We start from the raw sequence: 71,514 nt of genomic DNA on the forward strand, positions 1-71,514 counted from the left end.
ATCGGCATCGGGCTCGGGTGGCTCGGGCTAGGGCGACCCTCACTTGATGTTGGTGAGGGTAGCGCTCGCTGGACTCCGACTTCCCTCCGCTTGCTCCAACATGACCGACGTAAGGAAGAGAGGAGAAAAAGTTAAAAAGAAGAGGAAAAATAGAAAAAAATAAGATAAAAATGCCTTTAATGGGGTAAATGTGTCACAATTTGCTAAGTTTCGAGTTTTTCATGTCATAAAAAAAGTTTAAGGTAAATTTATCATTTGGGTAAAGTTTGGGATTTTTGGTGGTATTTTTCTTTTTTTTTTAATTATAAAAAGGGTGGGTCCCGTCCCGATGCCAAGTAGACTCGATGTGGCCAATCAGAAGCAGCGGAACACGTCAACCCCAATTTCTCCGAACCTACGGTTGGTCGCGCGTTCTCATTTCCGGTCACTTCCACGCTCACACTCGGAAACACCATCAAGCTCTCCCCTTTCTCTCGACCCGAGCTTCTTCGTCGAATCGGGAGAATCTCAGGGCCGCAGCTGCCGCCTTCCGTAGTTCCTCGGGAGAGCGACATGGCGAGGATCCACGCCGCACCTGCGGCGGTGCTGTGCCTGGTGGTCCTCGCGTGGACGTGGTTGCCCGCCGCGGAGGGCGTCAAGAAACCGGCTTCGGCCGCCCGGAAGGAGGACGTGCCGTTCATAAGGTGCCAGGTCTGCGAGAAGGTCGCGACCCAGCTGTACCGCCAGGTGCAGAAGAAGCAAGCCCAGATCGCTCCCAAGAAGGTACGGACTCTGTTCGTTCTGGTTGCTCGTGTTTGCTGCCGCTTCGCGGGAATCCGGAGGCGGGTCTTCTTTTGTTTTTTTGTTCGGATTGGCATTCGATTGATATTTTTTTGGTGGTTGGTGATTGGTAGATCTCGGAATATGAAGTGATTGAGATCGCCGAGAACATCTGTAATTTGAAGAAGGAGGAAGCTGATTGGATGCTCAAGATTGATATCGTCGAGCAAGGGGATAAATTGGAGGTATGGTCCGTTAATGCGGATACTTGGTGTCCCTCATTCTGCTATTTATGCGCGTTTCAGCATAAGTTATGAGGCATATGCATGTGGACACTGGAATAGCTCAAGGACTAACCTAAGGAGATTGACAGGATCATTTGTTGTCATTCCTGAGATGTTTTCTTGAAGTGATTGTTGGCACCTTGAGGAAAAAATGCGTGCACAAATGGCCGAATGGCCGAGTTCTTTGGTTGTCGGTGGTACACGTATAGGTGCGAAGCGGGATTGACTGTAATTTGAACAATTTATAAGGTGGTGGATGTTGCATGTTAGAGCTAGAAGTCATCCTGTCATTGGCATAGAGAATAAGTGACATGACAATCGGCGCAATTTATTACCTCAATGCTTTTCTATGTTCTTTCGAGTTTGTTTTAGTCGCAAGCTTATACATATATGTGGGTAGTTCGATGAACGAATATAGTGCAAACAATGTTGATGTGCTTCTTTCTTTGCATGCCAATATGTCGATGGAGAGAGTGTTGTGCGTAAGGACATTTTCATCTCTGTTTCTTCTATTTCAGCTTGTAGACCAAGATACTGAAGGAATATGCAATTCCGAGTGCAAGACTATCGAAAGAGCTTGTCAAGAGGTTAGACTTTCGTGCTCTACCTACTCATTACTCAAGTCGTTTTTTCATAAGGATTCTCGCTTTGGTGGCACCTTGTCAATCAAACTCGATCGACCTGTCTGGCTAATGTGATCTTGCAGAAAAATTGTTTCCCTGTCCCTTGCCTTTCATATTGACGGAAGATAGCTGGACGAACTTCCTTTGTGCTTTTCAGTAATGGGATTACCCTGAGTGGAAATTCATGCTATTGAAGCATATTTGGTGCTTTTACTTCTGAATTGCACTAGATGCTAGACCAACATTAAAATTGTTCCCTCAACTGGAAAATGCAGGTCATGGGTTACTCTGATACTGATGTTGCTGAGTATTTATATAACTCCAAGCCCCAATTAGATTCACTGGTTGATTTTCTCTGTAAAGACCTTAGTAGAGCATGCAATTCCAAGCCACCTCCACTTCCTAAGGTACTTTTTTATCTTGCTTTTAGGACTCAATTTCATGGATTTAGCTATTTGAACAAACGCATGCTCAATGTTTTACTCTATTGTCTCTGTATGTCTCTTGCTTTCTGTGTTAATCTTCTGGCTTAGCAAATGAAACAATATCATGGTGACATCATGTTCTACCTCTGTTTGATAAATCACATAGATAATTCAGACCTTTCAATATGAATGTCACTGAAGTTTCAGAGAGTCCAGTCTCACATATGTTAGTTTAGTGCAGAGAAGCACTGGAGCTACATCTATGGTACATAACTGAAAAACCACATTCTCATATATTCGATATATATTCGTAAAAAATGGCATGGTGATTTTAATGAAGTGAATGATCATCATTCTTGTGCAATTTTTCTGCTCCCCAAGGACGATGCGGCATGAGATCGTTCTTAAGTTATAGCCCGTCATATGGAGACTAAGAAGTTTAGGAATAGGTGGGATGGGAATCTATGTCCATATATGGTTGAGATTGACAACATTTAAGTAGTGAGAAAGCAATGGAGTTGGCAATATTTGAATAATCTCGTGTGTACTTCTAGAGTGCACATTTACTCGATTCTCCTCTCAAACAGTCATCATTAATCAGTATTACTCTCTTGGAGTCCCAAAACATAGGACGTCTGGTTTGGTTTGCAAATTGATCCTTGAATAGGATTTAACACATTCATCCCCAATATTGTGCAATAGGATAGGACTCCTGGAGAAGCTTTTATGCCCAAACCAGCTAAGGATGCTGAAATGGAGAAGATCTTGAGATCGATGGAGGTAATTATTTTCCACAATCCTGAAGTCATAGGCAATGTTACTCTTTTACTATAGTCAGACTTTATACCGGTTATGTTCTTTACAGGGTATGCCGGGAGCACCCAGCATGAAGATGTACTCAAAAGACGAATTGATGAACATGAAAAACTTAGGTGAGGAAGACGATGATGAAGAAGATGAAGATGAGGATCCACACTTCCCTTCAAAATTGGTATGCAGATCTTTGAACGAGTCCTCTTCGTTTTGCATCACATGAAAGACAGATATTTATGCTTATTATCTTGAACCATCTCTTTTCCAGGGAAAAGTTTTGAGAGACAAGGAAAGCAGAAAGGGTGATTGGAAGCAGACACTAACAGAAGGCATCAAAACTACTGGGGAAGTAATAAAGAGACATGCAGACAAAGTCTCCTTCCGATTACAAAAATGGTGGAAAGGAATTAGAAAACCAGACTCGAAGAAAAATTCAAAGACCGGCAAGTCAGAACTTTAATGCACCCAAATGTCAGACATTTGAAGAAAGCAATACTTTGAGCCTTGAGGGTATAATCTTCATCTCCGGTCGCTGTATCAGTATATGATGTACAAGGCCCTTCAGAGCTGAAGATTTGAGTTTGTTCCAAGTGGTTGAGAGCGCGGCAGGAGTTTCTTTTTTTCTCCCGGTAAATTGCTTCGGTTTCCTGCAGTACTAACATGGAACAAAATGCGGGATTTTGATCTTGTTTCGACAGCCTCTTTAATCTTGAACATCTTTATGCTTTTAGAGCTCCTCAATAGATTACAGAAGAATTTCTCTGAAATGTTAGCAAACGTCTCATGTAATTGCTCTAGGAAGGGAATTACACAAATCTCCCTTAAATCTTTCGGAGTGGTGCATGCTTCCTCTCAGAATTACAATTGATATATAATCCCCTAAATTTTCATTTTGTGATTTTTCTAGGGTAAAATGAAAAAAATGTAATTAAAAAAAAACCTGATACAAAAATTAATAAAAATAAAAAAGATAATAATGATTGAAGATTATAATAACATCTTTTATTTATTTTTTATTTTTTGGTAAAAAGTAAGAAGATATAGACTTTTAACCTGAAAGCTATAAATAGCTATATAGCAAGAGTTCGGTCCCAAAAACATCTTTTATTTGTTTATAACTAAAGTCAAAATATTTTTTAATTCTTAGATTTCATCTGTTTTACAAAAACAACTTTCAAGATTTTTTTTTTGAAATTTTTGGCATTTCGTTCACAAAAATAAACTAGTAAAAAGAAATATGTTTCGTCAAAAACACTTTCAAAAGTGAGAAGAATGGTTCTCTTTTTGAAAAGGGAAGCTATGTTGAGCATGGCATCTGGAGATTGTATATTAACAAAGTGGCTTGTAGCATATTAGTAGAGCGACCCGTCTAGATATGAATTAAGCGGCAGAATACAATTAAAAAGTGAACTAGTTCTCACTTCCGAAAATGTATGCTACAGCCTAATACAGCACAAGTAAAATTGCTTCTTAACAATTCAAGCACAAATACCATTTTTCTTGATGCATAGTGATTGTGGTCTCTCTCTCTCTTTTCATCCATCAACAAACTAGCCCAAAATAATCAGTAATTTGTGTTGCCCCAATCAAGAATCAAATATCTTCAGGTAAAACGTATATCAGAAAAGAGATGGATATTGCCATACCGTGAAGACGAAACTGTACCCCCTCTCAAAAATTCTCTCAAGAATAGAACGCAAGAAATCAATCCTTCTCCACGTCATCTTCAAATAATCAAGGGTCATGAAGTATGCTTCTGCCGAAAAATCAACTCCCTTAGTTGTTAGAGCAACACATTAAGGGCTTATTTGTTTTTACTCCAAATAGTGTTTGATTCTGTTCTTTTGTTCCCCGGAACAAAAAAAGAATAGAATTCGTTTGGTAAAATTTTTGTTCTCCAAAATAGATTTGGAATAAAATCAAGAAGTATAAAAAGTAGCTTCTTATTTCGAGAACAATTCATAGAATCAATTCCTATTTCTTTATTTTATTTTATTTTTCTCTCATTCTTTTTCCCTTTCTTCTTCTTCTTCTTCTTCTTCCTTTGGCCAGTCGCCGGCCTCGGCTATGGCCAACGACTGGCCAGATGAGGGCCGGCAACCTTACTGGAGCGTCGCTGGCCTCCGGCGACACTGAGCCACGGCAAGGCTTGTCAACAAAAGTGTATTGGTTCGTGGTTTTCCCCAAAAGAAAACAAGAGAGAGATTCAATGAAGCAAATTCGTTTAGTGGGCTTCTATGCAACATCGCAAAAGAGGTAGCCCGGAGTGGAACAAAGTAGCCCCAATTCCTGTTTCTCTCTGGTAGTGTGATCCTCCTGGACAGCTTAAAAATCTATTGAGAGGAGCAAAGTACGCCTCGGATGTAACTAAAGGCATTTTCCCTAGCGACACATTCGGATGTATATAGCTTATGAGTATGGTTAAAAGACGATAGGAACATAACAAGAACTTTATTAGGCTCCGTCCCTGTAACAGGGGTCTGCTGCGAGAGTTGCTGGACTGTTGTTCAGAACTTCAGATGTGCAGAAGAGAAGTAAGCCCTGTGGTTTGAATAATGGAAATGCAACACGATTTGTTTCTCTCGTGAAACTTCGTTTCAAGAAGTATCATGACCCGACATCTTGAGGTTGGATTAGGAGGGAGTAACTCCTCCAGAATTTTTCTAATCTCGACGTTGATGCCTGGTCTATATTGATCGGGAGACTTCAGACATAAATTTGGTTTCATCCCATTGAAACCAATCATCTTAACTTTTTAACGAACAGTATGCAAGGGGATCGGTCAGGTCACACCGTTTTCTTTTTGGGAAGCAAATTCGAGTTGAAGAGAACTGTCGAACGTGGATGACGAAACGCTTGTTCGGTGGTAAAACCCAGAAGAACTGTAACAAGCAGTTGTGAAAGGGTCAGGAGTCAATAGGGTCGGTGAAGAACCTGGAGAGCTACGTTTAGCTCTGAGATAAGATTCTTCCCTTTCTCTTTTGATTATTTCTGCTACGAAAATTCAAGAATGTACTGGCAGGCACTAGGCAGGCAGCCAGTTACAAGTCATTATCTACTGGAGGAGCGGCAATGAAGGCAATCATAGATGAAGTAAGTCCTAGGTCAATAGCGTCGTGAAACACACGCAATGGGGTCAAGATAAAATGGCGGGACTTTTGGAGCAATCGCGTTGGATTACCTGAGAGATATCCGTATGAAAGCAGCACCATCATGAAGCTATTCTCATGTTCTCCACTGGAGCTTCATTGAATCAGGAAAGTCTCGCAGCTACTGCTTCTTAGCTCTTCTGAGACATGGCAAAGAACAACGCTGCATCTGCCGTGGTGCTATGCTTGATCCTTGTATCAACTTTGATGCTCACCTCGGAGTGCTCCAGCCCAGCTCCAGTCGCCCAGGAGGAAGACGTTGAGCTCATAAAGTGCCAAGTCTGTGAGAAGCTCGCGTCCCAGCTGTATTGCCACATGGAGAACAAGCGAGCTCAGATCTCTCCCGAAAAGGGGCAGACTTTGTTTCTTCTGGTGCTTGGACGCTGCTTCACGGAATGTGGAGGTGGGTTTGATTTTTGTTCAGATTGGCTTTTGATTGATTTTTTGGGTTTTTTTTTTTGGTTGGTGATTGGTAGATCACGGATGAGCAGATAATTAAGATCACCCGGAACCTTTGAAATTTGGAGAAGAAGGAAGCTGTCTGGATTAGCAAGATTGATATCGTTCAGCAAGGGGATAAGTTAAAGGTATAGACGTTAATGCAGATACTTGGTGTTCTTCACTTTGCTATACCTGCACGTTTCAGTCTTCAGATAGCAGCATATACATGTGGACACTGGACTAGCACTAGGACTAACCTAAGGAGATCGAAGAGATTATTCGTTGTCATTGCTGAGAAATTTCCTAGAAGTGAGAACTAAGGCTGCTGCGAAATAGACTCGACTGTTTTGTGGGGCTTGTTAACACCTTGAACGAAAAAGCACGTGCACAATTACCCGAGCTATGAGCTGGTCGTGAGCACATGCGTATGAGCAAAGCGGGATTAACTGTAACCCGAACATGGTATTAGGTGGTGGATGTTGCTTGTCAGAACTTGAAGTCATTCCCTCATTTGCATAGGGAGAAAGTAATATACCAGCCCATGCATTTCATTTTCTTTATGTTTTTACATGTTCTTGTCGGTTTGTTTTAGTCATGAGCTTCATCACAAGCGTTTGACAAACAAATATAGTGCAAACAATGTCGATGGGCTACTCGTTTTGCATGCCAATACATATAGATGGAGAGTTTTGTATATAGCCACAGTATTTTCAACTCCTTTACTTCTATTTCAGCTTGAAGAACAAGATGCTGAAGGGATCTGCAATTCCAATTGCAAGACTCTGCAAAGAGCTTGTGAAAAGGTGATACTTTGGTGCTCTTACCTACTCATTACTCAAGTCATTGTTTTATGTGGATTCTAAGCTTCTGTGGCATCTTGTTAATCGAACTCGACCAACCTATTGGCCTATGCAATCTTTGAACATAAATTGTTTCTCTGCCCTGCGCCTTATATCGATGGAAGAATGGCTGGATGAACTTTCTTTGTTCTTTTCAGTAAGTGGATTACTCTCAGTGGAAATTCATGCCATTGCAGCATTCTTCATGCCTTTCACTTTGATTTGCAGTAGACTCTAGATCAACATCAGAACTGTTCCTTCAACTGTGTTGGATTTTTGCGGAAGCATGTGTGTGCGCAAGTGTGTCTGTGTGAAATATGGGTGGATATAAGTGGACTACAACAGCGAGGGAGTATGGGTAAAAAACAGGACTTTTATTATGATAGTTGGTATTACAAAGGAATGAGTATTTCTAGTTTTTCTGCTACATAGAACAAACATCCACAGCTCCTATTTATAGGCCTGAGTCACCGCCTTCCTCTACCAACTTTGAGTACAAAATTAATATAAAATTACAAGCTTGCTTCTTTGTCTCCTGCTTGTTGCGGCTTCTTCCGGATCTTCTGGTTGCTTCTCAATTATTCTTCATTTTTCTATTCTCTATAGCTCCCTCCCACTTTTGTTGACTTTATTCAGCCAACTTCCAGTTGGCTTTTCTTCCTTCACACGTGCACTTGCTGCTCACATAGTACTAGAAATTTCTCCAACATATGAGAATCTTAAGCATGTGTAGTCTGGTGTAGTCTAAAGCTTTCCAAAAATGGATCACTTTTTAACACTCCTTCTTGATCCATTTTTGTGATGCTCCGAGCATGCTTCTCAATGTCTCGAATTTTGCTGTCGGTAGTGCTTTAGTGAATATGTCCGCAATTTGTTCTTCAGTCTTACAATACTTTAGCTCGATTTCTCATTTGTTTTGCACTTCACAAATGAAGTAATATTTTGTGTCAATATGTTTGGTTCTTCCATGGAATACTAGATTCTTTGATATAGCAATCGCCGACTTATTGTTGCAAAGTAATGGAGTTAATTCCATCTGTGCTTCTCCAATGTCTTCTAGAATTCTTCGAAGCACAAATAGAATCAACTCCCTTACTTTGCGATAATAAGTCGGTGATTGCTATATCAAAAAATCCAATATTCCATGGAAGAACAAAACATATTGACATAAAATATCACTTCATTTATGGAGTGCAAAACAAATGAGAAATCGAGCTGAAGTATTGTAAGACTGAAGAACAAATTGCGGACATATTCACTAAAGCACTACCGACAGCAAAATTTGAGACATTGAGAAGCATGCTCGAGCATCACAAAAATGGATCAAGAAGGAGTGTTAAAAAGTGATCCATTTTTGGAAAGCTTTAGACTACACCAGACTACACATGCTTAAGATTCTCATATGTTGGAGAAATTTCTAATACTATGTGGGCAGCAAGTGTACGTGTGAAGGAAGAAAAGCTAGCTAGAAGTTGGCTGAATAAAGTCAACAAAAGTGGCAGGGAGCTGCAGAGAATATAAAAATGAAGAATAATGGAGAAGCAACCAGAAGATCCGGAAGAAGCTGCAACAAGCAGGAGACAAAGAAGCAAGCTTGTAGTTTGGTGTAGTCTAGAGCTTTCCAAAAATGGATCACTTTTTAACACTTCTCCTTGATCCATTTTTGTGATAGTCCGAGCTTGCTTCCCAATGTCATAGTTGTTCCCATAAAAAATGAGGATGAGAAATGAGGACGAGATAGAGTTGGTCATGGTTTAATTATTGGGTATTTGGAAATGATAGTTTTAGGAATAGGTAGGTAGGACAAATGCCCAATACCAACCAAAGACATGGCTCTGATACCACTGTTGGATTTTTGCGGAAGCATGTGTGTGTGCAAGTGTGTATGTGTGAAATATGGGTGGATATAAATGGACTACAACGGCTAGGGAGTGTGGGTAAAAATAGGACTTTTATTATGATAGTTGGTATTACAAAGGAATGAGTATTTCTAGTTTTTTTGCTACATAGAATGGACATCCACAAATCCTATTTATAGGCATGACTCACTGCCTTCCTCTACTGATTTTGAGTACAAAATTAATATAAAATTACAAGCTTGCTTCTTTGTCTCCTGCTTGTTGCAGCTTCTTTTGGATCTTCTAGTTGCTTCTTCGTTATTCTTCATTTTTCTATTCTCTGCAGCTCCCTGCCACTTTTGTTGACTTTATTCAGCCAACTTCCAGCTAGCTTTTCTTCCTTCACATGTACACTTGCTGTCCACATAGTACTAGAAATTTCTCCAATATATGAGAATCTTAAGCATGTGTGGTCTGGTGCAGTCTAGAGCTTTCCAAAAATGGATCACTTTTTAACAAATTGGAAAGTGCTGGTCATGGAAGATTCTGGTCATATTTATCTTGAGTATCTAAATGAAACCAACCCCCGAGGGATGGAATGGTTGATTTTCTCTGCACCGTCCTTTCACCTGAAAAAGCAACCTTCAATCACTCAAAACTCTAGCTTCCAAAATTTTTCACGATGATACTCTCGCTCTATTGGCCACTAACCAAGCATCCTGAAAAGATTTGGAAAGAAAGGGGTGAGCAACCATAGTTTAGTGTGTAATGCATATCTTGTAAGCGGATCGAATAGTCACCATGCATTTATATATATAGCACAACCAAAAACTCATAATTCAACTCTTCAATATACAATCACTGAGGTTTGCTCCAGTGGCCACCTTCCAACATGGAAATAGAAGGTGGGGGGCTCGAATTCTCACCTTCTCAGGAGAGGTTAGGGTGGGGACGATTTCATTTCAGGAGTGAGTTTCGACTCCCACGTCAGAGCAAAAGTCTGAGAGTGAGTGTTAAAGTAGGAATAGAGTAGAACTGACAAAAAAAAAAAAACTCTTCAATATACATATCAAATTATACATGAATTATTTCTTCTTAAGAAATTTGTATACTAATTAAAAAAAAATCATTTAAACCATCCTCACAATTCAAACGTTAATAGTCAAGTCCATTTAATTTCATTCATAACGACATCTGTTCTAAATATTATACGGAAATGACATGGTCTTACAAATAAATCAATGCGAAAAATAAGATAGAAATATACGAGGAATAATAAGGGTATCAGAGATTTATGTGGTTTGATCTGAATATCGGTATTTACATTTACAGGGAGAGTCGGTAGTAAATAATTTACTATAATCAGAGAATCACACACTTGAGTATTTCCTGCCCTTAGTCTTAAGTCCAAATCCAAAATATTTACAACTAAAGATATAAACTTATAGCACAAAATCACCGGTTCAAGCTCTCTATGTATGCTGAAAATAGAACTTAGTGTGTTGGTCATTTCTTGTGTACGGCAGCTTCCTCTTCATGCGGCTCTTCTTGCGTTCACTAGGTTTTCAAGATGACCCACGTTTGGCTTTATTATGTGCACCGAGAGTCAACAACTTTGTCCTTGGGCCCACTACTTTAATAAATCCAACCCCTATGTCCTAGACTCGTTAAACGGGTGGGTCAGGTCGGGTTTGGGTTGGGTTATAAATGGTTCGTTCCAAATCGACCCATTTAACTTATATCCGACTCGACCCATATTCGACCAATTTAACTAAACTTAAGAAAGCTTATTTCTTTTATATTTATAAAATAGTGTTGCTAAAATAGTTTTATACAACATAAATTTAATGGACAATTTTTATAAATTTTAAAATAATTTATTTAAAAAAATCGAATTTTACTTATTTTTTATTATATTTTTTTAAAATTAAAATTTTAATTATTTTTTGTTTTTTAAATATAATTTTTAATTTTATTTTTGTTCTTCTTCTTTGGCTGGCTGCCAGCCACAATGACGGTTGGCGGTCGACCACGGTGAGCCTCAAGCTCGCTCGACTTGCCGACGTTGATGAGCTCGAGCCTCGCCGATCCGACGAGCTCGAGGCTTGCCGGCGTCGGACGCCGGCGAGCTCGAGCTCGCCCTCGTCCGGATCTAGCGAGGCTCGAGCCTCGCCCGATGATGGTGAGTTTGAGTCTCCCAGTTGGCGAGGCTCGAGCTCGCTGAAGAAAGGAAAAAAAAAAAAGAAAAAAAAAGAAGAAAATAAAAGAAAATAAAAAATAATTATAATTTCGATTTTTATAAAACAATATATATATATATATATATATATATATATTTTTTTTTTTTTTGATACCCATGGAATATAAAATAATATTTTTGTAAAGTTAAAGAGAGAAGAGAGAGATTGTGAGGTTTTGGGTGAAAATATGTTTTAAATCTAACTCATTTAAGACCCACTTAAGACTCACCTATCTTAAGTTTTTAATTGTTAAACTTATTTAACTAATTTATTCAAAAAATAAGTGATCCATTTTGCCAACTCTACTATGTACCCAAAAAAGAAACATTTTCTCCTTTTCTTGTACGAAGTGGCATTTACGCCCAAAAGATAAATAATAAAATAAAGGGTGCCTAACTGCCCATCATTTGTTCTTTAGTGCCAAACTTTTGCCGGTCAATCTTGGGGTCCTCTACTTCAATGCACTCTTGGACTATTTCGAAGAGCTAACGCCCAAGAATAACAAATCTGAACAAATCTTATTCAGCTGAGAATAATAGATTTTGAACAAATCAAAATCTTCTAATGAATCTAATCCATAAGGGCTCAAACTCGAGACATTAATTTAATAGAGCGGATACAGATGTGAAGGATGCAGCGACGGCATGATTGGACGGCGGGCTCCATCGTATGTCGGAGAAAGAGGAGTGTGAAGTTTTGAAGGGGAGAGCGAACGGGAGAGAATCGGAGGGGAGAGAGTATTATCACTCATTTGACATCATACTTTTATCTAATATTTTTTCCATAGTGTAAGAGGTAGTCTGGATAGGAACAAAGTAGCCCCAATTTCTATTGATAGAAAGTGTGATCCTCCTGGACCGCCTCGAAATCTTTTGAGAGGAACGAAGTACACCTCGGATGTAACTTTCTCATAGGGACATTCAGATGCATATAGCTAATGGACTGTTGTTCCGAACTTCAGGTGTGTAGAACAGAAGGAAGCCCAGCGGTTTTGAATTGGTAATGCAACATGACTTTTTTTCTCCCGCGAAACTTCGTTTCGAGAAGTACCATGACCCGACATCTCGAGGTTAGATTAGGGGAGAGCAACTCCTCCCGAGGCTTTCTAATCTTGACTTCGGTGGCTGGTCTACTGATGGAAGACTTCAGCTACGTTTCCCTCGTACGTAAATTTAGCATCGCCCATGAAATAATTCGTTTTCATCCCACTGAAACCATCCGTGTAATCTTTATGAACAATATGAAAAGGGATCAGCAAGTCGCTGTTTTCCAGAGAACTGTCGAACGTGGACGACGAAACGCTTGTTCGATGGTAAAACCCGGGAGAACTGTAGCATGCAGATGTGAAAGGGTCAGGAGTCAATGGAGTCGGTGAAGAAACTGTAGAGTTGGGTATCGCTGAGATAAGATTTTTCCCATTCTCTTTTGATTATTTCTGCGACGCAGATTCAATAGTGGTCCGGCAGGTAGCTAATTACAAGTCTTTATCAAGTGTAGGAGCGGCGAAGGCAGGAGTCCCAGGTCAATAGCGTCGTGAAACACATGCAATGGGGTCAATATAAAATGGCGGGATATTTGAGCAATCGTATTGGATTACCTGAGAAATAAACACGTGAAAGCACCGTCCAGCATTTTTTTTTAATTCTCTACTGGAGCTTCATTCAATCGGGAAAGTTTCACAGCTGCTGCTTCTTAGTTCTTCACAGAGAGAGAGAGAGAGAGAGAGATGGCGAAGAACAACGCTGCATCTCCCTTGGTACTATGCCTGATCCTTGTGTCGACTTCGATGCCCGCCTCGGTATGCTCCAGCATACCGGCTCCGGTCGCCCGGGAGGAAGACGTCCAGTACATAAAGTGTCAAGTCTGCGAGAAGCTTGCGTCTCAGCTGTATTGCCAGGTGCAGAGCAAGCGAGCTGAGATCTCTCCCGAAGAGGTACGGACTTTGTTTCTTCTGGTGCTGGGGTCGCTGCTTCGCAGAATGCGGAGGCGGGTTTGATTTTTGTTCGGATTGGCTTTAGATTGATTTTTTGGGTTTTCTTTTTCTTTTTGGTTGGTGATTGGTAGATCACGGAGCAGCAGATAACTGAGATCGCCAAGAACCTTTGTAATTCGGAAAAGAAGGAAGCTGTCTGGATTCGCAAGATTGATATTGTTGAGCAAGGGAATAAGTTAAAGGTAGAGCCGTTAGTGCAGATGCTTGGTGTTCTTCACTCTGCTTTATATGCACGATTCAGTTTCCAGATATCAGCATATGCACGAGGACACTGGACTACCACTAGGACTAACCTTAGGAGATTAACAAGATTATTCATCGTCATTGGGAGAGATATACCAGCCCACACATTTCATTTTCTTTATGCTTTTACATGTTCTTGTCGGTTCGTTTTAGTCGTGAGCTTCATCACAAGCGTTCGACAGACAAATAAAGCGAGAACAATGTCGATGCGCTACTCTTTTGAATGCCAATACATACGGATGGAGAGGTTTCTACATAACTACAACATTTTCAGCTCTGCCATTCCTATTTCAGCTTGAAGAACAAGATGGTGAAGGATATTGCAATTCCGAGTGCAAGACTCTGCAAAAAGCTTGTGAAGAGGTGAGACTTTGGTGCTCTTACCGACTCCTTACTCGAGTCATCGTTTCATGTAAATTTTAAGCGTCCGTGGCATCTTGTCAATCAAACTCAATCAACCTATTTTCCCTATGCGATCTTGAACGTAAGTTTTTTCTCTGCCCGTCGCCTTTATATCAACGGAAGAATGGCTGGATGAACTTTCTCTGTTCTTTTCATTAATTGGATTACTCTCAGTGGAAATCCATGCTATCGAAGCATTCTTTGTGTTTTCACTTCTGATTTGCAGTAGACGCTAGATCCACATTAAGACTGTTCCTTCAACTGGAAAGTGCAGGTCCTGAACGAGTCAGATGATATATATCTCGAGTATCTAAACAAAACCAACCCCCGAATTGATGGAATGGTCGATTTTCTCTGTGGAAACGTCACCGACGCATGCATTTTTGACCCCCCTCCAATTCCTAAGGTACATATCCATCGTGCAGGTGGAACTCAGTTTCATGGTATTAGCGATATTCGAATAAACTTTCCCGGAAAATGCACAAACTTTCGGTGGTTAGGCTTATGAAGATAGATGCAACTCAAAACAATATGGAGGGATCGGTTCTTGTTGGCTGATACATTCTATTCCCCCGTTTCTCATCTTTACTCTTGCTGTTTACACGAACCATTACTGCTTTTCAAATGTCATCTTGACATCGTTGCGTGTCATAAGATCACGAGGACATTTCACATACGTATGGCACTAGAGTGCACATCTGCAAACCAATCCTCGAATAGGATCTTGTGCATTTATCCCCAATGCCATGCGACAGGATAGGACTCCCGGAGAAGCTTTCATGCCGAAACTATTGGAGGAGGCTGATGTGGAGAGGAACGCGAAATCATCGACTGAGGTAATCATTTCCCCACCGCCCTGAGGTCATTTGCGATGCCCGATGCTTTTGCTGTATCCAGACTTCACACACCGGTTACGTTTCCTTGCAGAGCACGCCCGGACCGCCCTGCACGAACATGTACTCAACAGATGAATCAACGAACGCTAAAAACTCCGGCGAGGAAGACAAAGACGAGGGTACACACTGGCACTCGAAATTGGTACGCGAATCCTCGAAAGAGGTTCCCCCCTTCCTTCTTCCTTTTCCCTCGCAAGAAATACAATGTACAGTCATTATGCTGAACCATCTTTTTTTCCAGGGTGTTCGGAGGCATATCAAAAGCTTCTTTGGAGGAATAACAAAATATTTTACAGGAGACTCAGAGGAAAATTCAGAGACCCGCGATTCGGAACTGTAATGCCCGAGTATCAGACAGCAATGCTTGAGCCTTTTAGGTTATAGTCTTTTATGTCCCGCCACTGTATCGTTATAATGAATAAGGCCCCTAGGAGCAGGAGACTTCAGAGTCGTTCCAAGATGAAGAGTCTTCCGCCAACTGTAAGACAGCTCTATATCCATAGCTATTGTATCCTATCTGAAAATTATGAACTTCCTAAAATAAGTCGCGAATTTGTCTAAAGAGTTCTAAATCTATTGCATTTTTGATAATTTAGTCATAAACATTTTAGTTGTGCTAATTGAGTTATAAGTTTCACCAATTGAGAGGTGTTATTGGCGTTGATGTTGATAATTTTTAATAATATTTTAATATATAAAATTTCAAATTTTTATTATATTTTCTTTTTCTTTATGTTTTTTTTTCTTCCTTCCTTCCTCTAGCCGGTCACTGGCTTGGCCTCTAGCGAAACTCGCCCCATTGGCCAGTGGCGGGTGAGCCTAATTATTACTAAAATACATACAAAGAGTGAAAAGGGATTTTTTTTTAATTTTTAAAAAGTGAACCTAATTATTTTTACCACTTAATTAATAAGTTGGAAGTTCCAAATTTATGGTGCATTTGGTTTAGTTTTCCCAAGGGAATGTTAGCCTGCAAGGCTCCTTGGGGAAATGTTGAGGATTTTGGTAACCATTTTGAAGTAGATTTTGGCCAAATGTTGGCTTTGGGAATGTTGAAAATCTGATGTTACTCACACCCAGCCTTTTGAAGTAGCATTTTTGGAATACTAAAACTAGGATTAAAAAAAATAAAAAATCCCTTCCAAAATTACCTCACGATTTTTTTAGTTTCGATTTTGCCCCTCTTTGTTACAATTCATCTTCTTTGTATGAAAGCGGCCGGCAAGGCCATATTTAACGGGCAAGGGGCTGGCAAGAGTTGATGACCCAAGTGACTGCCACCAAGGTTGCACGACCTCGGGCGCCCGTGTCTTGTGACCTTAGGGTTTCCATCCCACAAAAAATTATCGAACATCCAGCCAGATTTGATTTGGGTTCCAATCTATCACCAACCACAACACAGAGGTCATCCCAACATCGCTTATATGCCTCTATAAACTATAAAACCTGTAACTCAAACATTAAATGTTCACCGCCGAATAGGAATAATCTTCTTGCTACAATTGTTGTCGAAAATCATTTTCCCAACAAGGCTCGATTAAAAGCTCCAAGATCTCTTACACCTAGTTCACCCTTGTCAAATGATTTCTCGATGGAGTTGTAGCCCAGCAAGAAAAACTCATGGTTACAGTTCTCGAAGCCTTCTATTTCGAGGACAGTCAACCAAGTAGGAACAACAATCTGAAACCAGCAAACAGGAATAACAGCCGTCACATGTCAATGCTCGACCATCATTCTTCGATTCCCATCATATAGGGAAGTAAGCTACAGTAACAAAAACAAGAAGTTAAATCACTTCATCATAGCCCAACAAATTAAATTTTAGCTGTCGAAGTTAAATTAGACGACAAGTTGAGTGATCAGAAATGCTTCACCACTTCTTAAAATGAACAAATTCATAGCTCCAGCGCAATTAACTTCATCATTCCGATCTTCGGAAAAATAATAAAAGTTCGAACCCCAATTCCGGACAAGCTTATGTCCAGGTCCAATGCAGAAGCTAACCAAACTTACCAGAAGGTATGGCTGGATTGCACGGAGTCCCATCCTCCCTCTTGAGGCAAACCCTCACTCTTCCTCTCTGCATGAAATCTCGTGGATATGTCTTATCATTCTGCAACAATCCATCCCGACGTCTCAAAATCACACCAAAAACATTTCCGAGGGAACAAGAAACCAAGCAAAGAAACCGCTGTTAGGAAAATCTTTTATGATATTTTGAAGATGATAAAATAAATCAAAGACTACTAGTATATTAATAATTGAATAACTAGATGAAAGGTGTACAAGCTGCTATGCAAATGATAAAATGTGTAAAGGACATTGTCAAGGATTATACTTGAAAGAATCATAAGACATAGACTTTCAATGAAAATATTTAGACTTATGTCTGTTAGGGAAATCCCTTATGATGTTTTGAAGATGACAAAATAAATCAAAGTCTACTAACATGTTTAATGGTTGAGTAATATACCATGCAGATGTTAGAACATGTAGAGGATATTATCAAAGTCAAAGACGACCAGAAGACTGAACGGAACATATGTCCAAAATATATTCTGAAGATTTCCAGACTTCTGTGTCAAAGTCTGAAGACTGCCAGACTCAAGACTCAAAGTCTGAAGACTGCCAGACTTTAGTGTCAAAGTCTGTTCTACATCGAAGTCTGCTCACTCGACTAATTCCGGATCGAACGTGAATGATAAACCGAAGACGACTCTATGCTTTGAAGCTGAACCGAAAGACGACTCTATGCTTGAAGCTGAACCGAGTACAGACCTTAAAGCTAAATCTGTTCGAAGCGAGATATGTTCGGACCCATTGTAAAGTCTACGAGACTTAGATTGTAAAGTCTATTGCTCTCGGACTTTACATCCGAATCGATAGAACGTAACTCAAGCCCAATCATATAACGGCTAGTGATCTGGTTTGGATTCCACATCAAGATTGATTTGATTGACTCAATCTATTTGATTGACAATTGGATGTTGAAGACAAGATCTTTCTATACGAAGAAGCTTTACTTATGGAAACCAAGATTTCGTTTGTATGGGCGATCGGAATCAATTTGGGATTTTACCTTTGTCACTCAACGGCTACCAAATTTTCTAGATACAGAGCTGTCCAATGGGTATATTGGAATACGATTCTCCGGGATACTGTCCAACGGGTAGTTTGGAAGTGGAGGAGTATTTAAGGAGATCATGGACCGATGAGCAAGTAAGAGACGGAGCGTAGAATTTATAATTCCAAAGTCGAGCGACTTTTGATCATATACTTGTCTCTTGAGAGCTTAAACGTTTGTAATCGTGAGAGAAATACCAAGAGAGTGACTTAGTGAGATAGTGTGATCTACTAAGTGTTTGCACTCGAAGTTGTAATCTCTTGTTGATTGCATATTGGAATCTAGCCAAGAAGGCTGTTATCGTGGGAGAGTGGACGTAGGCTTGGATTAAGCCGAACCACTATAAATCTTGTGTTCTTATTCTCTTCCCTAACTCCTTTATTTTGTTCATACTAGCACTCTCAATGTCCAGATTGTAAAATTTACTTTAGACGAAACAGATCTAGAACCCGACGATAAAGAACGTGATAGATTTAGAATGACACAAGTACATAATGTGACAAGTTTAGAATGAACAAGTTCCGAACGTAGCAGGTTCAGAACAAAGTAAATTTAGAACAAAACAACTTGACATAATGTGACGCAAACTCAAAACATATAATGGCCAATGATCTGGTTTGGATTTTACATTAAACTAGATTTGATCGGCTGAATCTAATTGATTGACAATTAAATCATGAAAACAAGAATTTTCTAGCTAAGAAACTCTATTTATGAAAACTAAAATTCTATTTGTATGGGCAATTAGAATCAATTGGGATTCTACTTTTATTATTCAACGGCTACTAAATTTTCTTGATACTATTTTGTCCAACGGGTATATTGGAATAAAATCCTCTGAATACTGCCTAATGGCTAGTTTAGAAGTGGAAGAGTATCTAAGGTGACAAAGACTGAGAAGCAAAGAAGAGACAAAGCGTAGAATCTAGAATTCCAAAGTTTGAGTGGACTTTGATCATATACACTTGTCTTTTGTGAGTATAAATTGTGTAATCTTTTGAGAGGTATTGACAATGTTATAATTGTGTACATTGGTATAAGATAATGAGTCGTATCCACTAGGGTATAAGCAGCACCAGCTTTAGGAAGAAGTGCTTGGGTATAAGCACTTGACTGTAACCTTTTATTGATTATATAGTAGAATTCAGCCAGTAGGCTGTCAATGTGGGAGAGTAAACATTAGGCTTTATCTAAGCCAATCACTATAAATTTTGTGTGCAATCTTCTTTAACCTTAACTCATTTTACTTAAGTTTGTTACACCTTTATAGGTTATCTTAGAAGTCTAGTGACTTGCATAACAGACTCTGATCTGTATTTAGATTTTGCTAACAACTTATTTTATTTCGCATTTATTTGTCAATATTTTATTTAAACACTTATTTACCCCATCTAAGCGTTCATACTAGCTTTATCAACAACAACTACCACAATCAAGCCAACCTCGACGGCAAAATTGAGCTTGAGATAGCTGCAGTAGTCCCTAATCTCGACACAAAAGGGCTTCTCGCACGCTTTTGCCTCGCAGGCTTCTCACATGCTTTTGCCTCGCAATCCGCCTACCCTGAATCATCTTCTTCGAGTTGATGTAAACCGAGTAGAGGATGATCCACTTGTTCACGTTTGGGATTTGCCCTTCCATTCGCGATGATCAAAAACCCCAGGCAAAGAAGCAGAAGAAAATGGAAGTTACGGAATCACTTGAACAGGGTGGGAAGAGAGGCTTCAATCGATTGGACCATCGTGTGATCGGGCCACATTCCAACGCAACTAATCGGAGAAATTAGGGTTCTAAAGGTTTGCAAGCAGGAGAAGATCAAAACTGATCAGTGTCACACCCCAAAAACTACAAGGGGTAATACAACTGTCCTTCCACCTGATCAAGTAAGTGTTATGATGACACACTATCCCTTACGTTAAATCCAATGGCAAAACCATATAAGAAAGTCAATTGGGAGCTCGAGGAGGAAGCAAAACGTGAATATCCTCACCTATTTGATGATAAGGTAAGTCTAAATTTTGAGGATGAAATTCTTTTAAGAAAGGTAGAATGTAATATTAGGCCATATCTCTTTGATTAGGTCAAAGAAGTGATGTTTTTATAAAAAAAAAGGGAAGGAAAAGGAAACAAAAAAAAAAATTGAAAAGTCAACAAATGAAGGAAAGCGGACTTTAGCTATTTAAAGAAAAAGGAGCACTCAGAAAGAAAGAAAAGAAAAAAAATAGAGAGAGGCGGAAAGAAGAAAGAAAGAAGAAGGAAGATAATGAGGGTTTTTGTCATGTAGATCTCAACAAGCCAGATCAACTACGTATCGCACGTTCGATAAGTACTCGTGTCCTCCGTTTGTCCAATCGAGGTAGTTTTTGGAAATAGAGCTGAAATTTAAAGTTATGTGGGAATTGAGCTGTGAAGTCCAATTTTTATGTTGTGAAGCTTCGGGTTTTTGTAAGAACGGTAGATTATGGCGTTGTAGAGCCGTGGGTTTTAACAGGTGTCATTTTAGAGTAACGTTTTGTTGAAGCGAGATTTTAGGGTTTCACAAGTGAGTTGCGTGTTGCACTTAGGTTTAAGTAATCATTTTGAGTGAGCAATTTATTAATGCGTGTTTTGTTGGAGTGAGATTTTAGGGTTTCGCAAGCGAGTTTCATGTCGCATTTAGGTTTGAGTAATCACTTCAGGTGAGCGATCTGTTAACGCGTGTGAGTTATTTTATGAGTGTTTAAGCTTAGTTTAGTTAAGCCATAGTCAAGATAGCATTTTACTTGGGGAAAATTTCAACTAAGGGCCTGACGTGTTCTCGTTTTTTTAAATAAGAGTTTAAAGTAGACATTGTTTCAAATAAGAGCCCAAAGTGCATTTATTTTCTCAAATAAGGACCTAAAGTGAATCTTGTTTCAAATAAGGGTTTAAAGTGGCTATATCAATCTCAAAGAAAGACTTCAATTCACAATTGATAAGGGCAATTTTGTCTTCTTTTTTTATTTATTGTTTTTTCTATAAAAATTAAACTATATATTTTCTTTAAAAGAACAGAATAGAGACGGGAGGGAGGGCTCTTTCTTGCTTGTGGCCGTTGCCCCATCGTCGGTGGAGCGGTGACGATGGTTGGCGAGGTCGCTAACACCTAAGCGAGAGCCGGTGACCCTTACCAACTGATGTTGAGGCCCTTGCTAGAGGTTAGAGAGGGCGGTGACCCTCTCTCAGATCTGGGCGAGGATCGTTCGCCCTCGCCCCGGCCTGAGAGAGGACATCGGCCCTTGCACAAGCACCGATGGCCTTTGCTTAGCATCCTCGGACCTCACCTCAAGTCGAGAGGTGCTGGGCAAAGGCCATTAACGCCTGTGCAAGGTTCGACGACCCTCACCTAAATCTGGGAGAGGGTCGCCCTCCTCTCTCGCCTCTAGCAAGGGCATGTTGGTCCTTGCCTCAAGTCGGCTAGGGTTGCTAGCCTTCACCCAGTGTGACAACCTCACCAGCCAGGCGTTGCCGCCCCACCAACGATCGGGCGGTGACCATAGTCAAGAGGAGCCCTATCGACTCTGTTTTTTTTTAAAAATAAGTTTCAATTTTTTTTTAAATCTAATTGTCAAACCAAAGAAATCTAATATAATCTAAATTTAAATTGGGTTTTAATGAAAATACCTCTAGTTAGTTGAAATTTTTGCCCGCCACTAAATCGATGAGATTAAACCCTTATTTGAAATAAATATAATCATTTTAGGTCTTTTTAAGACTGATATAGCCACTTTAGGTCTTTATTTGAAATAAAGTTTACTTTTGGTCCTTATTTGAGAAAATGAGTGCACTTTGGGCCCTTATTTGGAATTTTCTCTTTCACTTGATTTTGATGTTATTTCTTGCTTATATGATAGGAATGCAACTTTGTTATATCGAGTGAGCCTTATTATTTGGTTTGAGGTATATCTAGGTGAATGTTTCTATTTATAAACTCATGTCTTGAAAGAGATAAATATTTAAATATTGTATAAGTAATCAAAGCATGTTTGTTGCATAAAAGTTTGGTTTGGGCAATTAATACATTTTAATATTTGAGAATGATTTTATGAAAGCTATTGTGAAATGATATATATGTATTGCTTTGTGAACTGATTTATGGTATGAGTTCTAAGATGACCAAAGAAACATTTTATGAAAAACATTATAAAAGGTTATACATATCGAATTATGAATTTGGTTTATGAAATGATATGATAAATGCTTCATGAAAAAATATTTCTATCCGATGAACTGAATTACAAAAATTATATTATTGGTTTCTAACCATGCTTGACAAGCACACTGATTAGAGAAATGTCGTGGGAAGTGTATTTTATTTGATGGACTCAATTACGAACAAGATGTCATACTCCAAATCCTACAGGGATGAGGGAGTGACATGGCCATCCTTTCACTCGAAGGGTCCAACCTCTAATCACTCAGAAGTCCAGCTTCCAAAAGTCTCCACAATAGCCTTCTCATTCTATTGGCGGCTAACCAAGGATCTTGCAAAAGGTTTGGAAAAAGAGGAGTGAACAACCATAACTCAACGAGTAATGTATCTCTTGTAAGCGGATCGAACATGTACTATGTGTGAGTGTGTGTATATATATACATATGAAATCATTATTGAGTTATTTCTTACTAACAAAAAATAAAACTCCTCTAAACCATCCTCATAATTCAAACATCAATGATCAAGTTCATTGATTAATTTCATTCATAACAACATATGTTATAATATAATACGTGAAAATGATAGGATCTTGCAAATAAGTCAATGTGAATAATACCAAAGAAATAAACGAGGAATAATAGGACGTTAAAGATTTATGTGGTTCGATCTGAATATTGGTACTTATATCCACGAAGAGAGTTAGCAACAAATGATCTATTATAACTGAAAAATCAAAATTTACAATCACTCACACACTTAAGTGTTTCTCATATCTAGATTTAAGTCCAAACCCAAAGTATTTACAAAAAAGAAGAAGATAAACTCATGGCACAAAATCATCAATATTCAAGTCCTTTTAAGTATGCCTCTTCTTCATGCAGCTCTTCCTACGCTCTTTAGGTTTTCAAGAAGATCCATGTTTGGCTTTTATGTGTGCAACCTCTATAGAGAAAAGAAACATTTTCTCCGTTTTTTTTTTTTTTTGTATAAAGTCGTATTTGCCCCCAAAAGTTAAATAATAAAAGAAAGTGTGCCCAACTGCCTATCTTTTGTCATTTAGTGCAAAACTTTTGCAAGTCAATCTTGGAGTCCAATACGCCACCACACTCTTGGACTATTTCGAAGAGCTAACGCCTAAAAATAACAAATCCGAACAAATCTCATTCGGATGAGACTAACAGATTTTGAACAAATCAAAATCTTTGAATGAATCTAATCGTTATGAGTTCAAGTTCGAGATATTAATTTAACAAAGCAGATGTGGATGCAAATGTGGAGGACGCAGTGACAGCGTGATTCGCCAGATGGCGGGCTCCATCGTACATCAGAGAAAGAGCAGCGTGAAGCTCCGGAGGGGAGAGCGAACGAGAGAGACAAAGTAGCCCCAATTTCTAGTTTTGGAAAGAGTGATCCTCCTGGAACTCCTCAAAATCTTTTGAGAGGAACAAAGTACACTTCGGATGTAAGTAAAGGACTTTCTCATGGGGACATTCGGATGCATATAGTTAATGGACTGTTGTTCAGAACTTCAGATGTGTAGAGCAGAAGCAAGTATCATCACATGCTGGCTAAAGGCTAGTATCATCACACGCTGCCGTTGGACTCCTTCCGGATAGGAACAAAGTAGCCCCAATTTCTATGTCTAGAAAGTGTGATCCTCCTGGACCTCCTCAAAATCTTTTGACAGGAACAAAGTACACCTCGGATGTAGCTGAAGGACTTTTTCATAGGGACATTCGGATGCATAAGCTAATGGACTGTCGTTCAGAACTTCAGATGTGTAGAACAAGAGCAAGCCCAGTGGTTTTGAATTGATAATGCAACATGACTCGTTTCTCCCGCGAAACTTCGTTTTAAGTGTTAGGGAAATCCCTTATGATGTTTTGAAGATGACAAAATAAATCAAAGGCTACTAACATGTTTGATGGTTGAGTAATAGACCATGCAGATAATAGAACATGTAAAGGATATTGGTAAAGTCGAAGACGACCGGAAGACTGAACGTAACATATGTCCGAGTATATTCTGAAGATTTCTAGACTTCGTGTCAAAGTCGAAGACCTGCGACTTTAGTGTCAAAGTCTGTTCTACATCGAAGTCTCTACTCGACTAATTCCGGAGGCGAACGTGAATGCTTGAACCGAAGACGGACTCTATCTTTGAAGCTGAACCGGTGAGACCTTAAAGTCTAGAGACCCATTGTAAAGTCTAGAGACCCAGTTGTAAAGTCTAGAGACCCAGATTGTAAAGTCTCAAGACTCATATCGTAAAGTCTCAAGACTCGAGACTTTACATCCAGATTCGATGAATCGTAACTCAAGCCCAATCATACAACGGCTAGTGATCTGGTTTGGATTCCACATCAAGATTGATTTGATTGAAGACAAGATCTTTCTATACGAAGAAGCTTTACTTATGGAAACCAAGATTTCGTTTGTATGGGCGATCGGAATCAATTTGGGATTTTACCTTTGTCACTCAACGGCTACCAAATCTTCTAAGATACGAGCTGTCCAATGGGTATATTGGAAGACGATTCTCCGGGATGCTGTCCAACGGTAGTTTGGAAGTGGAGGAGTATTTAAGGAGATCATGGACCGATGAGCAAGTAAGAGACAGAGCGTAGAATTTATAATTCCAAAGTCTAAGCGACTTTAGATCATATACTTGTCTCTTGAGAGCTTAAACGTTTGTAATCGTGAGAGAAATACCAAGAGAGTGACTTAGTGAGATAGTGTGATCTACTAAGTGTTTGCACTCGGAGTTGTAATCTCTTGTTGATTGCATAGTGGAATCCAGCCAAGAAGGCTGTTATCGTGGGAGAGTGGACGTAGGCTTGGATTAAGCCGAACCACTATAATTTCTGTGTTCTTATTCTCTTCCCTAACTCCTTTATTTTGTTCATACTAGCACTATCAATTGGTATCAGAGCCAAGTGCTCGGTTTATAAAAGTGTTTTTACTTTTGAGCTAAAGATTCTTTATGGCTAGTATGTTGGCACCAGGTCTTATGGAAGGGCAAAGCAACACAAGGCCACCATATTTCGATGGAAGAAAATACAAGCAGAATGGCCAGAAAAGAACAAAAAGAAGAAGATGATGAGCAAGAAAATTTATGCTTGATGGAACATTCAGAATCCGAGTCTCACTCAGACATAGACTCGAAAACGAGTCTCATTCGAACTGACTCGAGAATCCGATGAGGAAATCAAGGGGAGAAATCGAATCCAAAAGAAAAGGAAAAGAATCGTGATCACCTCAAAAGGCAACAAATTGAGGGGAGCTTTGATCAATTATGGAAAAATCTTTTTTGATTGATCGTGATCTTATTATGGATGGAAGGAAAGGTAATTGTGTCAGAATTTATTCTACAAAATCCGGTTAGTGCATCTCTTATTACCTTTTGTCATTAACAAATCTCATATTGATATTATCATTTTATTATGACAAAAATGGTACGTGAATTTTATGATGCATCCGTGATTTTTATTGGATATTTACTGATATAATCGAAGTGAGCTATATTGCATATCTTTAATATTCGATAAAAGCTGATTTTTCGAAATTGTGATTCATGCAAGATATTGTTATCATTCTCTACGTGAATCCATTATCGCTTTTTGATTATGACAAAAAGGGGAGAAGATATGAATATGCATATGTGCTGATTGGTTGATATTATTTATTGCATAATATTGAGCTGCAATTATTTTCTATCTTCTGATATCCTTTGATTTAAATTTTTAAATCTGCATATTCAGAGATTGTTTTGTCATCATCAAAAGGGGGAGATTGTTAGGGAAATCCCTTATGATGTTTTGAAGATGACAAAATAAATCAAAGGCTACTAACATGTTTGATGGTTGAGTAATAGACCATGCAGATAATAGAACATGTAAAGGATATTGGTAAAGTCTGAAGACGACCGGAAGACTGAACGTAACATATGTCAGTATATTCTCAAGATTTCTAGACTTCGTGTCAAAGTCTCGAAGACTGCCGGACTTTAGTGTCAAAGTCTGTTCTACATCGAAGTCCGCTTACTCGACTAATTCCGGGCACTGAACGTGAATGCTGAACCAGAAGACAGACTCTATGCTGAAGCTGAACCTGGGTACAGACCTTAAAGTCTAGAGACCCAGATTGTAAAGTCTAGAGACCCAGATTGTAAAGTCTAGAGACCCAGATTGTAAAGTCTCAAGACTCATATCGTAAAGTCTCAAGACTCAGACTTTACATCCAGATTCGATGAATCGTAACTCAAGCCCAATCATACAACGGCTAGTGATCTGGTTTGGATTCCACATCAAGATTGATTTGATTGAAGACAAGATCTTTCTATACGAAGAAGCTTTACTTATGGAAACCAAGATTTCGTTTGTATGGGCGATCGGAATCAATTTGGGATTTTACCTTTGTCACTCAACGGCTACCAAATCTTCTAAGATACGAGCTGTCCAATGGGTATATTGGAAGACGATTCTCCGGGATGCTGTCCAACGGTAGTTTGGAAGTGGAGGAGTATTTAAGGAGATCATGGACCGATGAGCAAGTAAGAGACAGAGCGTAGAATTTATAATTCCAAAGTCTAAGCGACTTTAGATCATATACTTGTCTCTTGAGAGCTTAAACGTTTGTAATCGTGAGAGAAATACCAAGAGAGTGACTTAGTGAGATAGTGTGATCTACTAAGTGTTTGCACTCGGAGTTGTAATCTCTTGTTGATTGCATAGTGGAATCCAGCCAAGAAGGCTGTTATCGTGGGAGAGTGGACGTAGGCTTGGATTAAGCCGAACCACTATAATTTCTGTGTTCTTATTCTCTTCCCTAACTCCTTTATTTTGTTCATACTAGCACTATCATTAAGAAGTACCATGACCCGACATCTCAAGGTTAGATTAGGAGGGAGCAACTCCTCTCGAGGTTTTCTAATCTTGACGTCGATGGCTGGTCTACGGATCGGAGACTTCAGCTACGTTTCCCTCATACATAAATTTAGCGTCGCCCATGAAATGATTCGTTTTCATCCCACTGAAACCAACCATATAATTTTTATGAACAATATGAAATGGGTTCAGGAAGTCACTGTTTTCTAGAGAACTGTCGAACATGGACAACGAAACGCTTGTTCGACCCGGAAGAACTGTAGCATGCAGATGTGAAAGGGTCAGGAGTCAATGGAGTCGGTGAAGAACCTGTAGAATTGGGTAGCTCCGAGATAAGAGTTTTCCCATTCTCTTTTGATTATTTCTGCGACGTAGATTCAATAATGCACCGGCAGGTAGCTAATTGCAAGTCATTATCTAATGTAGGCAATAAAAAATGCAGAAGTCCGTCCAGGTCAATAGCGTCGTGAAACGCATGCAATGGGGGTAAATATAAATTGGCGGGACATTTGGATTCAATAATGGATCGACAGGTAGCTAATTACAAGTCATTATCTACGGTAGGAGTGATCATGAAGGCAATAAAAAATGCAGAAGTGCTAGGACAATAGCGTCGTGACACACATGCAATGTGGTAAATATAAAATGGCGGGAGATTTGGAGCAATCGTATTATTTTACCGTAGAAATAAACACGTCAAGGCACCGTCCAGCTCTTCTTTTATACTCGACTGGAGCTTCATTCGATCAGGAAAGTTTCACAGCTGCTGCTTCTTAGTTCTCCACAGAGAGAGAGAGAGAGATGGCGAAGAACAACGCTGCATCTGCCGTGGTGCTATGCCTGATCCTCGTATCGACTTCGATGCCCACCTCGGAGTGCTCCAGCATACCGGCTCCGGTTGCCCGGGAGGAAGACGTCCAGTACATAAAGTGCCAAGTCTGCGAGAAGCTTGCGTCCAAGCTGTATCGCCAGGTTCAGAACAAGCGAGATCAGATTTCATTCCAAAAGGTTCGGACTTAGTTTCTTCTGGTGCTGGGTTGCTGCTTCGCGGAAAGCGGAGGAGGACTTGATTTTTGTTCGGATTGGCTTTTGATTGATTTTTTGACCCCCTTTTTATTTTGGTGATTGGTAGATCCCGGAAGAGCAGATAAATGAGATTGCCCGGAACCTTTGTAATTTGGAGGAGGAGGAAGCTGTCTGGATTCGCAAGATTGATCTTGTTGAGAAAGGGGATAAGTTAATGGTATAGCCGTTAATGCAAATGCTTGGTGTTCATCACTCTGCTATATATATGCACGTTTCAGTTTTCAGATATCATCATATACATTAGGATTAGCACTAGAGCTAACCTGAGGAGATTGACAAGATTATTCATCATCGTCATTGCTAAGAAATCACCTTGAAGTGAGAACCAAGGCTGCTGCGAAATAGGCTCGATTGTTTCGTGGGACTTGTCGGCACCTTGAACACAAAAGCGCGTGCACAATTGCCCGAGCTATGAGCTGGTCGTCGGCACATGCATGCCGAACATGGTATTAGGTGGTGCATGTTGCATGTTAGAACTTGAAGTCATCCCTCATTTGCATAGGGAGAGAGTGATGTACCAGCCCACACATTTCATTTTCTTTATGCTTTTGCATGTTTTTGTCGGTTCGTTTTAGTCGTGAGCTTCATTACAAGCGTTCGACAGACAAGTAAAGCGCGACTATGTCGATGCGCTACTCTTTTTGCATGCCAATACATATAGATGGAGAGGTTTGTACATAACCACACCATTTTCAAGTCTGTTACTTCTATTTCAGCTTGAAGAAAAGAATGCTGAAGGATATTGCAATTCTGAGTGCAAGACTCTGCAAAAAGCTTGTGAAGATGTGAGACTTTGGTGCTCTTACCCTACTCATTACTCAAGTCATTGTTTTATGTGGATTCTAAACTTCGGTGGCATCTTGTCAATTGAACTCGATCAACCTATTTGTCCCCTGCGATCTTGAACATAAGTTTTTTCTCTGCCCCTCGCCTTAATGTCGATGGAAGAATGGCCGGATGAACTTTCTCTGTTCTTTTCAGTAATTGGATTACTCTAAGGGGAACCTCATGCCATTGAAGCATTCTTTGTGCTTTCACTTCTGATTTGCAATAGACGCCACGTCCACATTAAAACTGTTCCTTCAACTGGAAAGTGCAGGTCGCGAAGGACGCTGAGGGTATTTGTGCCGAGTATTTAAACTCAAAAAGCCCCCATAGTGATGGAATGGTCGATTTTCTCTGCAAAAACGCCACCGACGCATGCGATTCCGAACCCCCTCCGCTTCCTAAGGTACATTTCCATCGTGCTGGTGGAACTCAGTTTCATTGTATTAGCGATATTCAAATAACTTTCCCTAAAAATGCAGAAACTTTCGGTAATTAGGCTTATGAAGATAGATGCAACCCAAACAATATGAAGGGATCGGTTCTTGTTGGCTGATGCATACTATGCCCCTATTTCTCATCTTTACTGTCTTGCTCTTTGCACGAACCATTCTGCTTCTCAAATGCCTTGTCGACCTCGTTGCACGTCATAAGATCATGAGAACATTTCAGATACGTATGGCACTAGAGCGCGCATCTGCAAACCGATCTTTGAATAGGATCTTACGCATTTATCCCCGATGCCGTGCAACAGGATAGGACTCCCGGAGAAGCTTTCATGCCCAAACCATCAAAGGAGGCCAACGTGGAGAGGAACGCGAAATCATCGACCGAGGTAATCGTTTAGCCACAGCCCTGAAGTCGTACGCGACACCCGATGCTTTTGCTGTACCCAGACTTCACGCTGGTCACGTTTCCTTACAGAGCACGCTGGGAGCCCCCGGCATGAACACGTGCTTGACGGACGAATCGACGAACAAGAAAAACTCCGGCGAGGAAGACGGAGACAAGGGCACACACTCGGAGTGCTCCAGCATACTGGCTCCGGTGATGTCGTCGATGGAGGTAATCGTTTCCCTGCCACCCTGAAGTCATACGCGACGCGCGATGCTTTATTGTATCCAGACTTCACACTGGTTGCGTTTCCTTACAGAGCACGCTGGGAGCACCCTGCACGAACATGTACTCGATGGACGAATCGGCGAACACGAAAAATTCTGGTGAGGAAGACGAAGACAAGGGTACACATTCAGAGTGCTCCAGCATGCCGGCCCCAGTGACGTGGTCGACGGAGGTAATCGTTTCCCCACAGCCCTGAAGTTGTAGGCGACGCACGATGCTTTTACTGTATTCAGACTTCACACTAGTTACGTTTCCTTACAGAGCACGCCGGGAGCGCCCTGCACGAACACGTACTTGACGGACGAATTGACGAACACGAAAAACTCTGGCGAGGGAGACGAAGACAAGGGTACACACTCGGAGTGCTCCAGCATGCCGGCTTTGGTCGCCCGGGAGGAAGACGTCCAGTACATAAAGTGCCAAGTCTGCGAGAAGCTCGCGTCCCAACTATGTGACCAGGTGCAGAAGAAGCGAGCTCAGATCTCACCCGAAGAGGTACGGACTTTGTTTCTCCTGATGCTGGGGTTGCCGCTTCGCGGAATGCGGAGGTGGACTTGATTTTTCTTCGGATTGGCTTTTGATTGATTTTTTGGCGGTTTTTTTTTTTTTTTTTTGGTGATTGGTAGATCACGGAGAAGAATATGACTGACATTGGCGAGAAGCTTTGTAATTTGGAGGAGGAGGAAGCTGTCTGGATTCGCAAGATTGATATTGTTGAGAAAGGGGATAAGTTAATGGTATAGCCGTCAATGCAGATGCTTGGTGTTCTTCACTCTGCGATATATATATAGATATATGCACGTTTCGCTTTTCAGATATCAGCATATACATGTGGATTAGCACTAGGACTAACCTGAGGAGATCGACAAGAATATTCATCATCATTGCTGAGAAATCACCTTGAAGTGAGAACTAAGGCTGCTGCGAAATAGGCTCGATTGTTTCGTGGAGCTTGTCAGCACCTTGAACGAAAAAGCGCATACGCAATTGCCTGAGCTATGAGCTGGTCCTCAGCACATGCATATGAAGCGAAGCAGGATTAACTGTAACATGGACATGGTATTAGGTGGTGGTTGTTGCATGTTAGAACTTGAGTCATTCCCTCATTTGCATAGAGAGAGAGTGATACACCAGCGCACACATTTCATTTTCTTTATGCTTTTGCATGTTCTTGTTGGTTCGTTTTAGTCGTCAGCTTCGTTACAAGTGTTCGACAGACAAATAAAGCGCGAACAATGTCAGATGCTTTACTCTTTTTGCATGCCAATACATATAGATGGAGAGGTTTGTACATAACCACACCATTTTCAAGTCTGTTACTTCTATTTCAGCTTGAAGAACAAAATGTTGAAGGATATTGCAATTCTGAGTGCAAGACTCTGCAAAAAGCTTGTGAAGAGGTGAGACTTTGGTGCTCTTACCCTACTTATTACTCAAGTCATTGTTTTATGTAGATTCTAAACTTTGGTGGCATCTTGTCCATCGAACTTGATTGACCTATTTGTCCCCTGCGATCTTTGCCCCTCGCCTTAGTATCGACGGAAAAAAGTCTGGATGAACTTTCTCAGTTCTTTTCAGTAATTGGATTACTCTCAGTGGAACTTCATACCATTGAAGCATTCTTCGTGCTTTCACTTCTGATTTGCAGTAGACGCTACATCTACGTTAAAATCGTTCCTTCAACTGGAAAGTGCAGGTTATGAAGGAGGCTGATGATATTTATGTCCACTATCTTAAAGAACCCAACCCGCAAACTGGTGGAATGGTCGATTTTCTCTGCAAAAACGCCACTGACGCATGCGATTCCGAACCCCCTCCGCTTCCTAAGGTAGATTTCCATCGTGCTGGTGGAACTCAGTTTCATGGTATTAGCGATATTCGAATAACTTCCCCTGAAAATGCAGAAGCTTTCGGTAATTAGGCTTGTGAAGATAGATGCAACTCAAACAATATGAAGGGATCGTTTCTTGTTGGCTGATGCATACTATGCCCCTATTTCTCATCTTTACTGTCTTGCTCTTTGCACGAACCACTCTGCTTTTCAAATGCCTTGTCGACGTCGCATCATAAGATCACAAGGACATTTCAGATACGTTTGGCACTAGAGCACGCATCTGCAAACTGATCTTTGAATAGGATCTTACGCATTTATCCCCAATGCCGTGCAACAGGATAGGACTCCCGGAGAAGCTTTCATGCCCAAACCATCTGAGGAGGCCGACGTGGAGAGGAAAGCGAAATCATCGACCGAGGTAATCATTTCCCCACTGCCCTGAAGTCGATCGCGATGCGCGATGCTTTTGCTGTATCCAGACTTCACACCGGTTACGTTTCCTTACAGAGCACGCCGGGAGCGCCCCGCACGAACACATACTTGATGGACGAATCGACAAACACGAAAAACTCCGGCGAGGAAGACAAAGACAAGGGTACCCACTCGCACTCGAAATTGGTACGCGGATCCTCGAAGGAGGCCCCCCTTCCTTCAGAGACCCGCAAGACGGAACTGTAATGCCCGAGTGTCAGACAGCAATGCTTGTGCCTTTAAGTTTATAGTCTTTTATGTCCAGCCACTGTATCGTTATGTAATGCATAAGGCCCTTTAGGAGCAGAAGATTTCAGAGTCGTTCCGAGAAGAGCTCTTTGGCCATAGTTTCTACTGTAAGACAGCTTTATATCCACAGCAATTGTACCCTCCACCGGGGTGGTGTCCAAATTCCATATAGGTGGAATTCTATCTAAAATTTACGAACTTATTAATGTGAGTTGCAAATTTGGGAAAAATTTGTCTTAAAAATTCTAAACCTATTGTGCTTTTGCTAATTCGGTTTTAAACTTTTTAATTGCGCTAATTGAGTTATAAACATTTTCATCTACCAATTTTGGCCGGTGACATGTATGTTGCCCATGCGATTGGTGTTAACGTAAATAATTTTTAATAATACTTCAACATATATTTTTTGAATTTTTTTTTCTTTCTCTTTCTCTTTTCTTCTTCCATTCCTCCTCTAGCGGGTCGCCAGACTTGGCAACCATCATTGGCCTTTGGCGAAGCTCGCCTAACCAACCACAGGCAAGGGCAAGCCTAATTATTACTAACATACAGACAGAGAGTGAAAAGGAGTTTTTTTGTCTAAAGAAGTGAACCTAATTATTTTTGCAACTTAATTAACAAGTTGGAAGTTCCAAATTTATATTGCCAATAGGGTAGGGCCATCAAATGGGTGGGTCAGGTCGGGTTTGGGTCGAGTCGAAAATGGTCCGACCCATATTAACCCATTTTCATGTAATGTAAATTTGATAACCTATACCCAACCCAACCAATACCCGACTCATACCTGACCCTACCCATATTATCGATACACATTAATATTTAAATCAATCTAGGAAAACCCACTCTCATCCATTTAATCCACTTTAAGCTCTTCATACACACATGTGTGTGTGTGTGTGTGTATGTTATTTGAATAAAAACTTCACATCAAATTTAAAAGGTAAATTAAACAATAAAAATTAGTAAATAAAAAAAGTAAAAAAAAAAAAGTTAAATTAAAATACTTTTGAAAAATTCTCGATAAGAAAAAGTTTGATTAGTTAATGATTGACATGAAAATAATATTTGCTTATAACAAATCTTCTGTGATGCGAGAATGCGTAATTTCTTAATTGTGATTTATCAAATTGAAATTGCATTATAATGTTTAGAATTTCTATTTCGATATTGATTGAATTTCGATCTAGACAACTTCAAGTTTCCTCTAAAAGTACTTCTCTCGATATGTATATGGATATCTATCTATCAAAATATTTAAAAAAATCGATTTTTTTTTAATTATTTATTAAAAATTTGGATTATTATTATTATTATTTTCTTTAATTTTCCTTTCTTTTTCTTCTTTTCTTTCTTCTTCTTCTTCCTTCTTCTTCCCTTTGTTCCTCTATCAACGGTGACTGGTTCGAGCTCTATCATGGCCGGCAAGGTTGCGGCTCACTAGATCCAAGTGAGCCCAAGCTCAGCCCAAGGCCGGCAAGCTCACGACTCGCCAAATCCGGGCAAGCTTTAGACTTGCCGACGACCGGCGAGGCTCGAGCCTCGCCCGGCTGGTTGACGGCTTCGTGCCGGTCACCAGCTAAGGAAGAAGGGAGAAGAAAGGGAAAAAAAAAAGGAAAGAAAAAAAAAAAAAGAAAAGAAAGATGAAATATAAAAATAATTCCAATTTCGATTTTTATATAAAAAAAACATTTTTATAAAGTTAAAGGTGTAAGTTAGGTTGGAAATGGGTTTTAAGTCCAACCCATTTAAAACCCATTTAACTAGTCTCTTTAGAATATAAATGGCCCATATATGACTCATTTCAAAATGTAAGTAACCTATATATGACCCATTTAAATGGGTCAAATATAGGTCTAAGATCCATTTTGACACATCTACGATAGGGAAACTTGGACTCCACCTTTCACAGTCCAAATTCGTTCAGTCGGCTTTTACATAAAATGGCATGAGTATAGTGAATTTTTTATAGTCATGGTTCATAGGCCTCTTGAGAAGGCCCAATGTCATACAGAATGACAATGCCAACTTTCATAGTCCAAATGCCGAATTATGTCCCAAAAAAATCGAACAGGTCAAAGTCAAAACTCGCATGGTCGATCTCTATTCTAGTCACTTTCTCCCAATTTTTAATGGTAGAAGAATTGGCATAATTTACCTCCTTGCCGGCGGAGATTACCCTAGTCCAATATGCTTCTTCATAGGTATAGAGGGCCGCAAGGTTAGGTCTAATTTCCACTTCAAACATGTTCAAACCCATCTTCTCTACTAACGAGCGAGGCACCGTGATTTGCGGATTAAGTAATTCATAATGAAATTTCCAATAAACTCCAATGGATAATGTCATTGGAAGAGTTCATTTTCATATATGTTTTTTTCAAATTTAGCGGTGATTATTCTTTTAGGGTTCTCTCTCCATGGACTGGCGGAAGAGGGGAACCTTACGCAATTGACCACTCCGGCAACATGCGCATCGAGTGGTTGGACAAGCACGTCATCATTTTGGATCGAGAGTTGACCCATAAGGAGATCAGAGCTTGGTCTTCGGACACTTCTTGGGCATATCCACTATGAGCAAAAAGGGGCTCTTTTCATGAGTTTCTAGGATGCCTTCATGTCTTATGTTAGTGTCGTTTTAATTAATTATTTCTTGCTTGTTTGATGAGTTTGATGAATGCTCATTTATCTAATTTTAATGTATATTGTTTATCCTTAGATGGCCTTTTCAAGGGTGTGCTGCCTCTTAATAGGCTCACAGCTAGCATGCCCAAGAAGATTATGTGATGGAATTCTGAATATGATGGAATCAATATGCGTTCGCATAGTGTGTACTTTTCATAACAACTCACTCATTCCACCTACTATGATGCATCCGCTCGCAAAATCTCGTGATCTCTTCGATGACCTGGGGAGGGAGGATAAGCGACGGGGGCACTTTCATGGAATTTGGAAGTGGCCCTTTGAATCGTTTGGTTCCTTGAAGGTGATGTTTTTGGAGGGTGATTCACAAGGACAAGTTGAATTTTCAATTCGACGAGAGGGGTTTCTATGTAGGGATAGTTTTTTAACAAAAGAGTTACCGGGTGCTTGTGAAGCTAGGGTGAAATATTGATTCAAAATTGTACCTAAAAGAATGATCGTCAAATGCTTAGGACCTCCTAACATGTCAAATAATGTCTGATTTTATACTTTTATTTCCCGGAACAAAAAAAAAAGAAAAAGAAATCCGTTTGGTAATTTTTTTTATTCTCGAAAATAGATTTGAAACAGAATTAAGAAATAAAGAAAGATTGCTTCTTTATTCCCCGGAACAATCTAGAATCAAACATTTTTTTTTTTTCTTCTTCTTCTTTTAGCTTGTCATCGGCCTTAGCAATGGCCAATGACCTCGCCCGAAAGGTCACCAGCTCCTTGCAAGTCTGGTCATCGGCTATGGCTGAGGTTGGCGACTAACTAAAAGAAGAAGAAGAAGAAGAAGAAGAAAAGGAAAAGAAGAACAGAAAAATGTAATAAAATTATTAAAAAAATAAAAAAATTCTAAGTTACAAAAGAATTTGAGGATCGTATTAAATGCATTTCTATTCCGGAAATAAAAATTTTAGATAGTTACCAAATATCTTCAAATGCTCAAAAACTCATCTAGGAAATAGAATCACATAAAACCATTTATGAATGAAAATTGCTTTCAAGAACATAATAGTTATCAAACACACCCTTGATTGTCTCATAATCCATGATTTGTTAGCCTGAACATACTTGAAAATGCATTTTTCTCAATTTCCAAGACGGCATTAATTCATCGTGATCATTGTATCTACTATCTTTTAGTACTTCAAGAAATCTTCATAAACCAGTTAGGGCGCGAATAATAACCATTCTAGCTAAAAATTGATTTTAAAAGAAAAATATATTTTTCTATTTTTATTCCTAGATGAGTTTCTGAGTAAAAATTCATGTATGATAACAACGCAAAACTTATGTTTCCAGACTAGAATTTCATTTGATAACAACACAAAATTTCTACCTCTCGAGGGGCGGCATATGGCGGCGCGGATAGCCATGGCAGATAGCGGGTGGGTGGCCAACTAGTAGAGAAGACAAGTGGTGAGAAGAGTTATTATTTCTCATTTCTATTCTAGAAATAAAAAAATAAAAATTACTTCTCATTTCTGTTTTGAAAAAACAAAATTGCGTCATCAAACAAATTTTTCTTCAAGAAATAAGTTTGGAATAGAAAAATTGTTTTTGAAACAAAAATTTTGCATTGTCATGCGCGCCCTTAGCTATCAAGGTAAGACTATTCCTTGGATATGACTTAGGTCGATTAAGGATGATATCATGTGACAAGTTGAATTTGCAATTCTAATGTAAGAAGATGGGGCCGGCTATTCCGTGATGCTAAATGGTAACTAATTCACTCTTTCCCGTAACATTAGTTATCTCATCACGCCTTGACTTTAAGCTCCCTTCTAAAAAGTATATGGTTTTTCTTCCAATTGTCAAAATTTCTCCCTCCCAAGGGGCGGTAGATGGCAGCGGCGGATAGCCATGGCAGACAGCAAGTGGGTGGCCGACTAGTAGAGAAGACGAGTGATGAGAAGAGTTATTATTTCTCATTATGTTCCAGAAATATTAAAAAAAAAAAAATTACTTCTCATTTATGCTTTGAAAAAACAAAATTGCGTCATCAAACGGAATAAGTCTGAAATAGAAAAATTATTTCTGAAATAAAAAATTTTGCATTGTCATGGGTGCCCTTAGCTATCAAGGTAAGACTATTCCTCGGATATGACTTAAGGTCGATTAAGGATGATATCATGTGACAAGTTGAATTTGCAATTCTAATGTAAGAAGATGGGGCTGGTCGTTTTGAGATGCTAAATGGCAACTAATTCACTCTTTCCCGTGACATTAGTTACCTCGTCACGCCGACTTTAAGCTCCCTTCTGAAACATATATGATTTTTCTTCCAATTGTCAAAATTTCTCCCTCTGGTCGTAGATGGTGGCGGCGGCGGACAGCCATGGTAGACAACGAGTGGGTGGCCGACTAGTAGAGAGGACGAGTGATGAGAAGAGTTATTATTTCTTATTTCTGTTCTAGAAAAAAAAATTTACTTCTCATTTCTATTTTGAAAAAACGAAATTGCATCATCAAATAGATTTATCTTCCAAAAATAAGTCTGGAATAGAAAAATTGTTTATGAAACAAAAATTTTGCATTGTCATGCATGCCCTTAGCTATCAAGGTAAGACTATTCCTCGGATATGACTTAGGTCGATTAAGGATGACATCATGTGACAAGTTGAATTTGCAATTCTAATGTAAGATGATAGGGCCGGCCATTCCGCGATGCTAAATGGTAAGTAATTCACTCTTTCCCGTGACATTAGTTACCTTGTCACGCCTCGACTTTAAGATCCCTTCTGAAACATATATGATTTTTCTTCCAATTGTCAAAATTTCTCCCTCTGGTCGTAGATGGCGGCGGCGGCGGACAGCCATGGCAGACAGTGGGTGGGTGGCCACTAGTAGAGAGGACGAGTGATGAGAAGAGTTATTATTTCTCATTTCTGTTCTAGAAAAAAAAAATTACTTCTCATTTCAGTTTTGAAAAAACGAAATTGCATCATCAAATAGATTTATCTTCCAAAATAAGTCTGGAATAGAAAAATTGTTTATGAAACAAAAATTTTGCATTGTCATGCATGCCCTTAGCTATCAAGGTAAGACTATTCCTCGGATATGACTTAGGTCGATTAAGGATGATATCCTGTGACAAGTTGAATTTGCAATTCTAATGTAAGAAGATAGGGCCGGCCATTCCGCGATGCTAAATGGTAAGTAATTCACTCTTTCCCGTGACATTAGTTACCTTGTCACGCCTCGACTTTAAACTCCCTTCTGAAAAGTATATTGTTTTTCTTCCAATTGTCAAAGCATGCGTTTGAAAAATCGTGAGATCTCCCACTCTGACTTCACGAACAACAACATTAAACATTTTCCGCTTTTTCATGAGTTCCAATGTCAGCTGGCCGGTGCGGACTGAGAGAGCGCGTGGAAAGTTTTGCATGGTTGGGAAAAGCTGGACTTTTGCACTTTTTAAATTAGGAAAGGGGAGAACAAGATCAAACATATCCAACTACGAAAAATAAACACACAAACAAACAAGTACCAATTAAGTCGCAAACGCTAAAGAAATTAAGAATTAGGTCTGACAAAGTAATCTTATCCCCAAGGCCTATGTGGATGTCCTTGGATCACAATTTTAAGTAACACGTAGCTCCATTGTAGATCATTATCGAAATAGAAAAATGGGATATAAGAAATGGGCTAGCGCCGCCCTCATAACTCGACGCGTATAGCGCATGTATACTCGTATTATATATATGATAAACTTATCTCACCATGGAGACACGTACTAGAACATCTGCATAATCATATACATGTATAATACATGAGCAATGAGCATATTTTTAGGTCTATGCAAAAGACAGGAGTGACGACATGATTGATGTGTGCAAGATTCTTCTCGAGAAAAGGCAATTCTTGGCGCAAATTTAAGATTTGCATTTTTGGGTCCTTTAATCATGAGGGAGAGGGAAACAAAAGCAGAAAACAAAAAGAACAAGTTGAAGAGAGAAGAGAGAGAGAGAGAGAGAGAGAGAGAGAGAGAGAGAGAGAATTTAAAGAAAAGGGAATTTATTAGAAACGATCATTTCCAAGAAGGTGATTGTAAAATGATTGTGATAATTATTGTGAATGGGCTTGAAATGCGATTGGGGGTCAGGCTTTTTGTGGAGGTCCAAGAATTATAGTCTGAAATTTATAAACCATGATACAATTGTGAAAGAAAGTTGAAACAAAGGACGCTCATTTGTGCTTTTTAAATATTAATTTAAGAATCTTCACATCGACCGCTAGGAAATTTCCTAGACAAAGAAGATATTATTGTATCTATTACCTGTTCGAATGGCTAGGGCAAGGGCTGCACCGCCTTGCCCTAGCAAGAACTGTTCCAACCGTGTCTGTACCAAGGACATACACGTCGTGACATTACATTAAAAATTCTTCATATCGCATGCTTCAATTTACGTAAATCTTAAAATCCTAGTATATTACCCTCTTGAATGGACCTTAATTCTTTCTTTTGTTTTTTTAATAAAGCAGGGCGTCAAACATTTTGGCTCAACCAAGTCTCACGAATGGGTGCAAAACATTATGTTCACATACATCGAGTGAGACTCCAGCCACAAATGATGACTTGACCCCTAAAATGAGTCTAATCGGATGGAAGGCATTGTGACTTGAACATGAAATGTGTTGTGCTCGGACCCTCATCCTAGTATGTTTTGATTTCAACTAGATAATATAATCTGGCTTTGATTGCCTCACGAATCATTTTGAAAATTCTGTATCGATAGATGACAATATGTTTCAGAATTGTGAGTACCATAATGTCAAAATCTCTTCAAAACAAGTAGTTCTATGATTAAGCAATTCAATGCTTTCTCCTCGTCGAGATTTATTTAAACTTGGAGGATAGAAAATGGAAGATCTGATGCGTAATTAAAGTTTTTGAATGCAGTTTGATGTCCAGAATTTTTATTCGCATCTTAGCCAAGGGTTTGTTCAAATCTTTCGTCCGCGTCCCGTTGCCTGTTGGCAAAAATTATTAGGTGATGACATCACATTGATACGAGACTCATATGACAATAGTATCATGTCTTAATAGTATGAGAAGGAAAATCTAAACTCTAAGTTGGCATAGTTAGTTGAGCCATCATAGAATTTCTAAATCGGCAACTAGAAGCAACAAATTCATATCTTAGCAACCGAGTGTGAATCACATATTTGTATTTTATGCACCGCTAGGGAGTTGATCAGGACTCTTCGCTCTTGTCCATAGATTATCAAATAAATGAAAAATACACAAAGAAAAATGCAAAAAGAAAAAGAGAATACAAAAGAACAATAGATAGAGTGATTATTCACTTTACTGAATTTACTTTTTCACTAGCTTATATCGGGAGTGGTAAGATTAAAAAGATGGATTAGGAAGGTCAAAACATTAACATCTTTTATTCACTCTCTTGAAAGGATTTCTATCAACTGGGTGCAAATTGCTCTGAGTCATAATCATCTACATAGGCTAAATGTCCAAATTATTTAGTTCATGAGACTAGTAAGTTGTCCCGTGAGCCTCTAGGTAGTTAACCTTATGATTTTGTATGCGCGTGCTCATACGCCTGAATTACGAGAAAAATAAAGGATGGACATAATAAAAATTGCATCTTCTAGATTTAATCTTCCCACCGCCTCCCCCACCATTGTCATTTGTCATCTCTGCCAACCTCTTTAGCCTGTCTTGGCCGCATTACACCACTAGCCTATGTCGGCAATCTCCCTGTCTACTCGCGCGCGAGCACACGCATACAACTAAATTGAATGAATCGGCTATACCTTTTGATAAAATTGACATCTTCCTTGAGATAGCAGATTCTAACAATATGGGAGTTAATAATCCCATTGAGATTGCAACCTATTTTTATTGTTTGAGGTGTGAGGCTGTATCACAGAGGGAGGGAGGGAGAGAAGCTTATGATGGGCGGCAACGAAGGGGCTGGGACGACAAGTTTGAGGTAACGAGAAGAGAGCAAAATAACTGCGAGGCGCGACGATCAGGGAGAGATTTTGGGGTTTTCGTGGCAAGTCTACAAAATAATAATAATAATATATCATTTTAGGTCAGTGCCGTCGATAGTAATGAAAAAAGATTCCAATCCTAGAAAGGAATAAATTCAAAGAGAAATTGAGAAAAATATTACAATTTAAAATATAGGAACATAATAATGGAATACTTCATTATTTACGTGAAAAATGAATCATTGGTGTTCTTCAATGTAAAGAATAGAGTCCTGCCATGTATCTTCTGAGGTAAGATGAGATACCATAACGTGAAGTCAGAGTTAGATTATGTTGATTCATATCTGACCTACTCCAAGTGCAGAATCCATACACCATTCTTAAAGTTATCTTTAATATTTTCTAGCCCTCTAGGGCGTGATCGGATGATTATTCTAAAGATTGCAACGTGGCAATTTTTCAATTGGTCATAAATCTTCCTAGAAAATTCCTGACCAGTGAGGGGCCACACTAATTAGCCTATTTTGACGCCTTCATCTCAGTAATATCACAAAATTGTGGAATGCTTGATTACATGGCCTACACGCAATGGCTCTTTCTACGCATGTTCATGTCCTCTTTTTTTTTTTTTTTTTTTGTTAATATGATCGTACGAATTAATGTTATTAATTGAAGAACAGTCTCTATTTGCGTGATGCAAAAGCCACCAGATGAGCACCAAAAAAAAAAAAAAAAAAACGAAAATCAGTCTTTGACCGCTTCATTCGAATCACCCGTAAATTAGGCAAAGAATGCAAGCTAAGACGGCCGAGTGAGACGACACAGGAACAAATCGGAAGCAGATTCTGTAGTGCGAATGCTGAGCAGGCGAGTGACAAGGATGGCCCTTCCGCTAGAGCAGACGTTGACACAGTGAGCTGTCTGAAAACCCTTACGAAATTTTTCCGACCATCGTAGTACAAACCGATTTCTTAAACTAGGTCTAATGTCTAACTCGAAAGGGATACTGAAAAGGCCAGCTCCAGTTGTACTCTTGTTTTATTGCAGGCTGGGAAAGATAAATTAATGGGGATTTTGAGTTCCTCACCAGTTTCTAGGGTACTTCCTTCGCATGCTACATTTTAAGCAGTTGGCACCATTCCACTTAGAAGAAAATTAAGAATCTAGCTAATTCTTTTTTCTCCAAGTGATTAAGGTACTGATTGCCGTGGGCACCTAATCACATAACCCAATTTGTGCAAGCACACGCTTGTCTAATGCTCAAGGTTATAAGTCGATAATCCTCCGGTTTGGCAGATAATCTACCCGGTTCCCACAATTCCGACAAACCCGAACAAACAAAATGGGGTAGTTTCGAGGCTGGTCCGAGCAATTAATAACGGCTTGATCTTGTTTTTTCTTGTTTTGATCAGATGATTTAGTAGAAAATTTTGCTTTTGCTTTTGCTTTTGCTTTTGCTTTCTTAAAGTGATCACCCCCTTTGACCATGATGGAGACCCTTCCTAGTCTTCTTGCTGGTAATAGAAAATTTGTGATTATTAAGGTTAACCCTGGTGCTCGAGGGACATGAGTTTAATATTTTATTAATATTCTTGATAGCCAATTCAATGACCAGCCAGAGAGATGTGTGGTCCATTGTTGTCAATCGGAGAACAACCCCCATTAGAAAATTGTACTTTTTAACCGCACCAACATAGTTTATCTACGAACAGAACATAATCTTTTCAAAAAAGGGAGGTAAATTCAGCCTTTGTTGGTTGCAGACCGTTACCTCGTCAGTCGGTTCTCTTCCGAGGAACAACTTTTGTTTAAGTGATGTTATGTAATTGAAGTTAATATAGAGAAACATGCGCTTATTACGTATCCAATGACGGAGGCTGCTGCTCGCGTACAATTACGTATCCAATGATGCAAAGCTGCCGCTCCGGTGATGCTCGATGCAATTTTTAGTAGATACAAACTGTAATTTATAAGGTTTCACGTAAATTTTTTATCTCTCGTCCTTCCTAGTCATATTATTACAAAACTTTCCTAATAATAGGCCCTATAATATCCCGATTTGTCTTTCAAGTACCAACATTCTTCAGAAACTTTCGTGTCATTTTAGACAATTTGACACATGTTCGATATTTTCGGACATTCTCCAACATTTAGTTAACACGTGTTGAAAAATCCGACACCTAGTCAACTTTCTCGACACTCTTCAATGTCGAGTTGGAATTCTAAAATGCAAGTTTCCAACACGTAATTCTAGCTCACGATGTCAATTTAAAATTTTTTCAATAAATAAGAGGTCAAATGTGTGTGTATATAATAAATAGAGAAAAAAAAACTAATATTCTCTTTTATTCTAACTCTCACTTTTGATGGTACATAATTCACCTATTAAGTTTTTTTTTTCTCTTTTCTTTCAACACATCTGACACATGAGTTCAGAATGTGAATTGCTTGTTTTTTTTCCTCTAAGTTTTATAGATTATTGAAATGAAGTTGAATTTTTTAAATCGAAACAATGAATGATATTAATAAATGGTAAATTAATGTTTTTAATGTAAATTCATTGTGAGCTTTTTTATTATTTATTTATTTGTGAATTTGAATCAAATTAATTTGATTGAAATAATCATAAAAATGATAATTTATTATGTATATAAAAATATACATTTAATATACAACATGTCTCAACGTGTCGAAATTCTCTAATTTTTTAAAAATGACGTGTTGCATGTTATGCATCGGTGTTGGTGCTACTTAGTCTCTCTCTCTTTTTGTTCTTTTTTATTTTTATTTTCTGGTTTAGTCCTCACTACTGTGCACCATGTAGACTCGACCCAAGGCCATGTGATCGTTTTCTTCCTTCTCATTAAATAATGCAATCTATTCATCACAAATCTTTCTGTTGAAATTCTGGCACAGGGAACTTTTCTTGATCTTGAGCAGCACGTCCATGATTTGAACAAGCATCTAATTTCTTATCTCCTTTTGTCCTTCAATTTTCTAATTCAAGCTTCACCCTTTTTTGCTCTGAAATCATGTTGTTTATTGCCGTCGGTCAGCAAATCGAATCCACGCTAACTACTCAATCTGAGACAAATATTCTGACAGTAAGCCTTTGTGTTCATAATGCAACAAAACCATTTTCATCATTTTCTGCACATTAACCTATTTATGGACATGTGTAATGTAAATGAGGTCTGTAGGATATTGAGGATTTTTTTTTTTTTTTTTGGTCTAGTAGGGTATTCAAGATCAAAGATATATCTTTTCTATCTTAACATCGCATCATTAAAACAATGCATACCCAAGAAAACCCAAATATTTTCTAATGTTCTTGATAATATCAACCACACATAAAACCCTAAAATGCCACAAATCTTGTTAAAGAACCAAGAGGTAATTAATGTTAGATGCACGCGTAAGTGAATTGTATTAGAAAAATCCCACATCAGAGAATTGATGTGGTTTAAAGTAATTAATATATCATAGTTGGTTCATAACTCATTGGCTTAAGCTTTTGAGTGAAGGTGGATCCAATTGGATATATTGACAAGCTTAGATTAAGGCTCCCTTTTGGTGATCTCCTGACATGAAGATATTGGACTTCTGTTGCTCGATCCCAACAATTAATGTGCATGGAAGTGGGGTAGTGATATCTTTCTAGAGCTTTTAGTTTGTCTCCACATTGTTAGAATGAGAATCTTGATGATTTGTGCAATTACCGGCATCTTTCTCAATCTATCAGAACACAACCACTCTTTAAAAATATTGATACACTTATATTAGGCATTTAGAATGTTACACCTTCATGCACGGTTTGGGCTTTTGAGGAATTTTAACTTTTTCTTCTTTTATTTTTTCAAGCAATGGTTTCACAAATTAAAGATGGGAAGAGGGAACTGCCCAAAGAGTAATCAACAGCCTTTTAAGGCAAAAAAAAAAAAAAAAAAAAAAAATTGCAGTACTTTCTCAAGAGGGATGAGCTATAAAATTTTAATATGAATATTATAGAACTATAATATGTATAAAATTACACCCAGCACCAATCATACGAGAAGGCGGCTCCCTCTCCCCAGCTCGGTCCGCCACTAGTGGACGAGGCAAAGGGGAAGGGAGGAGAGAAAGGCTGAGTCTGTGTCTTTTTAGAAAAATTCATTATGTAATTTCCCTGTAGTTATAAAATATTTGTGTTTTAAACACCACACCCTTATCAACCACCTAACTGGTTTCCAAAAAAAAAAAAAAAAAACTGGTTCTCGAAATTGGATCTCTGGGTGATTTTGAGAGAGAAATAATAATTAAAAAGAAAATTCTTGAAAAAAGATGACAGGAGCCAAACAGTTGTCACTTGAGATTGAAACCATACGAGCTTTGATCACGCTTGCCCAGAGAATCAATCATTAATATTTCTTTTCCCTGTTCTCTTTCCTTCCGTCCAATTTCTGTGAGGCAAAATGATAGAATATCCTCTTTTCCTTTGGTCAAACCCCTTCCCTCCCTATATAAAGGGAGGTACTTAGTAGTTCCTCTTCATTCCAAAAACAGTGCTCTTTTCTTCCTCTCCAATCTCTCTCACACACAGTTGCATCCTATTCTCAAGACACACCAAAGAGGATCACATCAACTTGTAAACTCGCATCATTATCTGAATAGCTTATCACGAATGGCAAAAGAGATTGAGGCTGCTCCCTCCGTCCAGCTGTCAAGCATCGCAGTTTCCGAGACACACGGCGAGAACTCGCCGTACTTCGCCGGGTGGAAAGCGTACGATGAAAACCCTTACAACGAGGCGAGCAATCCTTCTGGGGTCATCCAAATGGGATTAGCTGAGAACCAAGTGAGTATGCATCAGCACCAAAGAGACCATCCATGGTTTTTGAACTTTGAATTGTCTGATATGGTAGTATAATTCACATGTAATTCATACGGCTAATGATTCTTTCATACAGGTCTCATTTGACTTGCTTGAAGAGTACTTGGAGACGCATCCAGAGGCATCTTTTGGGGGCAGAGGAGCTACTGGGTTCAGAGAGAATGCCTTGTTTCAGGATTACCATGGCCTTCCCACTTTCCGAGAGGTACATACTGAAAATCTCTCGAGTCCTAGGAACAGCGAAAAGCAAGGTGGCTAAGCTGTGAGAATAGGAATTAAACAGCTAAATAATTCTGCAGGCGATGGCAAGTTTCATGGAGGAAATCCGAGGCGGGAGGGCAAAATTCGACCCTAGACGAGTAGTCTTAACCGCCGGAGCGACTGCTGCTAATGAGCTATTGACCTTCGTTTTGGCCGACCGCGGCAGTGCTTGGCTGGTCCCCACTCCTTATTATCCTGGGTAAAAATTGGCTTCTCCCGACTCACTAATATTCTAATGCCAAAGTGGCTTAAGTCAATGGCTTACATCAATATGCACTCCAACCTTAAGCTAACCAGGCCCCTTAATTTGGGAATTCTTTTTCCAGATTTGACAGAGACTTAAGGTGGAGAACCGGTGTGAATATCGTGCCCATAAACTGTGATAGTTCGAACAATTTCCAGATCACAACTCCAGCTCTCGAAGCAGCCTACGAGCTTGCAGAATCAATGAACATCAGAGTGAGTGGAGTCTTGATCACCAACCCTTCAAACCCGTTGGGCGTGACCATCAGCCGGTCAGTCCTGGAGGACATCCTCGACTTCATAACGAGGAAGAACATCCACCTTGTCTCCGATGAAATCTACTCGGGATCTGTCTTCTCGTCCTCTGAGTTCGTGAGCGTCGCTGAGGTCCTCGAGGCACGTGAGTACAAGGGCTCCGAGCGGGTCCACATTGTTTACAGTCTTTCCAAGGACCTTGGCCTCCCGGGTTTTCGAGTTGGCACAATTTACTCATACAATGACGAGGTTGTGACCACAGCGAGACGGATGTCCAGCTTCACACTGATCTCTTCTCAAACGCAACACCTTCTTGCCTGCATGCTGTCTGACAAGAAGTTCACAAAGAACTACATTGAGGTCAACCGCACCAGGCTGAGGAAGCGGTATGAGAGGATCATCGAGGGCCTGAGGAGTGCCGGGATCGAGTGCCTAAAGGGCAACGCCGGGCTGTTTTGCTGGATGAACTTGAGCCCTCTTCTCGAGAAACCCACAAAAGAAGGTGAATTGGATCTCTGGAGGACCATGGTTCATGAACTGAAGCTTAACATATCTCCAGGTTCATCATGCCACTGCTCAGAGCCAGGTTGGTTTAGGGTGTGCTTTGCCAACATGAGTGAGCACACACTAGAAGTTGCACTTGAGAGGATACACAAGTACATGGAACAAAGAAGAACTTGACACACATATACGTAGAAAATATTTCTTTTTGTCCTCGTCAAAATTAGTGATCATTCTTTAATACAAGTGAAGAAAAATAAAGGGTAAGACGTATAAATACCGCACCGTGTCCAATTTTTTGTCGGGGGAGCCAAACCCGTGTCATTTGTAACTCCAATTGTTGTTGTTCTTCACACACCATGTATGCATCAATTGCCCGATTCTAGGATTGGGCGGCAATTTTTTTTTTTTTTTTTTCTGTTTTCTTGCTTCAAAAGCAAGTTCTTATACAATAACACCTGTAACCCAATCTGAAATCGAATTAGTGCTGTTTGGAAGTCCTCTTCAGTGTTGTCACCTAATCTTGCAGTTCTCAGATTTGTTACGCATTTGACTGGATTAATTTTCACGTCCTCTGTCTGATCCGAACTTTCCACTTTGTGATTTCGCATCTCATGAGTTAGAAGGCCATAACCAGCTCCCAAAAAATAAAAAAGAGCTGAAGATGCTAATTTGCATTTTGCAAATATTTTAGAACAATTAAGTAAATATTGAGACAATGTTGTGCGTCTTTCCAAAGTATAAAGAGGACATTGATTGCATTGACTTTCCGGAGCATTGTTATCTTTCTAAATGAACTTTTTTTTTTTTGTTTTGTTCCCTTTTATGCCGAATAACTCAAAGAATCTTTTTAGAATGGAGTGACTTTCCGGAGCATTGTTATACACAGATGCGAGGTTCTCGTTTTACTTGTGGTTTACTGGAGAAAGGGTGCCGGCCAGCCAGAATCTTTCTAAATTTCTGTTCGTTTCACTAAAATATTAGGAGAATAACCATCAATATAAAGAAAAGTATTGGTCGCAAAAATGTTGTCTGAACTGCAGAAAAAGTTGGAATGAAATTTAACACAACCATAAATACAGCTGAGCTTCTTTTGTCTTCCTTTTCAGAACCTGTTTACTTCTTCCTTTTTCCATTTATATACCAATTCCCAAAATTTGACATATATACGAGACCGTTCTTTTTACTTTTCTTACGATGTTGTTGTGTCACTACGCCTTCCTAGCACCAACTCATTTCATCCGGTCACACGCAACCCTGATGTTGGCGTTAAGTTCTTGAAAGTGAGGGCATCAACATCAATGGATGGACTCTACTGACAACACTAAGACACGATAAAACAATACCAAAGGCTGACAATGTAGGGCTGATTGTTACAGGAGGAATTATATCAGAAACAGCTAAGGACGAAGACCAAAACGTGTGCTTCCATCCTAGTTAGGTTTGCTAAACGAAAAATCTCCAAAACCCTTTTTGACATTTGAGCTATATGTCTGCATCTTGTCTTTTTCATGTTTAAGAACGCGCACAGGCCTTGATAGGGCAAGTTTTTATCAAACAGATATATATTTTTGCTTTCTTTGGGTCTGGCATCACCATGACACATCGCTTTGGCTCTCAAAGAGTGGTACCCGACTTCGGATAATATATCTCATTGGGACGTGCTAGAATCAGATTAAACACTTCTCCAAAATTAAACTATTATAAATCCCATTTGACTTGGCAATCGTTTGTCTTACGAACAGGTAATGATATGAGTGCAAACAATAGCTAAAGAATAAGCTTTAATCCTACTCATACAAGAAAAAACATTCAGATATACATATATTTCTACATATACGTATATGTATATGTATAAACATAATATACTAGGATAATTTTTTTCTTTAATATATCTCATACTAAATAAATTTTATGGAGGTTAAACAACTTGCCATACGTGCAAGGTTGAACCTAGGAGTGAGTGGTTCCAAATTTCAGGTGAAATTTATACGGAAGCTATCTTGTCACTGGCTTCAAAATCTACCTAAACTTATCCTGTCACAAGTTTTGTATAGATTCCAAGTGGAACCTGAAATCTACCCGTTGGAATAGATTCATTATTTTTTGGAACTTAAAACCCACCCTGCATATTTTAGAACCTAGAACATATCCCATCACAAGTTCCAAGGTCTACCTAGGTTCCACTTATATTATTAATAAACGATTATAGTGAATTAAAATATTTAATAATCACCACTTGATATTACAATTCACTGAATATAATTTAAATTTAGACATACGAAAAATATAAATATTAATAAAGTAAAAGTCTTAGTCATAATATGAAAGTTCAAACTATTACTTTTAGATTATACACTAATCATCTAACGGCATGAAATATCACAATATCGCATGAAGACATGAATTAAGAAAAAAACATTAAAACTTATTGTAGATTCTAAGTTACAGGTTACAAGTTTCAAGCTCAAGGTCCCTCCAACTAAGAACCTTGAACCTATGAGTCGAAACAAGTTTCTTATTTTTTTGAAACTTGGAATTTATCATGCATACCTTAAAACCTTGATACTACAAGTTCTCACCGGTCAAATTCTTAGGTTTTAGGTACTAAAGTGAAATCATGCTCACCCTAGTTAAAGCCCTTCAAAACTCCTTTGTTCCATGCTCATAATTAGGCGGTTCGGATGAAGTTGATATTTGTTTGTCTAAACATAGTTTATTATGTCAAAAAGTCGTTACTGACCACTTGGAGAAGGGGGAGAATTATACGGTCATTGATTTTCGTGCAGTTTAAATAGTGATAAGTATCGTTTGACTTTTGGCTAGAACAATTCTTTTCTTAAAAATTTCAACTAAATCCCAACTAAATCTTCAACGTTTCCCATCTTCCGAAAAATCATTTCAATAACAAAATTCCTCCCTCGTTTCGTTAGGCATGCGCCTGTGCCCTGCAAATGTGCGCCTGCATTTGCAGGCACAGTAGTCAACCCTCTCGGCTTTTGACTTTATGTCTGGTTCTTCCTGTGTAACTCCGAAATCGCGAAGTTCTGTTGGGGTTGAATCTCTTGGAAGCTCAAACGCATCCTCTCTCTCTCCACAAACGCCCAGTCTCATATTTTTATGTCTGAAAATTTAAGAATTTAATCCAGTGAGGCCACCCTACTTCTGTATGCGAACAAGCTTTACGTCAGCTTGGTGAGACATTAAACAATATAATTATATAACCATATCATAGTCCATTTCCATTAGAGTTGATTCCGAGCACATTTTATAGAGACGGGCTGACTCAAGTGCTAGAGATCATCCACCCATTCCAACTTCAACCCCACGACCGCAACCTAGTTACCTTGCAGCATCTTCTGGGTTGTGCACGAATTCTATGCTTTTGATTTGTCCAAGCAGGTGGATCAGTATTAACTGTGTGCAAGCTGATATAAGCAAACCCGGCTTATAACCAACGAAAGGAATCATTAATTTGCTGAGTGAGCACGTATCGTAGAAGAAACGACTTCTTTGATTGTTCACTCAGTTGATATCCCTTTAGTGTGGTCCCAACCGTGTACGATCTCAATCAACGTTTGTCATTTCTCATGTCATTCTTAATTTTCAAAAAGTCTATGGCACGCACCATCACCTTAAGCATGCATGAGCAATACCGATTGACACGCCCTCAAGGGACAGAAGATCTCAACCCAATTAGACGGAGGTTCTCGGAGCTCTCTTAATCAACATTTTTATAAGCAACTTTTTACTTGTGAAACGTAACACAATCACATGTTAGTATATAATATTATTATTTTTCCAAGACGAATTTGAACTCTGATACTATAATATCCCGATACCACGTTGACCGATAGTTTGCGACTGTCCTAACGTTGTGAGCTTCTTGAATAAAAAGGAAAACATAAAACCGTGATCATTTCGTGTTCTTGCTAGACTTGTCAAGCCAGATGTTGACTTAGCATGAAGAAAGGAAACGCCAGAGAGAAGGCACCCGTATGGCTCCTCACTTGTGTGAACGTAATTGCTGAGATCCTGATGTTCCCGTGTAAGAGCTTCCCATTGACGTTTTCCGACGCCCCCGAAATAGAATATTTAATGTTCTAAAATGCTGCACCAAACCTTTCGGCTATGTCCCAGTCAAAAAGTCAACCTCTCCACCCTGTCTCTCAATCAAAAACAGTCGAGCCGCTCCACGTGGCCATTGACGACAGGTCCTGGCCGCCACATAAGCAATTGCATGATTCTTTAGTAAGGGCCATATCCGAGAAGGCCAACCACTTGATTTGGAATCTAGTCATCGAGCACTAATGGGCAGGTGTGCATGCGCATCATCGAGAATTGAAGCTTTGATGATTGACTATCTCTCTCTCTCTCTCTCTCTCTCTCTCTCTCTCTAGCGTGTTCTTGCGATCTTGATCAACGTATAGATCAAGCACGGACATTGTGATTTAATCCGGTGGTGACTTTTTCAGGATGGGTTTTTTGCGTGTTATCTTTGTTTGAACCTCTTCTAAATAGAAATGTGCTAGACAAGATACAACAGGAATAGAACTCATATTGAATTCAGCTTCTACCATATCATTTGAGATCCAAAAATATCACTTTTTCTTTGCTCTATGATCTCATCCCTTAGCGAAGCATCGCAGATTTCTGAAAAAGTAAGGTTCGTTTCACATTTTAACTAATTCGATTTTGTTTTTCATGTTGAAATTATCGTATCAATTAAGGTCGCAATTTTGACTGGATTGATTTGTCATTTTGCATTACAACTAAACCGGTTACGTGGTCATATTAAGAATATTAAATCCCATAGTTCTACTCTTTATCCGAAGTGTTTGGCAAATTTTTTTATCCTACTGAGAAGTAGGACTAAGTGTAAGCGGGAAAAGGGTTAGTATGCTACAACAGATTTGTTTGCATGTACTGGACCTTGGGAAGAGGGATTAGAACGAAGTTGAGGTTGGCATGCTTGCTGAACTTTTAGTGGCAACAAATTAGGATCGAAAGGGATGGCAATATATAATGTGTTTGACCCAATCCACTACTAGCTAGCTATTCCCACTTGCATCATAATCATAACACAATTATAATATCAGCATGACAAGCAATCCGTGATTGGTAACATTATCTCCAACTTGCACCAAAATCAAAGCGCAGTAAGAATATCAGTGTGATAGACAATCCTTGATTGATTCTAATGTTATCTCCACCGGTAGTTACCAATTTTGTTGTCAATATTTATATCTAGAGATTCTTTTTAAGTGTATATATATAGGAGTCATCATTGATTGTAAAATGCAATTCAGAAATCAAAATATACAATTCCTACGTCTTCTTTATTTTCTATTTTCTTTCTACATCTCTAATTCTATCTTGGTATCAGAGCAAAAAAAAGGTGAAAGCCCATCCATCCAAATATGAGTGACTCAAATTCCTCCACTCTTGAACAAACTATTGTTCAACAACCCCGCCCTTCCATTACAAGTACCACTACATGCACAACTTCAGTTGCTGCTATCTATGGTCTCCTCTTTTCTCAATCCTTCAGAGAACATCTAGACGGAACAAATAATTTGATTTGGCACATATGGATTTTACCATATTTTTAAGCCCTTGAGCTGATTATGTGGTAGATAGCAGAGAACCAGCACCACCTATCCACTTTCTTAACTAAACCCACAAAATATTGGCCAAATTATACTCACTTCCAACCCCGTCTGTAAAGCCTAGCACATTCAAGATCAAAGAGCCATTAGCTAGATCCTAAATTTAGTGACAAGTCTCATAGTAGCAAAATTCATTAGCCATAAAACTTATGCATTAGTTTGGTCCTATCTAGTTGACATATACTCTTCTCAATCTAGTGCTCACTCCTCTTTTCTTAAGATGCAATTCCAATCCATGAGAAAAGGCAATAAGGGTGTAACTGAATATATACAAGAGATTACTAATGTGAATCGTTGCGGAAAGATTGTTCTACAAAGGCCCAGACGGTGCGAATTACGAACCTCGACCTCTAATCGAACCTGTGATTAGCAACCTCAGTATAAATGTGACCTGTTGACAACCCCGTTTCAACCAACCAACGTTATAGACACTACAAGCAAAAGAATTCGCTATCTTGCTCGATAAGTCGAATCGACCATCACAAGAGAACCTTGATAATGTTAAGTCCTCAAAAGAACAACAGAAGACAACCTCTCAATTTTTATTCCCTCAAAATAAAATATATCCCCTCCAAAGAAATTTGGCTAGCCTTTAATGTAGGTCTTCTACCCGCCACACAAACCCTAAAACTAGCCCTAGAGTTCGGCCAAACCAGCCCCCAAAACTCTAATTTAGTTTGGTCACAATTTAGGAGATCTAATACTTCATATTCTAGAATATGCCTAAACAATGAGATAATTTTATTGACTTGATCAAATATTTGGTGACCAGATAATCAAATCACACCAAGATTTCCAAGATTCTTCAAGATTTGATCCAAGGTCATCTCCACACCAAAGATCACGCCAAGATTTCCAAGATTCTTTAAGATTTGATCCAAGGTCATCTTCATGCCAAAGATCATGAACCATGACGCGAACAGCTTGCCTGAATTGCTTGGCCCATGCTCGAGTGATCGAACCGATCGAAATAGACAATGGGTCCTAAGCACCTCCTCCTCAATATGGCTTGATGTCCACATCATTCCTTCCCTCATGCAAAGGATTTGCCCTCAAATCATCACTTGTATAAAAAAGAATCAGGTCAGAAACATTAAATGTAGCACTAACGTCATACTCACCTGGAAGATGAAGCTTGTAGGCATTATTGTTAACTCTTTCCAACAACATGAATGGTCCATCCCCTTGCGGTAATAACCTAGAATGTCGCTACTCAGGAAATCGCTCCTTGCACATATGAACCCAAACCCAATCGTCAGGTTCAAACACCACTTCCTTGCGCACTTTGTTGGCTTGCCTTGCATATTGTTCAGTCTTGCGCTCAATAGTCGCGCGCGTCTTCTCATGCAACGCCTTGACAAATTTGGCTTTCTTTACTTAATATAAATCCACACGGTCATCAATAGGTAAAACGGTTAAATCTAATGGAGTTAACGGATTAAAACCATAGACAACCTCAAATGGTGTAAATTTTGGTAGCATAATGCATGCTCCTATTATATGCAAACTCAACATGTGGTAGACAATTTTCTCAAGATTTTATGTTCTTTTTAATGATAGTACACAACAATGCCTCTAAAGTTCTATTAATTACTTTGGTTTGACCATTGGTCTGTGGATGACAAATATTAGAAAATAACAATTGTGTTCCTAGTTTTTTCTACAATGTTTTTCAAAAGTAGCTAAGAAATTTAGAATCTCGATTTGAAATAATCGATCTAGGCATGCCATGCAAACGTACAACCTCCCTAAAGAACAAATCAGCAACATGAGATGCATCATCGGTTTTATGACAAGGTAAAAATGAGCCATCTTTGAAAACCGATCAACAACTGCATAAATAGAATCTCTACCATGCTTAGACTTAAGAAATCCTAACACAAAATCCATAGAAATATTAGCCCAATGATGCGTTGGAATAGATAATGGTGTATACAAGCCATGCGGTTTAGTTGTAGATTTAGACTACTTACAAGCAATGCATCTCTCATAGACACGTGTGACATCTCTCTTCATATGTGGCCAATAAAAATATTCATGCGGCACTTCATTAGTCTTATTAATGTCAAAATGCCCCATTAAAACCACCACCATGCGCTTCTCGTACCAACAATTCATGCAAATAACACTTAGGCAAACATAGATTGTTTTCATAGAAAAGATAACCTTCACGTCTATAGAATTGATCAAATGCAGTGTATTCACATACTTCAAACACTCTCCCAAAGTCATCATCATCAGTATATAAGCCCTTGATACGCTCAAAACCTAGACGCTTTGTTTCTAAAGTAGTTAGAATCGCGTACCTTCCAAAAAGTGCATCAGCTACCACATTCTTCTTATCTTTCTTGTGCTTGATCACATATGGAAAGTCTCAATGAACTCCATCCATTTTGCATGTCTTTTATTTAACTCCTGTTGCCCTTTCAAGTACTTCAAGGTCTCGTGGTCAGTGTGGATCACAAACTCCTTCGACAATAAATAATGTTGTCAAGTCTCCAAAACTCGCACTAAAGCATACATCTCCTTATTGTAGGTAGGCTAATTCAATGTTGCTCCACTCAATTTATCGCTGAAATAAGCTATGGGACGCCCTCCTTGCATCAACACGATTTCAATTTCTGTACCAAAAGTATCGCACTTTATCTCAAAAGTAGCACTAAAATTCGACAAAGATAGCAAATGAGCATTAATCAACTTATCTTTTAGCAAATTAAATGATTTCTCTTGCTCTTCTCTCCACGCGAAACCCACGTGCTTCTTGATAACCTCGGTCAAAGGTGCGGCAATGGTGCCAAAATTCCTCACAGATCGCCAATAAAAACTCGCCAATCCATGAAAGCTGTGCACCTCTCCTATGGTCTTAGGCGTTGGCCATTCACGGATTGTTTTGACCTTTTCTTCATCAACCTGTATATCATCAGCACTAACAACAAATCCTAGAAATACTAATTTGTTAGTAACAAAAGAGCATTTCTTTATATTAGGGTACAATTGTTTGACCCTTAAAACCTACAAGATAGCTCGCACATGCTCAATATGGTCATCAAAGCTTCGACTATATATCAAGATGTCATCGAAATAGACAACCACAAATGGACCAATAAAAGCACACAAAAAATTATTCATAAGTCGCGTAAACGTGCTCAGTGCATTAGTTAATCCAAATGGCATGATTAACCACTCATATAATCCATACTTGGTCTTAAATGCAGTCTTCCATTCATCAATTTCTTTCATCCTAATTTGATGATAGTCACTTTTCAAATCGATCTTAGTGAAAATGTAAAAACCATGCAACTCATCCAACATATCATCTAACCTAAGAATAGGATGTCAATACTTTACCGTAATGTTATGGATTGTTGGGCAATTGATATACATTTGCCAAGTTCCATCCTTCTTTGGCACCAACAACATAGGGTTGGCGCACAAGCTAAGACTCTCTCTCACATATCCTCGCTCCAATAGTTTGCTAACTTGCCACTGAAGTTCCATTGTCTTCTTGGGATTGCTTCGATATGTGGCTCGGTTAGGTAATGGTGCACTAGGAATTAAGTCAATTTGATGTTTTATGCGTCGAATCAATGGTATCCCTCAAAGTAGTTCATCAAGAACTAGGCAAATTTGAGTTAAGATCGTTAGTAGAAAACAAAACCTCATTGTACAAAAGTACAAGTATCAATCGGTTTAGAACTAAAGCTCTCCTCACCTCATTCGATTATGCATAAAAATTCTTTTTTCTTTTTTTTTTCTTTGGTTTTTACCACAATCCTCCTCTCGGCCTCTCCTTTTCCTTGCACCTCAGACACAACATGCAAGCCCTCGAATTTCTCACATTCTCTCTCTCTCTTCTCTCTCTCTCTCTCTCTCTCTCTCTCTCTCTCTCTCTCAGCTTCTTATTATAACTTTAATTGATCTTGATACACCTCACTAGGTATCATTGGTACTGAGGTGTAAGTCTTTTGATTCATCACCAATGAATAACGATTAGTATACCTATCATGATGTAACTTTTGATTATATTGCCATAGTCGCCATAGTCTTTCAAGTAAAATATGACCCGCTTGTAAAGGTACAATATCACACTTTATCTCGTCCTTGTCCCTATCTCAAATGAGATTCGAACTTGTTTTGACACTTTCACCTTACCACTATCATTTAACCATTGAAGTCTATAAGGCTTAAGATGCTTTGTCGTCTTCAAACCCAACTTATCTATCATAGTACAACTTGCCACATTCGCACAACTACCTTTATCAATTGTCAAACTACAAATATTATCATTCATCACACATCTTGTATGAAACAAGTTATCTCTTTGTTGGTGATGCTCCTCCTTTTTTACTTGCACACTAAGAGAATGCTTAACCACTAATAAGTCTCATTTTATAGCCACTTCTCCATCACTACAATCCTCCAATGGTTGCATCTCATCATCTTCTTATTCCCTCTCACTTTCGGACTCAACATCACCATATCTAGTCATGATCATCACCCTTCTATTAGGGCATTGATTCGCTGTATGACTCATGCACAAACACTTCAAATATTTAATCTCATGAGTTCTAGTATTAAGGTTTTCGGTTTTACATGAAGCCAGAATTGTTCCAACTTTACCGCCCCTCTCTTTCTCATTTGAGGTTTTGGTTTTGGTGTTGTATCATTTCTAATTCGGCTTCTCATCTCTCTTCCAATTGGATCTCCAATTCTAATTTGAACCTCTTCCACTCTTGTGATTTCGGTCCAACTTCAATTGCCGCTCAACTTTGATTGCTTTGTCCACCAAATCTTCTAACTCAACATAGTGTTGCAGTTCCACTCAAGAATCATGACATCGTGGCCTCATGATCCTCCACCACATTAGCACGAATCATGACAATCTTCATCTCCTTGTGATACTCTTCCACGCTCTTATTGCCTTATGTGAGATTTTGTAACTTTTGAAACAAATCTCAATGATAATGAATTGATACAAAACGCCTCCTCATCATTGCCTTCATCTCATCCCACGTCTCAATCGGTCTTTCACCATTGCGCCCCCTACTAGTCACAAGTTGATCTCACCAAATTATAGCATAATCACTAAATTCAATAACTGCAATTTTTAACTTTTTGAGCTCGGAGTATCATTGGCAATCAAACACCATCTCCATGCGTTTCTTTCACTCTAGATATGCATCGGGATCATTTTTTCCCTTGAAAGGAAGAAATCTTCATCTTGATGTTGTCGAGTTCATCATTTTCTTGATGTTTAAACCCTTGGCCTCCATTCTATCATCCAAATCGGGCATCTTGATCATCCTCCATGTCGGCCTCATCATCATCATAATGTCGCTGCCATCTAAGTCGTGTTCTAGAGGTGTCTTGTTGATGTTGCGGCCTTCCCCAGGGTAGCTCTCGGTCACCATCAACCCTCATACCATTCCCCATCATTCGGCTACTAAGGGTGCGCATGGTAAAATTTCTGAAACAGAAATTGATTTCTAGCCAGAAATCAATTTCTCAATTTCTATTCCCCGGACGAGTTTCTGAGCAAAGAAACCCGTTTGATAACGACTCAAAATTTCTATTTCTGAAACATAAATCCGTTTGATAACAGAAAAAAATTTCTATTTCTATGAATCATGTTGTCCCCATCTTTTTATCTCACTCTTCTTGGTGCTTGTGATGGTAATTTAATTTGATAAAAGTTGGTAAATCACTTTAATTTATATTGGTAATTCGATAGAGTAGTTAAGAACTTCAAAACATTAGCAATTTATGTAAATAAAATCTAGTAATTAGTATAAAAATGCTAATGTGCAAACTATAAAAAGATTTGGTAGTTTCAAATGCTAATATGCAAATAGTTAATGTATTTATTCTCCTCATTCAACATTCGGGTTTAAGTCACTACATTTTTTTGCATTCTTTTGAGACCACGAAGTGATTTTATGGTAGGTACTAGTTGACATGGAGGTAGGCGCAATTTGTGAGAGATTCGAAATTGATAAAATGGAAATTGTGCTAGAAATAGAAATTGAATAGATAACAACATAGAAAATCCTCAAATACAAAATAATAGTCGAAATAACACTAACGCATTACAAAAGTTGAAATTACAATTTCATGGAATTTCCGCATATTATTATCCCTTGCCATTTTATTGGCAATGGTTTTCCTAAGCGTATTTATTTGGTTTCCCTCCTCGGTCAACTGAATGTTTGCAAGGTCATCTTGCGTAGGTTTAGCCACGTACATCGGATCTCCATATAGGGAAAAGTTCCTATCCATCTTGTCTTGATCACGGATGTAATTATGGATGGCACAACATGCAATTACAATATGTGCTTGCTTTCGAAGTGCAAATGAGGGCATGTGCCTCAAAATGAAAAACCGATTCTTCAATGCTCCAAATGATCTTTCAATGACATTCCTTAAAGAAGAATGCCTATAATTGAACAATTCTCTTGCAGTTGTTGGCCGTCTCGCTCTGCCCTATACTCATTTAAATGATACCGGTCACCTCTAAAAGGAGTTAAAAATCCCGAGTAGCTGCATAACCAGAATCCATGACATAGTATTTGTCTACAATAATGTATTTATACATTGGTCATAATTTGTAACTATAAATATGATCATAAAGAAAATTACTCCTTAAAGGACAAACAAATACCTGGTGGCGGCCGAGGAAATTCCAAGTGAGGAGTCTCTAGTGCTGCTGCAAGCACTCAACAATCGTTGCGAGTCTTCCCAACCAGCATATACAAAAGTAAATTTCATATCAAACGAACAAACGCACAGCACATTCTGAGTGGTGGTGCTTTTCCTACCTCTAAACGGGATTTGCTTCGACACAGGTACAGAAGCATGAATGTGGGTGCCATCAATAGCGCCTATACAGTCCTGTCATTTTATCAAAGACTAGTGTTATATAAAATTATCAACTAAATAAAATTAATGGTGTAAAGGAATATATGAGAATTCTACCTTGAAGTAACGTTTATGCTTAGGATCCATAAGAATCTCTTGTGGAACAACATCAAAGGAAGGTGGTATGATAATCTCTTTTGCCAATTTGAGAACTGCTTGCAATACTTTAGTGAAGTATTTGCTTATAGTTTGTCCCGAATGCTGGAATCTCTCACATAAATCTCTATTTGAGTTCTTATGACAAATCATAGATAAGAAAATCTCGATTTGTTCATCTACCCCAATATATCGAGTATCTTCCAACCAACCTTTTTCCTTCATTAGACCACAAAGGTTGAGAAAGACACGTCTCTCCATTCTAAAAGCTTCATATACTCTATCGGAATGCCCATGAAGAACCTCCCTTATCCATTGCGCTCCTGATAATGAGCTATCCCTAATAGGTTCTTTCGTGTGCATAGACATATCCACTGCAACAATGGCCAACCATGCTATCAGTATATCAAGATCAAAATCATCAAAATCCTGTCCAATTGATTCAACTGATGCTACTTGCTCATTAGACATGCTACTTTCACCATCATCCATATTACCTATATCATCACACAAAATAAGAATATAAACCCATTAGATAAGGATTCCAATATTAATCAACAATAGCAATAATGTGATCATAAGTGCAACATAAAAACATAAACAAACAAAGTCTCAAATACATAAGTCATGGAATGAAATTAAACAAAATAGAAATCTATAACACGTTTCTTAACAACTACTCAAGAGATTCAATAAGTCCACACCTCCTTTCAGGTAGAGCAACCATGAAAGCTTCTCTCCAAGTGGCATTAAGGCATGCCTGATTCACAGCCTTATTGTAAAGATTCTGCTCCAAATCAGACATGCCATTTAGAACGGCGACCACAACTGCTATGGAGTAGGGGTCTACAGGAGGTGGGGCTACAGGAGGTGGGGCCTATGAGGTTATGGAGTCACTTGTTGATTTGGCAGTCCTTAATTTGATCATTTCTTGAATGGCTTTCATGATGACACCGAGTTCATGGTTGTTACTCTTTCTTCTCCTCTTGGAATTTGGGGTCCTATTCAACTTGTGTTTCTCACGAACTGAGGTGGGAGTCGCGTCGATGGAAGGACTCCCGTATCAACATCGTTTTCATTAGATTCCTCCGCATCACCTATGGTAGCACCACCACCATTGTCGCCACTAACACCATTGTCTTCTTCATCCGACACCACATACTCTTGTGCATTTTCTTCTGCATTTCCTGCTGTATACGCCCCAGTAGCGTATGTATCACCAAACACAATACAAAGGTCTGGATACTGAGGAAACCCCTCATTCTTGAATTTAGCCCATTCAATATTATCCTGCAAATTTCATTGAAATGACATACATGAATAATATAATTGAAGCCTCAATAAGAAAAATGGACCCAAGTAAAGTGATACCTTGATGTGAGAATCCCATACACTTGAATCCTCCACAAGAATCGCTTTTTGTTGACATTATCCCATCCAAATCCAGTTTGTGAAAGAAGCTTCTTAAAACTACTATATTGCTTCTTTAGTTTGTTTACCTTATTTTTCAATTGAATTACATTATAGTGGAGTTCTGTTTGTTTATTGAACTCGGCATGTATGTTATTCCACCCTACTTTGTTGTAGGTGCAGGTGGGGCGATTTCCCTTTTTCACCTCTTCCACCAACAAACTTATAAGCACATTGGTCAAAGACTCAGTCCACTTTGCTATAAATGCTTCTTTGTGGGGTGCCATTTAACCTTAACTGAATCAGTATTCAATGAAAGCGATCGATGATGCACCAATTCAAGAACAAAAGCTTGTGATTAACAAGCACATCATGTAGGATAAGCTGAAATTAGAAGTTAAAGAATAACAAATAACAAGAAAAACAGTTACATAAGATTAACGAAGCTAAATGGTGATCTAAGGATGTCACAAGAACAATCACATGGTCCTTTGTATGATCTCGAGGATGTCAAGATATCTTATAGGTGACCTGAATTTTCTGTTTCAGGCGGGATAAATTGCAACTTCTGCCATCACTAGAGGAAGCATCTCAATCAAAGAGCTCCAAAAATAGTTTCAATGAAGCAAGTGTCATTCTTTATGATGTGGGTGCCAAAGTCTAAACTTGCATGCAGGATGCAGGATAAGAAACTGAACATTTTGTCACAAGAACAATCACATTGGTATATATCATCAAGTTGATGAAAAAGGAAAGCAAAAGCATATAAAGTCTTAAATATCATTCTAGTGCAAATCCGTATGTCACAAGAACAATCACCGGTCTAACAACTCCATGCGTCTTTATGCACGCTAAGCAAGGTTTCGATTCTTTTGTGAAAAGCTTCGATATCCAACACAAGTCAAGGGCCAAAAAATTAACGTAACTCAAGATGCAGCCATGAACCACCATCTACTCCGCCACAATCAACCATCACAGCTATTTCAGAAACTATCCTAGGAATTCCAAATGGCAAGAATCCCCCTTCCTCACGCATAAGGGCTCCATATTTCCAACGGCTCCCAAGAAACCTCCCAAAATCCCGTCTTGATCACCTACCACAATCCGTCCACACAAATCTAGCACTCCCTACCTCCTATTCCACGAAACCGCCCAATCTAGAACGACCAGCCCAGCTCCCCTCGCCAAAAAATGCCCGTGGACAAACGCGGGCGAGCCCCGGAACTAAGCACTCCCCAGTAATCACAGTAACTCCGCAAGCCAAAACTCAAGGAACAAGTTAAATTCTGAGACAATGGTTGAAGCCAAGTACCCCCAAAACCAAACAAATGAACAAGAACAGAGACAACACATTGATTTTGCACAGAAACAGCCCAGGACTCGCAACACAAATTGCAGAGCACAAGCACAAAACAACCAAGAAAGAGGCGAAAATGGAAGGATCGATCGAACCTCATGAGGAATCGAAAGCAGAAATCGGCAACGGCGACTGGATCCGCGGAATCGAGAGCAGAAGGGGATGCGGACGAAGATGGGCGACGACCGGAGATGGGCGCGGACCGGAGTTGGGCGAGGCGACGGCTACTGGAGTTCGTTTCTCCACAACGGCTCCTGGGCAACGGCGACTGGAGCACGACTGGGGACGCGGATGGACGAGGCGGGTCGGACGGCGAGGGCGAGGGCGAGATGAGCGGCGACGGCGACTGGAGATGAGAGAGGGCGACGGAGATGGGCGACGGCGACGGCTACTGGAGTTCGTTTCTCCACGACGGCTACTGGGCGACGGCGACTGGAGCGCGACTGGGGACGCGGACGGACGAGGCGGGTCGGACGGCGAGGGCGAGGGCGAGATGAGCGGCGACGGCGACCGGAGATGAGAGAGGGCGACGGAGATGGGCGACGGCGACGGCTGCGGAGTTCGTTTCTCCACGACGGCTGCCGGGCGACGGCGACCGGAGTGCAGACCGGGACGCCGACGGACGAGGCGGGTCGGACGGCGAGGGCGAGGGCGAGATGAGCGGCGACGGCGAGGATGAACGGCTTCGGGAGTCGCTAGGGTTTTCGGTTTTTTTTTTTTAGGAGAAGGAATGGGAAAGCTGTGGTAGTGAGGAGAGAGAGTCGACGTTTGCTTTGAAGAAGAGGGGGTGGATAGAAAAACAATTTCTATTTCTACTTGAAAATAGAGAAGCTAAAATTTTTAGCTTCGATTTCTCACCCAAAACAATTTAAACAGATTTCTATTCCGGGGAACAGAGAAATCAATTTGCGTTACCAAACGGATTTCTGTTCCAAACCTGTTCCGGGGAATAGAGAAATTGAGAAATTGAGAAACAGAAATTTTACCATGCGCAGCCTAAACTCCTCCACTACAGCCCTAATTCTTGGATGCTTTCCACAAGCACTTCATTCATTCATTTAGAGTCAACCTCCTTTTGATTCATGCTTTCTTTGTGCAACATATTTCAAATCTACAAGCAAACATTAGTCACAAAAATCCTCACCAATCGCTCTCTCACAAGTTTCTCTCAAGGTTTGTCGCTCCCCTCGTGTTTAACTCAAGTTTAGACTTTTTCCATCCTTAATTAAGCTCATGCACTCTTGCATTTATCCTGTCGCATTCCCTTTTCACAAGCTCTTTATCGACTTAAAACCGATCTCTCAACCCCTTTACAACCTAAGTAGCACCGACACTGATATGCGACACGCGACACAACACGACACGATACAACACGACACACTAACACGTCGTTTCTCAAAAAACAGAGAATTCCGACACGCTAGGATACGTTGGATATTAAATATATATTTTTATATATACATAATAAATTATCATTTTTATGTTTATTTCAATCAAATTAATTTGATTCAAATTCATAAATAAAAATAAGCCTAGAATGATTTACACTAGAAACATTAATCCACCATTTATTAATATCATTCATTGTTTCAAATTGACAAATTCAACTTTATTTCAATAATTTATAAAATTTGAGGAAAAACAAGTAATCCACATTCTCGACTCGCATGTTAGATATGTCAAGAGGAGAAAAAAACTTAACGAATGTATTGTGTATCACAAGAAGTGAGAGTCAAAAGAGAAGAGAAGACTACGTTTTCTTCTTTCTTCATTTATTATTTTTATTATTGTGTTTTATTTATATATATATATATACATTTTGACCTCTCAAATGGACCTCGATATTGGAATCATATATTGGAAATTCATATGTCGGAATTCCGACTCAAGTATCGAAGAGTGTTGGGAAAGTTGACCAGGTGTCAAATTTTTCGACACGTGTTGACTGAATGTCGGAGAGTGTCGGGCACGTGTTGGTGTCTAACACGACACGAAAGCTCTTAGAAAATGTCGGTGCTTCATATTACGACAATCAATCAAATCAACCAAATAAGATTAGATCAATTCAGCAAGTAATAATCTCAAACCAACAAGTACAACTTTCAAATTCCAATTGAAACCCAAATCACTACTAAATTCGTTTCAATTCCGTCCACTAACAAACGAGTCGCCCTCTTGATTCTTTTTTTTTTTCTCTTGTGGTTCTACTATTTTCTGTTTTCTGCCAAATCTGTATTTTTTTACTTTCACACTTTTTTTATTTTTTGCATACGTTTTCTTTTCTCTCTCTCTCTCTCTCTCTCTCTCTCTCTCTCTCTCTCTCTTTTGATGAACTTAGATACAATTTAAGATGCTAGGACTAACTAAAATTACAAAAAAAAAAAAAATTAAAACTAACAGCAAACAAATACATATGGAAGCACAAAAGCAATCAAATCCCTAAATTGGCTAAAACCGAAACTCTAGCCTAATAAATCTCAAATTGCCTAATATAAACAAAAAATTAAAGATAAATAGATCTTGTAGAACCAAGCTTTGATAATGATGTGAATCGTTGCAGAAAGATCGTTCCACGAAGGCCCAAATGATGTGAATTGCCAACCTCGTCCTCCAATTGAACCTGTGATCAGCAACTTTGATATAAACGTGACATGTTGATGAACCATGCCAACCAACCAATGTTATAAACACCACAAGCGAAAGAATTTGCTATCTCACTCGATAAGTCAAATCGACTACCACAAGGGAACCTTGATAAGGTCAAGTCTTCAAAAGAACAATAGAAGGGAATCTCTCAATTTTTATTTCCTCAAAATAAAATATATCCCCTCCAAAGAAATTTGGCCAGCCCTTAATAATAGGCCTTTTAGCCACCACACAAACCCTAAAACCAGCCCTAGAGTTTGGCCAAACCTGCAATATCCTTGATTCTGACCCCATAAGGATTAGCCATAATGTCCTAAGAAAATCGATCATGGGCCATTGGCCATGGATCGATCGGTTCGATCGGCAAGGAATCGTGGATCAGTCATGGTTTGACTAACTGAATGACTAACCGACCGATCAACTGGTCACAAATTGGTCGAGGTGTCGGCTGTGAATTTCTACCGACCATACCGATGGAATAGGATTACTAGCTCATAAGATGACTTTTTGATCACGAGAATTGGTCACATGATAATTTTGGATCAGTGGATGGTCATGGATCGATCCGACCGGTCATAGTTTCTAGTCATGAGTGATTCCACCCGGTTATGCACCGATACACGGACGATATGAACTGATCAAATGCGACCTTCTTCCGACCAAAAATGCATTATTCCCTATTTAATTCTTCATGATCAGATCGAATTGGTGATATCCAATCATGGATTGGTAATGCACCGACCATGAATCTTACCATTGGAATGAGCCCAAGGATAGACCCGACTATTCCGTCACTAATTCTAATTCTAAGGTCTATGAGTGCCTTGACTTTACACTAGGCCATAGGTAGCCTTAGGATTTGTCTCGAACCAATCAAAGGACAACAAACCCTATTAGCCAACCGACCGTCTAAATGAACAGTTTAAGCAAGCATGGGGTGTGATGGCCAAACTTGGGGTGTGATGGTCGAACCTCGGGTGTACGTGATTCAATTTTTCAAGATGTACCTACTGATCCCTTCTCCGGCCCCGAAACCAACTTGGATAATAGAATTCTCTAGACTGCCTCATTAATGAAGAAAAAGACAAAACAAAGAGAATTCTAGAATCTCCTCATTTGATGGAAGGATGAGTTGTCCCCTTGAAAAGTTAAATGTCATGATGACGGCAAAATATCTTTGGAAGTTCCGGAAAAAGTTATGTATATGTGGACCAATTTGAACGCACTACATGAGCCCTCATTATGATCGAATATTCGAGAATTGCCAAGTTGGCAACCTATAGTAGATTCATCATTAGACTTCATAAAATGCCCATTTAATGCAAGGTATTGGTGGACCAATGGAAGAGCGAAAAGAGAATCGTTATCAATGATGCTTATGAGCCTAGGTTGCCAAGCAAGATATTCTAGCTAGCCAACTTATTCTTTAGGCCTCAATTATTGGACTCTTAGGCTTGCCACCCAAGAAATTTAGGCAGGCCATCTTGACACTTCGGAATGGATCGCTTGGCTTAGTAATGATGACACCGAGGGCTATAAATAAGAGGAGCCTCTTCATTTCTCCTCACCTTGCTCTCATTTTCTCCTCCTTGGTCGCCCCTCTCTTTCCTCACACCCACTCTCTCCTTCGGCCTCAAGCAGGCCGCCCATCCTTGTAGGTTGCATGCTAGTTTGAGGTTCATCAAGGTAAGTGTAGTTTCTCCCTTCTTTTAGTGACATTCGAGACATCTTCGACCCTAAGAAATCCTCTTGCAAACAAGCCGAGGGTAGGTCGATTGATTCTTGGATGATTGATGTATTCTATGACTTGTTCATGTACTTGAATTTCTTGTATGATTAGAACGAAATCATGGTTCATAGCTTTAGCTCGGTACAAGTCGAGGTTCGTCCATAGCCATAAGATTGTGATTCGATATTGAGGTGTACCAAGTTCACGTCTTGGATTGGTGTTGGGTTCCTTTATGCTTACTACTTGAGCGGAGCTTTGGGCTTAGGCTCGTTCGTGATGTTATTGATGAAGAAATTTATGATTTCATAGCACGTGCATCATAATTGAGCATAAAGTGCATAGTTCATGGCATGTGCATAAGACTCGAGTACACCCTCAAGAAGGGATTAGTACTCGAGCAAAGATAAGAAAAGATAAGAATGGGGTTTGAGTCCCCGAATTCCTAGTAAGAACTGAGTTCAAGTCCCAAAGGCTGGCATAAGACTTAGGTTCAAGTCCTGAGCATATTAACTAGGTATGAGTCCCAGAAGTCGGCAAAAAGCCAGAAGCTCGTTTAAAAAGCCCGAATTGAATTGGGTTCAAGTCCCCGCACAGCTCCGGGAGGCCCAATTTAAAAGCCCGAATTAAATTGGGTTCGAGTTACAAGACGGCTTCGGGAAAACTTGGGTTCGAGTCCCAAGCACAAGAGAAAAGCTAAATGAGCATGGCATGCATGAGCAAGAAAAAAAGAAGCTAGAGTGCATAAGCTCAGGACATGCATCATATGCACGAATAATTGCAAGAATTGTCATTCATTTGCGCTTGAAGCTTGGTTGTATCTTGCAATTGATTTGCCTTCGCCATGATTTGCACCAAACAAGCTAGCTCCTCACTCTCATTCTTGCATCTTTCTTGGTTACCCTCCAGATTTTCAAGGATATTGCTACTACTATCCTCAAATCCAGCGTACTTGCAATACTATTGATGCTATTTTTGACGAGACTATTTTATTATGTCAAGAGGAAACATCTATGTCTCCACCATAACCGCTTGATGTGTTGCCAATCCAATTACCACCGTCGCCACCGTCGCCACCATAAGTTGCTCTCATCGGGCCCTCACAATCACTAGACTCTACTTGGCTAGTAACACCATCCTGGACATTATCCTCACCATCTCTAGCTCAAAAACCCTAACTCACCGTCTCCACCATCATTGGCAACATCGTCTCATTTATCCACTCATCATATGGTTACTCGTCTCCGTAATGACATTATGTCTTGCAGAGTCCTTAATCAAAATCATACTTTTGTTGTTATGACCATTACTCATCCTCACACTAAGCCCACTTGCTTTTCTCAAACATCACAAGATTTGCAATGGCAAGCTACCATGACCACTGAGTACCCTACACTTATCCAGAATAACACTTGGAAGCTCGTTTCGCTACATTCTCGTGCTCACCCTATTAGTTGTAAATGGGTGTTCAAGGTCAAACTTTGCTCCGAAGGTACACTAGAATGCTACAAAGCCCAACGTATTGCTAAGGGATTTCATTAGTAGGTGGGCATTGACTATAATGAGACATTTAGCCTAGTGGCTAAACCGGTCACTATTTGTGCTCTTCTCATACTTGCTTACTCCCAAGAATGGTCTATTCGGTAACTTGATGTCTCCAATACCTTTCTCCATAGATATTTATCTAAAGAGGTGTACATGATCCAACTTTAGGGCTTTGTTGACCCCTAACGGCATCATCATGTCTGTCGTCTCCATCGCTCTCTTTGTGGTTTAAAGTAAGCTCCTCGTGCTTGGTATTAGTGACTTAGCTCCCGTCTCATCAACATTGGTTTTTTTTTTTTCCTCAAATGTTGACTTGTCCTTATCCATTCATCATTCTACCTCTATCAACATATTCTCGTTAGTTTATGTGGACAACATAATCCTCACTAGCTCTCTCAATGCTCCACTACCAGCTCTTTTACATCCTCTACATGGCGAATTTGCTATCAAGATCTCCAACTTAATCACTATTTTCTAGGTATTAAGGTACAATCTACATCCAATGGACTTCATCTATATCACGCCAAGTTCACTCATGAGATTCTAGATCATGCTAAGATGTCCGATACTCATGTTGTTTCCACCCCCATGCACTACCAATGAACCGTTTTCTCGTGGAGATCAATTATCACTTCATTCGTGAGTGTCTAACTCGCAAACAACTTTGTATTCAAGTTATATCCTCCGTTGATCAACCCGCATACATTCTTACCAAGGCTTGTCATCTACTTGGTTTCGTCTCTCAGGATCCAAGCTGACAATTTGTTCCGCCTTGACAGTTTGTGAGGAGATGTTGATCCAGTTCGGTACTAGCTATTCTAGCTCACATTATAATCACAGTATAATCAGAATATCCGCATGACAAGCAATCCGAGACTAATAACATTGTCTCCAACTTTCACCAAAATGAAAGTGCAATCTGAATATCAGCATGATATGCAATTCTTGATTGATTTAAATGTCTATCTCCATCAGTGGTTACCATTTTTGTTGGCAATACTTATTTCAAAAGATTCCTGTCGTGTGTGTAGGACTCATTGATGATTGTAATATGCAATTTAAATCAAAACATACAATTCCAACATCTTCTATATTCTCTTTTTTCTTTTTGCATCTCTAATTCTATCTTAATGAGTTGTTCAAAGGGGGGAAGAAAAAAAGCTCCAAAAAATATCCTACTAGAGGCCACCCGAAAAATCATGGAGTAATTTGAGAAGTTGTGGAGGTAGAAAAAGAAATACTAAGGTATGAGATCATAAATCAATTGGCTTAAATGGGTAAATAAGAACATGAAAGTATTTCATGCCTCTATCGTACAAAGAAAACGACAAAAAAATCTCAATGTTGAAAAGTGATGAACAAAATTGGTGCCGTGAGCCTAGCATGTTGAGACAACACATCGTCCATTTCTACAAGGCACTTTATAACATTGTCAGACCTAGAGATTTCGAACCAATTCTGGACTAATGCCCTTGTCTAGTGTGGGAAGGTACGAATGAGGCTTTGACGACCCCGATGACTTTAGAGGAACTGAAGAGGATATCTTCCAGATGAGAGCATTTAAAGCTCCAAGAGCGACTGGGCTTAATGGTCAAAAAGTCTACATGCCTACTTAAATTAGTGACTCAAGATTTCCCACTAAATATCACTAGAATGGATAAATGGGTGCTTGAATTCTTTGATTCAAGTACAGACTTTCCTTTAAGGGAGAAGTTTGCTGGAGTAACGTGGTTTATTTGGAAAGCATGAAACACCCTTATTTTTCCATCTCGCGAACCAGATTCGAGCTCAATTGTTGATACCACTCTCACAATGAACAAGAACTTCGTTAGGTAGAACCCAGGAATGGTGAAGCGAGTTAAAAGGGCTACTGAACAGTGGACTTTGCCGGAAAGGGGGTCTCCGAAGCTCGATATCGATGGATCTTGGCTAGAAGGATCTTAGGGTCGATTGCAGGAGTTTGCCGTGATTCAAATAGCATGCCTATTGCTAGATTTGCAACATTTATGCGAGCCTCCTCAGTCCTCTGTGTCAAGGCCCTAGTTGTGAAAGACACTTTACTGTATTTGCTCGAGGGACATGATCCGAGGACTCCAACTAATTTGTGCTTGGAGACAGATAACCTATCAATTGTTGAGTTTATTACAGGAGATGTCCAAAGCTCATGTGCGCCGCGGAATGTCATAGAAGAGTGCCAAGGGATGCTTGGCCTAGTTTTTTTTTTTTTTTTTTTTTGGTCGAAGATGCTTGGCCTAGTTGAAAGGTGTAAAAGTAGCCCATTGCCCCCCCCGAAGCCAATCAACTCACAAACTTTATTATTAAAGTCCATTGCCAAAAGACCCTTCCTCCAAATTGGTTATCTAAACCTCCTCGGCACCTCTAGGATATTTTATGTTCAGAGATTCATCGACTATTTTCTAATAGCATCGGTTATTAAATAGAAAAGGACGTTTTCGACCCAAAGAAAAAATAAAATTTGAAAGATATGTCATTTGACTCAAATTTTTTTATGCGTACGTACGGCAGTTTCTTCGCATGAGGATAGAAATTAAAATCGAAGGAAGATTTCAACTTTTAAGGTAAGCATGGGAACGCACGGGCAAGTACACGCATGATAGAGGAGAAGAAAACTGAAGTAGACGGGTCATGACGAGTGGTGAAG

At 39.4% G+C, this 71,514-nt stretch overlaps 5 protein-coding genes across 5 annotated transcripts; all 5 read left to right on the forward strand.

Annotated features, from left to right (window-relative positions):
• Positions 1–414: 414 nt before the first annotated feature.
• On the forward strand, positions 415–3,736 carry LOC104436508. The gene is made up of 7 exons (XM_010049301.3): positions 415–762; positions 894–1,004; positions 1,562–1,630; positions 1,942–2,073; positions 2,794–2,871; positions 2,957–3,082; positions 3,173–3,736. The coding sequence occupies exons 1-7, from the start codon at positions 553–555 to the stop codon at positions 3,362–3,364; spliced, it is 918 nt and encodes a 305-aa protein (XP_010047603.2). The 5' UTR covers positions 415–552; the 3' UTR covers positions 3,365–3,736.
• A 9,342-nt stretch (positions 3,737–13,078) lies between these two features.
• Positions 13,079–15,488, forward strand: LOC104436509. The gene is made up of 7 exons (XM_010049302.3): positions 13,079–13,344; positions 13,476–13,586; positions 13,942–14,010; positions 14,324–14,455; positions 14,805–14,885; positions 14,977–15,087; positions 15,187–15,488. The coding sequence occupies exons 1-7, from the start codon at positions 13,138–13,140 to the stop codon at positions 15,283–15,285; spliced, it is 810 nt and encodes a 269-aa protein (XP_010047604.2). The 5' UTR covers positions 13,079–13,137; the 3' UTR covers positions 15,286–15,488.
• A 12,429-nt stretch (positions 15,489–27,917) lies between these two features.
• Positions 27,918–31,657, forward strand: LOC104436510. Its single transcript, XM_010049303.3, has 11 exons — positions 27,918–28,136; positions 28,261–28,371; positions 28,931–28,999; positions 29,314–29,445; positions 29,794–29,874; positions 29,964–30,104; positions 30,193–30,333; positions 30,423–30,656; positions 30,788–30,898; positions 31,493–31,561; positions 31,616–31,657. Exons 1-11 carry the CDS (start codon positions 27,930–27,932, stop codon positions 31,655–31,657), a joined length of 1,338 nt encoding a protein of 445 aa, XP_010047605.3. The 5' UTR covers positions 27,918–27,929.
• Positions 31,658–31,860: 203 nt separating this feature from the next.
• Positions 31,861–32,813, forward strand: LOC120291632. The gene is made up of 3 exons (XM_039309294.1): positions 31,861–31,989; positions 32,333–32,413; positions 32,503–32,813. The coding sequence occupies exons 1-3, from the start codon at positions 31,861–31,863 to the stop codon at positions 32,671–32,673; spliced, it is 381 nt and encodes a 126-aa protein (XP_039165228.1). The 3' UTR covers positions 32,674–32,813.
• A 12,805-nt stretch (positions 32,814–45,618) lies between these two features.
• LOC120292218 (1-aminocyclopropane-1-carboxylate synthase 7-like) lies at positions 45,619–47,860 on the forward strand. The gene is made up of 4 exons (XM_039310428.1): positions 45,619–46,192; positions 46,305–46,433; positions 46,528–46,688; positions 46,816–47,860. Exons 1-4 carry the CDS (start codon positions 46,019–46,021, stop codon positions 47,666–47,668), a joined length of 1,317 nt encoding a protein of 438 aa, XP_039166362.1. The 5' UTR covers positions 45,619–46,018; the 3' UTR covers positions 47,669–47,860.
• The last annotated feature ends 23,654 nt before the right edge of the window (positions 47,861–71,514 follow it).

The sequence above is a fragment of the Eucalyptus grandis genome, chromosome 3, assembly GCF_016545825.1.
Source record: "Eucalyptus grandis isolate ANBG69807.140 chromosome 3, ASM1654582v1, whole genome shotgun sequence".
NCBI lineage: Eukaryota > Viridiplantae > Streptophyta > Magnoliopsida > Myrtales > Myrtaceae > Eucalyptus > Eucalyptus grandis.

Coding starts and splice junctions, on each gene's coding strand:
- LOC104436508 (XM_010049301.3), top strand. CDS start 553: ATGGCGAGGATCCACGCCGCACCTGCGGCGGTGCTGTGCCTGGTGGTC. Junction 1,631..1,941: donor TCGAAAGAGCTTGTCAAGAG/GTTAGACTTTCG, acceptor TGGAAAATGCAG/GTCATGGGTTACTCTGATAC. Junction 3,083..3,172: donor CACACTTCCCTTCAAAATTG/GTATGCAGATCT, acceptor TCTCTTTTCCAG/GGAAAAGTTTTGAGAGACAA.
- LOC104436509 (XM_010049302.3), top strand. CDS start 13,138: ATGGCGAAGAACAACGCTGCATCTCCCTTGGTACTATGCCTGATCCTT. Junction 14,011..14,323: donor TGCAAAAAGCTTGTGAAGAG/GTGAGACTTTGG, acceptor TGGAAAGTGCAG/GTCCTGAACGAGTCAGATGA. Junction 15,088..15,186: donor CACACTGGCACTCGAAATTG/GTACGCGAATCC, acceptor CTTTTTTTCCAG/GGTGTTCGGAGGCATATCAA.
- LOC104436510 (XM_010049303.3), top strand. CDS start 27,930: ATGGCGAAGAACAACGCTGCATCTGCCGTGGTGCTATGCCTGATCCTC. Junction 30,105..30,192: donor CGGTGATGTCGTCGATGGAG/GTAATCGTTTCC, acceptor GTTTCCTTACAG/AGCACGCTGGGAGCACCCTG. Junction 31,562..31,615: donor TGCAAAAAGCTTGTGAAGAG/GTGAGACTTTGG, acceptor TGTTTTATGTAG/ATTCTAAACTTTGGTGGCAT.
- LOC120291632 (XM_039309294.1), top strand. CDS start 31,861: ATGAAGGAGGCTGATGATATTTATGTCCACTATCTTAAAGAACCCAAC. Junction 31,990..32,332: donor AACCCCCTCCGCTTCCTAAG/GTAGATTTCCAT, acceptor GCCGTGCAACAG/GATAGGACTCCCGGAGAAGC. Junction 32,414..32,502: donor AAGCGAAATCATCGACCGAG/GTAATCATTTCC, acceptor GTTTCCTTACAG/AGCACGCCGGGAGCGCCCCG.
- LOC120292218 (XM_039310428.1), top strand. CDS start 46,019: ATGGCAAAAGAGATTGAGGCTGCTCCCTCCGTCCAGCTGTCAAGCATC. Junction 46,193..46,304: donor TGGGATTAGCTGAGAACCAA/GTGAGTATGCAT, acceptor TCTTTCATACAG/GTCTCATTTGACTTGCTTGA. Junction 46,434..46,527: donor GCCTTCCCACTTTCCGAGAG/GTACATACTGAA, acceptor ATAATTCTGCAG/GCGATGGCAAGTTTCATGGA.